The sequence below is a fragment of the Pinus tabuliformis genome, chromosome J (assembly GCF_031772625.1).
Source record: "Pinus tabuliformis cultivar Carrire ecotype Pingquan chromosome J, CPIR1, whole genome shotgun sequence".
Classification (NCBI taxonomy): Eukaryota; Viridiplantae; Streptophyta; class Pinopsida; order Pinales; family Pinaceae; genus Pinus; species Pinus tabuliformis.
The window spans coordinates 996,967,968-997,040,056 of NC_142295.1; the positions used below are offsets into that span (position 1 = coordinate 996,967,968).

Sequence of the window (72,089 nt, forward strand, 5' to 3'; positions counted from 1 at the left end):
CTTCAACCAATAACATAGGAAAAAAAATCCAATTTAACAATTGTTTCTGAATTTGATTGAGCTATAGTTGTTTCTGAATTTGAATGACCTACAGGGACAAGGGAAGGGTAGCAATACAATTTTGGAATTTCTGACGCACTAGTAGAATGGAAACAAGTTTGTCAAAAGCATTTACATACACAAAAAGGATTTTAAATTTTTGCAACGCTAACTAAGCCTGGTCTAGGTTGGGGCAATGGCCTTGCATGTTTGCTTCCAAAAATCAGGTAAGGTGTTCCTAGTTTGATTGCAAAAGTTGACACTAGCAGTTTCAGTGCAGCCGATGTAAATGGAATATATTCCTAATGGACCAGCTCATTTCCAAATGAATGTGGAAGAATTTTTTATCAATAATTGTCAACTTTTGGGCTCAACACAATTTTTTAAATTGTTTGTTGTACTATGCATCTCATTAGAGGCACCAATCCTTTTGAAAGATCTTGAAGCTAAGGTGTTAATACTTAATGTGGTTCGAGAGATAATTTTGCAAGATGCATAATATTTTGACTTTTCAATCATAATTCATCTGGTGATTATTCTATCTAATGGTGTTGTGATGGACTGCCAAGGTTTTACAAATTAAAGTAAACAAAACACAAAAAATTTACTTGAAAATTTCACCAACATCTTGGTGTCTCCAAGTAGGACCAATCTCTAATCCTCAAACAATACTGGCAAAGTTCAACGAGCACATAGTTTCTCCCATGTCATTTTCATGGGAGCTAATTTGTACAAATAGAGTCATTGAATTCCCTCCTGAGTGAATTGCATCATATTGGTGTCAGAGGCAATTGAATTAAACTTGATAAAACTAAATTAAAATTTCAACTCGATTTTGACCATAGATTTTAACCGGAAAAGAAGACAATGAAGCAATGTTGAAAAATGCGATAAGAAAATCCTAATTTAATTTTGTCCTTGAAATAAATTGTAATTCCACATCTCATGACAACTTGTAATAGTTAACTAAGTTAATTTGACTTAGTTTTGAAGGTCTAACTTGAGTCATGTAGAGTGTCTCCTACATTTTAGGAGCCCTAGTTGAGTTTATTTTGAGTTGTAATTATTTAATTTAGTTTAATTGAGTTAAAGTCAACTAAACTAGTTCCAACTGATGGAGCAATTAGTGGGAGATCCAGTAGTGGGGTGTAACATGCAGTAGTAGGGTGTAACCAACACTGATCAACTAGTAAACTGAATATTCACTCATAATTAACACATGCATGTCAAATTAGAGAAAGACCCAGTTGAGATTGGAGTTCAGGGATAGTGTACTATCAGTTGTATAATCATATGAATTATACAGGTGGTGCATGCAATCAAAGGAAGGCCTATGAGGATTGTGTAGTTCATTATTGATGAATTTCCCAATTAAATATGGGCTAATTCCCTAGGAAACTGTGCAAGGAAATAGGAGCTTGGCAGATAACAAATTTGGCTAAGTATTGGCTGGAGCTTGTTTGTGAAGTAGTGAGATAGATTGAGATAGTGTAGAGGTTGCTCGAGATTGAGAAAATCATTGTAATCTTCTCATATTTTCTTATTAATGCAATATACAGATAGCAGGGGTTTTTAGCTGTGGTTTTCCCCAGAAAATTATTGTGTTATGTGTGATTGAATTCTTTCTCTTTTATGCTTCGTGATTTCATCAATCATTTATTGTTTTCGCTGATGAGTAGAGTAGATTCAAGTCAATTGTTTTAGCATATTACAATCTGCAATTTGAATCTACAAGGAATATATACAAGCAAGAGAAGCAACATTCAATAGACACTGTGAAATCAAAGAAGCAACTTAAAATTATAATTGAAAAGGTTAAAGACAATTACCTAATGAATGTTGCAGCAAATGCGTAAGCTTAGAGTTCCTATTGTTACCAAGCAAATTACTATTATTAATTTTATATAGAGAAAAAAGAAATAGACTAAGTAATACAATGCAAAAGAGTTAACTAGAAAACAACATTTCAAAATTCTCTCACTCCTTATATTTTCTCATAGCAACAAAACTATATGGTATATCAATGCTTTTGGTTGTAAGGGAAGCTATGTCATCACTGAGAGCATATTGGGACTTATTGATATATTGTTCTTTTGTTAGACACTCCCTATGGAAATCAATTTTTTTTATTCTCTCACTACTTGCAAGATTGGTGCAGAGCCCTCAGCACTGTAGTTGAGGATAACAAAATGAGGGAAAGGTCAACGAAGTACCTGCAATATGTTCATGGCTTATAATAAAGATCAACAAGGTGAACGACAATAAAGCAAGAGAAGCAAAACTTAATAAACATTGTGAAATCGAAGAAGCAACTTAAAATTATAATTGAAAAGGTTAAAGACAATTACCTAATGAATGTTACAGCAAATGCGCAAGCTTAGAGTTCCTATTGTCACCAAGAAAATTATTATTACTAATTTTATATAGCGAAAAAAAGAAATAGACCAAGTAATAGAATCCAAAAGAGTTAACTAGAAAACAACATTGCAAAACTCTCTTGCTCCTTATATTTTGTTAGAGCAACAAACCTATATGGTATATGACTGCTTTTGGTTGTAAGGGTAGCTCTGACATCACCGAGAGCATATAGGGACTTATTGATATAATGTTATTCTTTTAGATGCTCCCCATGGACATAATTTTTTTCTATTCTCTAACTACCTACAAGATCAACCAACCACAACTTACTCATTAGGAACTGCCCATGTATTGCGGTCCAAAGTTAACCCCTATTTTGGCATATTAGTAATATCCTTGCTCAAAGGGGTTCTTCCTCTAACACTCCTCAAACTATTGGACTAACGAAATGGTGGAGCCTTCTTCTCAGGCAACTTTTCTGAATGGCACTGATGGTCTCTCAGCTTGGTCTCACATATAGCCCGAGTATTCCTCATAATGAAAATTATTCATAATGCTCGATGCTCACCAGAAAAATGGTCAACAATACCATTACCATTTGTCCATTTGCAGGAAATCACGATCACATCATGATGCATTGCCACAATAAGGGGTTAATGAAATCTATGGATGTTTTCAAAGACATTGTCTCCATCCACAACCACTTGGTTTGGGTTTGAAGGGCCTCCATATTACAATTAATATGAGCTAGATTTCAAATTTTCCCATTTTTCATTTTCTGCAGGATTCTCAACATGTGGCCATGCTCATGACGTCATTGTTTCTCCTCCTCATGTTTCTTCCATAGCACTCTGTAATAATGTGTAAAGATAATTCCCTACAAGTTTTCCTAAGCAAAACAAGGGCATAAGGGAGAATGCTAATTGAAAAGGATAATGAACAGACAAGAAAAAAAATCCTAGAAATGTAACACAAAGGAAGTTGTGGTACCGACTGCTTACCAGCAAGGAAGATCTAGCGAGCTCCACTACAGCTAGGTTTTCAGATTTCAAGAAACTACAAGCCTGTTGTCATTCAACTCCGCTATGAAGGAAACCCTTGGTGAAAGAACCTTCAACAAAAGAAAAAATCTCGGCTATTGGCCAGAGCGACAAGAAAAACAAGAAAACCCTAAGGTTGGTGCAGATCCCTCAACACTGTGGTTGAAGAGAACATAATAAGAGAAAGGTCAGTGAAGTACTTGCAATATGTTCATGGGTTATAATAAAGATCATCAAGGTGAACGGTTGCACAAATCAAGATTCAGTTGACAGTTAAAACAATGAGATTTAATGGTAGAAGAACTTTTAATCGTCTAACATTAGATCTAACAATGCAAAGGAATGCAAAGTGGTAGCTGGGGGAGTTCTTTCAAGAGAAATGCAAAGTGGTAGCTGGGGGAGTTCTTCCCAAAGGGAAACATAATTAAGGAACATGTTTTTATATTACAACAATAAAAATCTATTTATATTTTTTTGTTTTGTTTAGAGATTATACATTCATTTTTTGTCAAAGTTAAACCCAGATTTCCAGATTTTTAAGTTGAACCCATAATTTTACATATAGTAGGTTTGGTATTCGACTTGTAGGGTATACTTTAACATATAATTAGGTTTATAAATCCACATACTCTTCACATAGAGCCTTAGGTAGGTACATGTGTATATAGTGTTTATTTTCCATTTCCATTTTAATAGTTGTTTCGCTCACATCATATTTCTCATTTACTTATTGTAATTTGAATATTTTACTAGTGCAATCATATAAATTAATAAGCATCAAAACACTTACTTCATCATACATCTCAAGTTACTAAAATTGAAAAAATCAAATTAATTAACTAAATTATAACTTTATTTAAAATTAATAATATTATTATCAATGGTGAAAAGAATTAAGTTCACCTGGTGATTTGAGGGCTTAGATGCCCCTGAGTTGTGGATACTCAACCCACAGGCTAGTTGTGCAGTCATCTCAAGACTCATATAAACTAGAAAACAAAAAAAATGGTAAAAATAGTTAATATAAAATTTAAACATATATACATTTAAAAAAAACATGTAAGAAATTTTTTAACCATGGAGATTCATCCTCACTTTATCATGAGGATTCTTAATTTGTAAATGGATGGGTTTTATTACAATACCATGGCTTATCAATACCACATGCCAAAAAAACAGTAACTCATCTCATATGACACTTGTCATATGACATTTTCTATCATTAATGAATTTAATTGAAAGGAAAAAGGCATAACTACATCACACTGGAAGAAGATATCCCATGTCACAATGGGTTATAGAGCATAATGGTCACATGAGAAAGAAAGCCGAAAATAAAAACATACAATCTCTAGTAACCTAAATATTCTTTTTTTTGGTAAGTAAGCATCCATGGGGGATTTGAACTAGTGACCTATAGCAAGGAGTGCCTTAACAGTGCACCCATTCACCGTGAATCCAAAGCCCCGTGGGATCTAGTGACCTAAACCTTAACCATAACATTGCAATGAATTGGAAACCCGCTCTTGTAGAATGACTATTTAAACAATATTCAAATAAATACTTTTAATGCACACCTAAAGGATTAAGCCAATAAATATCATTGATATGCCGACTACAATTTATAGATATATAATACAAAAAACTCCAACCAGAGGGATGACAATGTGAGCTAGGAGACAAGATGCACCACAAGTCATAACCTGTAAGTTCCTCGGCTTTGGGCTTACTCAAATGGCATAATTGCATATTATGTGCTATAAAAGTCTGTTAGTAGCTTATTGGAGCAACAAATCCTCATTACCACATGATTTCAGAAGCGAAGGGAATATTCCCGAGTTAAACATTCCAAGATTTGCACCCATAACAACCAGAATGATATGATATCGATAGTTGCCTGCAACTGTAATTTGATCAAGGACTGCACAATTTATATCTCTCTAATTACGCCGTAAGGCGTTCCCTCTGAGAGAAACTCCCCTCCGTGCCGCGGTGTCTCGTTATGGGCCCTTAGATCGATTGTTAGACGATGGAATAAACTCCACCCATTAGATCATCGGCCTTTTTAGAAACCAAGCGTCAGCGAAGAGAGGCCAAGCGTCTGTGGATGGATGAGAGAGGACAGCAATCTGAGGCGCCTCGATCCCCTTCGATCTGAACATCAGGGAGCTCTATGAAGCGAATCATGTCCCTTGACGAAGATGGCAGGGTGTGGTGAGGAGAGCCGTCCATCCATTCGGCGGTGAAGAAGGTGACAGAAAAGCCATGGTACACAGTCAGCCGAATATTCACACCAGTTCTTCACTTGATCGCTCTACTTTGTGGTCACTCATTTCATGGCTCCTCGGCATTCTCGTTCTCTGTTGGCGAAAGCTTTCTTATTCTTTATTCTTATTCTTTCCCCCGTTGCAATTTCCATAGGGCTTTGCATTGCAATCAGCCATGCAATTCAAAGAAAAACCAAATATTCTTGCAGCAGATGTCTTCCCTGTACCTCTGGGCCCATGAAAAAGATAAAAGGGTGCAATCTTATCTTTGTTAATTGCACTGGAAAGAGCTTGAGCAATAATTCTCTGCCCAACCAGTTCCTCGAAAGACTTGGGACTGTACTTTTGACTCAAGCTTCTATTCACTAACATGTTTTCGTTAGTCCTCATCTGTAAGGATTCCTCCTCTGTCTCTTATTCACTAATCCCTGACTTTCTGGTCCTGTGATGAGTTTTGATGAGAGGATGGAGATCTAGCTCACTGAAACGTCTGTTGTTTACATGGGGAGAATCACCATAATCGTCCAGAGGCGAGTCCAAGGTTAAAACATTCGTGTGGGGGGGGATCTGACCAATGGGGTTTCATCCTTTGAATAGGAGCAATCCGAGGAAGAAAAATCTGTAACATATTCAAATTGAATAGGTTCTTGATAGTGCAGAGTACAAGCAGAATCAGAGAGTGATTTTCTCCTATTGGCAACCAGCACACCACATGAAAACCTCTTCCCTTTGATGCCCTTCAATTTTTTACCTCTACCATTTCGCCTTCCAGACCAGGACCAAGGAAGTCTGCATCCATTTCTTGAAATTGTTTGACAACCCCCAAACTCTTCAACATTTCTTTGTATATCGATGTTGTTTTGCAGATTTTCCTCCCTTAAAGTTTTATGATCATAAGGCCCAATGTAAGGGTCTATAGTATAAGCCCCATTGTCATCTAAAACAAGTTCGAAGCTTTCTTCTTTGCAAGTATTAGCGGGAGAACTAATCAATGAAAAATCATCTTCATCTACAGGCAGTGTAAACTCATGGAAGGAATTCAGAGCTGTAGGATGGTTTTCATCGGTAAATCCCTGGTATATTTTGAATGATCTTGAAGATGTAGATTTGCTCTTTCCAGCAACAAGTTTTCTTTTCTGAAAGTACTTGGGATTTTTTCGGTTGCTTTTCCTTCTATGATATTTGAGTGCACCTTCAGCATCGAGATCCTCTACCAGAGTACTTCCACCAACAAATTCTCTTTTTGAACTCTTAATATTTTGTATGATTTTCTGTACTGTATCATGTATGCTGTTTTTATCAGAAGTTGTCAAGTTGGTATCAGACACTTTTCCTTCTTGTAAGGCCATGGAACTCATTTATATTGAAGCAGTTAAAGATAATTTTGCATAGGTTATTCACATTAAGGACTGTAGCCTTTCAATTGTTCATCACAGACCAACATTATCAGAATTCAGTCACAAGTCTGGTGTCGAGATAAATTTGCCACGTCACCTGATTTTTCAAATACAAAAACAGATATCTTAGAATACCCAAAATAGGAAAGCTTATTTCCATTCCAAAATCTACTGTGCTTTTTGGCTTCTCTAAGCTCAGGTTTCTACTTTATGCCTGCAAGTTTCCTCATTCACTCAGTTTTATCTACGTTAAGATACCCATGAGTTCATGGACTCTCATTATGATGTTTTGATCTATTAATTCGTCGCAAAAATCCATCTTGTTTTATCTTACTTAGTGGTACAATTCCATCTTTACTTCGTAAAATTCCTGGATGTACCAATTTCAATGATTTTGAATAATTAAGACTGACACATCAAGGAGTTATGGTTCAAAATCTCTCAAGTTAGACTCAGTTTCAGAATTCCAAGTCATATAATACGCACACCTAAACAGTTTAAAAGCATTAAAGTTTTATCGGAAATTTAAGGTTGAAAAGGCATTCTGATGAGATTCTAGCTTTAGGAAAATCTGTGCGAAGATAGAATTTCAGTGCCATGGATGGAGAAAGTCAAAGTTATCCTCTACCGCCAGCTTAGACGCCATCAAATATTCCAAAAATTGAGGACTTCCTGTGAAAGTTCACGCTTTCCCTTCATCATTAATAGAGCAAGCAGCAAGAGCTTATCATTTCCCATGCACATGTACATATTATTCATAATGATCCCTATCCATGATTAATACATAGCAGTTACGATGACTCTACCACTCAATATAACTTCCAATTGCAGGGAACAACACTAAGAAAAGAAAAGAAAAAAACCCTGCAACACAGAAATTGGACGAAAAATTCTATTATCTATAATAAACTCTTTGTGAGTTCATAACACATAGATTATCCTTGAAATGAGAAAAAACCAATAACTTCCCTTTTTGATTCGGAAAGAGTAGGCAGGTTGCTTACTTGAATTTTGAATTTGAATGATGATATTCTCAAAATCAATGCCCAAGCCAGCACCATTGAATTATAATTGCTAATGTGACTAACTATATATATATATATATATATATATATATATATATATATATATATATATATATATATATATATATATATATATATTTATAGCACGATTTCCATCTCTACGACTTAATATAAGATTTGGAAATGGTGGCCATCAACTACTCCATCACCATTAGTAGGCCTGCATTTAATAATATTCAAATTAAATTTTGTGCAGGCCTAATGGAGTCATGCAGTTTAAATAAACAAGAGAGAACTCTTGTTAAATTAATTAATAGAAAATGCTGGTTGGTGGCAGAATGCAAGGTCATTTTAAGATCAGGAAGGTGACTTTCGTTGTATTGTGGATTTGTGTTGGTTTATTAATCACTTATTCTGATTCATATATGTTGATCTCATTATCTATATGATCCGAATATAAAAAGCAGAGGATTCCTGAGAATAGAGAATATATTCATTAGTTTATAATTTATGTTCTAGCATTATTTGGCTAGCTGACCAAGTCATTTGGACATGGCTTTGCCCTGGTTGTAGGTATTCTTCAAAGTGATCCACTAGTGCAAGTGTTTATCATAGATCTCCACAAAAACAGTGAAGTGTTTATCATAGATCTTTATCATAGATCTCCACAAAAACAGTGAAGTGTTTATCATAGATCTTCACAAAAACTATTAACAGTTAATCCATATGGATATAATTTCGAAAACAGTTTGGGATACAAAATTCAATTCATTATGCCGTAAGGCATTTCCCTTTGAAATGAATTGCCCCAGCCGATGCCGTGTCTTATTGTTGACCGAGTTTGGGATACAAAATTCAATTCATTACGCCGTAAGGCGTTTCCCTTTGAAATGAATTGCCCCAGCCGATGCCGTGTCTTATTGTTGACCGTAGATTTGTGGTGTTAGACGATTGAAGGAAGTTTGGTCGTTGATCCTCACACTGTCCTTTTGTCTCCCAACCCAATGGTCTCTGTGTCTTCTGAGTTATTGTTCGGGCGGTGACAGATTAAGCATTTCTTGCTGTCGAGCCTCGCACGGACACTGGAGGCCTTTCCTACGATGGTCATGATTTTCGCCGACTATGAACCCCATTGGCATTGCAATGGAGGGAAAACCCCAGAGGATTTCCTTTCCGTGAAGCCAAGGTTCGAATCCTGCAGCCCGACGGGATCTATATGCTCCATGGACCGGGCCTCATGGGACTGGGACGGAGGCCCCGGGGTTTCGACGGTCTACGGATGGGATCTCGTCTGCAGCCAGAAATACAAAGTTGGGTTTCTGCAGTCTGCGTTCTTTGTCGGGTGTTTGCTCGGTAATTGATATTTTCAGCCCCTGTGCGCTTTTATATCTGACGGCTGATCGCCATTAAGATTTTCTTTCAGTTTCTGATTTATTTTTTGATACAGGTGCAGGGATATCTGGGCATCTATCGGATTCTTCGCTGGGGCGTGAGGGTGTCCTGAAGTTGGTCTGCATCTGCAATGCCATTTTTGGTTTCTTGACGGCAATGTCGCCGAATTTCTGGGTTTATTTAATTCTCCGTCTATTGACGGGAATTAGCAATGGTGGCCTGGGGTTGTCGTCGTTCGTCTTGGCGACGGAATCCGTCGGACCGTCCAAGAGAGCACCGGTTAGCATGTCGACTTTCTACTTCTTTTCTCTCGGCATAGTAGTGCTGCCGGCTCTGTCCTACTTTTCCGGCAACTGGAGATATCTGTACGTCGCGGGTTCGATTCCCTCGGCCGTGTATTGCATCTTCGTTCTGCCATTCGTTTGGGAGTCCCCGCGGTGGTACCTGGTGAAGGGCAGGCTGAAAGAAGCCATGGGCATCATGAGATAATAATCATCATCCCTCCATGATTCACATTATAGAAATAATAATTGACATTATCCACATACACAACTCTTGTGATGCATTCATTTTTTGAAATAAGTGTACTCATCCAATGATGGAGACTCAACACGCATGAGGTACATTAGTCATTTATTCATAAGAATATTTTTCATTTAGTATATTGGGATGTAAAGATTGTGGGTTGAAGTTGGAAATGAATCATGATGCTTGGAAGTTATACTTGTTGCATTATTTCATTTTTGTGGTTATATCCTCCTTCTAGTGAAGTGTAACCATATAGGGACTTGTCCAACCTCATTAAGAATAATAAGCCTAAATAAATTAAAATAGAGTGGCTATATCATTTCATACTCAACACCTTCCATGCATCCCTTTTTCCATTCTCCTGTCTTTTAACTTACTTAGTGTCATTAGTTTGCAAGTTTCTTACTTGTCTCATTAAACCGATCGAGTATGATGTGTAAGGGTGTCCCTCCATCATCAAAGTTGAAATTTTGCTCATATCCACCAAAATAAAATAAAAAATAAAACTTTACAAAAACAAAAATAAAAAAAATAACCACACAAAACATTAAAATAATATTTGTTAAATAAATTAAATCCCTCTAAACTCATGTTAGATTTGTATTTAAAATAAATCTAAATTAATTCTATTGGAAAAAATGGTGTCCATTTTCCCTGCAGTTCAACCTCGCACTTTATTTCATTTCATAAAAAATGAACACCACTCCATTCAAGTACAGCCTTTGACATGTTACAAAAATTGAAAGATCCATATAACCAACATCCATATGCTCTTAATCCGTGCTGCTATGAAGCCTTCACATGGGTCCCCTCGACCTAAAATTATTTAATGAGAAAGTTCAAAGGGGAGGTGCATTTTCGAACGGGCTCGCCTTTTAACAACCTGCGGATCCTCACTTGATTATCGGTGCTGCACTAATTTGTTTATCCTGTCGCACAAAAATTCTGTTTTCAATGACAAATTTTACAAGTAATAATAATTTTTTAAGATACAGTGAGCGTTTACAATGATTCAGTGCATGGTTTAACGACGTTTTAGGAGCTAGCCATGGGAGATTTCAGAAGACTATGCTGCTGCTGATGCCTAGAGAGGTTTGTCTATTTTGTTCATGTGTGAAGTCTCGAGGAGACTGCATTTGTAGTTGGGACACTGTTGCCTGCACCTTAAAGGCCTGCTTAGACCTTCATAAACAAAGTTACATTCAAATGAAGCATGCCAACCGAGCTTATTTATTTTTTATTTTTCAACTTGAAAGGGTGTACCTAATGTCTGTGCATATCCTTCTTACTTCCAGAACACCTAGAATAGGTTACATCATTTGCATTATCAAAAGTAGAATCACAACACACGCAAACAAATACATACGCCCACCAAGCACAAGAAAATAGTGTGATGGCTATCAACTTTTTTAAATCAAACTTGTAATAATCTCAATAATAAATCTAATGTTCTTTAGAGAAGACCTGCTACTCTAGTTTTTGTTGGGTTTCGTACAGTTTATAGTGTATCATAAGGAAATATATTTCTTGAAGGGATTGCATCAGAAGGCTCAACGGACCTTTGAGCATTTTTGTAGGGGTTTATGTTATCCAATCATTAAAATTTTTGATAAAATGAGTCTGGACTATCCACATGCCTATTTTTTTCAATAAATTTGAAGAAGTGCATGTTTTTGCTTTAATAATATGTATACTCCTAAATTTTCTGAACTGTAGTTTTGTGGGCCAATTGTTTTCTGTATTGTACGGTATCCACATTTGAATTCAGATTCTATCTTGATAACTATAATTTATTAGTATGTTTTTATGAATATATTGCATTGTAAGTGTTCTCTCTTCTTACATTGGACAAGAGAATACGGCTGTCTTTGACAATGTGAAGTTGTGGAAGATGCAAAACTTCCCTTGCTTTACATGAGCCAACTTGACCTTCAATAGAAATGTTGCTGAACACAATGAGAAGTTTCATGCTTCTTTAGAGAGCATCCCGAAAGGCTTGTGTAATTCCTGCTTTGTTTTGGTTGATGCCTTGCTGAGGAATCATTGAGACTCATCATGGTTTTGTGGTCCAATCAGAACCTATTCAATAATCACCTTCGTTGACTATATTAGTCGAACACAAACCCTGTCAAAATTCTCAAGCCAGTAGGGCTCGGGCACAATGTTAGTTCCTCAATATGGTGATCAAAGTCTGTCTTCAACATTACAATTGTCTTCACGCATCCTTTTTCTAAATGAATCTATATTACATGCGCTTGAAGAACTAGCTTTGAAGTCTCTATTCTCAGGCAATGTTCAGGTCTAAGTTCATGTAGGCAATTCTATGTTGAAATTATACTTGCATACCAGAATCTTATATTGGCAGAAGACCGTTACTCAAATGTCTGCCAAAAAGAGAACCCATTTTGACACACCACCTATGCAGAGGAAGAAGCTTCATAAGTGTTTGGGCTCCTTTTCTCTATCATGGCTGGGGAAGTAGCCAAGAGTAAATATCTCTACAGGCATGAAGTCCAATAAAAATAATGTATAAGACATATTTGACAACCAACAATTGCATCTAAAATGAAAAATATGTTCCCGGCCTTTCAGAAAATGTGGAGTCTAGCAGAATGTGAGGCCGTCATTATCATCGAAATTCCAACAAGATATGAATCTTTCAGTCTTATGGTATTATGGGACAATAACATCACTGATATATGAACTATATATCAAGCTTTTAATCCTAAAATATAAGTGATGGATGCTTCATTACAAAGCCTAGAAGTCTTCTTTCAAATGTAACAATTGGATGATGCACAGAAGTTGATGCTAATAGAAGTCCGTATGGAGTGACCAACCCATAACATGGTGGTGGGCTCTTGTACGAGAATCCTTCTTTCAAATATAACAACTGAATGATGCACAGAAGTTGATGCTAAAAGAAGTCAGTATGGAGCGACCAACCCTTAACATGGCGGTGGGCTCTTGTACGAGACTTAGTCAACTCAAATTCACCTCCTACACAAACTTTGATATGCTTCAAGCAAGAAATGCAAGATAGGTTATACCTGAAGGGGAAAGCAGAGGAAATCATGAAGCAATGGATTCATGTAAGGCAAGTACCTAGTCAAAGGAATCAAACAATATTTTTGATGGCTTCAAGTCCATGGTGACGAATTGGAAGTTCCTCGACTCACTTCTCAGAGGACTCTCAACCAAAATATCCAAAGAAAAATGGACCTGCTTAGTATAAATGCTTTGGAGAATGCTTTACAAGTAGCTTTCGAGTTTGAGGCCAAACCTTCAGAAGAAAATGTACTAAGCCTCCACCAACTAAAGTAAGGTTCTCGAAGCCTTATCTTTTAGAACCGTCTCTATTAGTAACTCAGAGCAGCCTTTAAATCAGGGAAATGATTACACAATAGATAAAATTGGCCAACGCTTATCAAAAATTCCATCCAGCCAGATAGTCGATGCTCAATCCTACTTTATATTTTCTAAGTGCAACCAATAACTCCACGAGGATAACATGATCCCTATTTAGCAAATACACCCCTGCCTGCTCAAATGGTTGGTACCTATAATCATAGCCCTGTATGGATAAAAATGATGACTACGAGTTACATTGGCTCTATACATTGATGGCAGTTTCTTTAGCTTTGCCAACAATCATTGTACTCTAGTATAGACTAAATGGACACTGGAATTTCCGTTATCCAGAAGATCGAATCTTACCCAAGGAATTCACAAAAGTTGTTGCCAACCCACAACTGGTTGAAAATAATCTCCATCATCATAACCAACTTTATGCCCATAATATGCACAAATGGTAACACATGATACATCTCCCAAACCAATGGAGTCCAACTAAAGTCTAATCCGAGATCCTCCATTCTCAACACTTTATACATAAAAAAACTTGTTTGTAATCGACCTCTCTTTGCACTTTTTGGGGCAATTGCTAGTTATATTAAGTTACTTGAAAAATTGGTCTCCTACAATGTATTTTAGGTATTAGAGGAGGGAAATGGTTATTTCCATTAATTGAGGAATCATTTAGGCAATTTCAGTCTTGTAGAAAAGATTTGTGTTGGTTCAACCTGGGCTCGAAACTTTTTTGTTGTCATCTAATTAATGAATGCATTAGGTTGACCATAACAAAATATCCATTTTCAGAATACACATTATCGTCCACCCTTGCTTTCAACAATGCCCATTCACATGTCGCTATTCTTCCCCACTCTATACCTTACCACTCTATGCCTTACGGCGTTTCCTTTGCAACATAAGGTGCAAATGCTAGTTATTATAGGCCTCCTCCTCAAAAGAATGTACTATAAAAGAATGGCAGGGATTATTTCCAAGTCTTGCAGGGACATCTAACATTTTTTTATTAAGCATTGTAGAGCCAGATATAAAATCACGACTTGACTTGAACTATGTGGTGAAAGGTGCAATGATTAAACCAAAGATTGATCTTATAATGGACGTATCATATCATTGATGCGTGGAAAATGATTGTTCAACAAATATTGATCGAGATCGTAATTACCTACCCTGCTAGATGTTCTGAAGTAATAAAGCATGTGCAAGGTGTTAAGGGATGATTTTTTTTTTTGCTTACTTCCCACATCATTAATACTGGCTGAATTTGACAAGATCGCTAGAAAACATGTGAATTTGGTATGTCCTTGAAATGCATACAACATTAAATGTATCACAGACATCTGAGGTCTGAAATTAGTGGCAACACACCCACGCCGAGAATTGAAAGTTAGTGATGCTCAAGGAAACTGATTATTTGCAGGCCATGTTGCAGATCCCTCATCATCTTGATTATCATGGGTTGTGATTGCTCCTCCTTTTACTAGCACAACTTGAAGATACATTCAAATATTATATTGTTATAAACTTGGGAAAAATAGTTAACAAAAAAATTTACAAAATGATTTATAACGCTAATAAAATATAATCCAAATTTGAAAAAAAAAATATTAAATAATATACATTCAAATACCATATTGTAAGATATAGAACCATAAACATGTTGAACTATGCCCTATAGATAAATCATAAAGAAAAACATTGTAAAGTCTATGTTGGTTGGAGCTAAGATTCATGAGGTCTATGTTAGTTGGAGCTAAAATTCATGAAAATAGTAGGTGGCACCTTGAACCTGCTTTAGTTCAATGTCCCTTCAATTTCGAAGGGAGTATGTTTCTTTATTCATATCCTTATAAACATAATCAAATCAGGGAGAAGACAAGATAAATGTGTTGCATTTTATGTTTTGGAAAAGAAGTAAAAGCATATAGTTCTGCAAGGAAAAAGCACCATTCGTCCAGTTAATGACTAACTGTGAGATCCATAGATGTGGGGTTTAATAATTTCTCTTTCCATAATAAGCAGCACAATGAGTTTAAGGGCCAGGAGATGCGCTGAAATGATTTTATAAGAGATGTAAAATTGTTGTGTTATTTTTTAAAAGATTTTTTTGAGTTGTTTTATTAAAAAAAATTGTTTTTAGTGTGATTTTTTGGATTTTTGAGTGTCAGAATTCAACCAAAAAATTTGATGTGAAATTTTGATTTGTGTTATTTAAACTGGTTTTGTGACTGTATGTATGGATTCATCACCCTTAAAATCCCCTAGGGCACTTCGATTGTGCATGGGTTACTCATCAAGCTTGTGATTTCAATAAATTCCTGCTGGATTTTAGAGAAATTACACAGAAAAACCCACCAAAAAAGCTTCCAAAAAATCTCACTAAAGTCATCTTGTATAAAAAACAGCCATAGATAATTAATATGGATTCAAAACAACTTATTAAATAGAGACTTGAATATTAAATACAAAAATGCTTCCAAAATTGTAAAACTTTAGATAAATGTGTATTGAGGAGAATGAGACAAATTCTCAAAAATAACATGATTCCTAGCTACCTTTGACAACCATGAAGAAACAAAACCTATCCAATATTCTAATACACCTCCAATAAAAATACTTTCCCACATATAAATATTCTTGCATTTCTAAACTATATACCTATTTAGATCCATCTTAAATCTATATATGTATCTACCAAATACTAAGAAAAATAAAACTCAAAATTAATTACAAATTTTAATTATATATAATTAAAATATATAATTATTATTTTTAATTTTAATATTTTTTTATTTTACTAAATCAATATAATATTAATAACACTTTAATTAAGATTTTACAACATCAATATTATACTAGACTATAAAATACCCTAACCAAAATTAATTATATATAATTATTATTTTTAATTTTAATTTTTTTTTAATAATTAATATAACATTACATAACAGTTAAATTAGAATTTTCCAGCATCATTACTATACTGAACTATAATATTTTAAAACATTACTAACATAATCCAATATATTACTTCTATATAATAAACCAAAAAATATTTATATATTTTAAAATATTTTCTCAAATAAAAATTATTATTTAATTTATTTTAACATTTTTATTTATATGTTAGAGTGTGCTAACCATCTAGCATACACTAACACCCAAACCCAAAATCAGTCGACCTACTGGCACCTACTGGCAACAACCACACGTAACATCAAATTTACATTTACATATCACTAATAACTTTATTAAAAAGAAATAACCCACCAACGACAAACTATCTAAAATAACGTTTAAATCTGATCATCTATACGTTTGAAAAAACAGTTTTTATGAGAAAACTCAAAATCAAAATATATAATCCTTTTCCTTTATTGTTATTTTAAAATCATTGCTGCATGCAGGTCAACGTTGCTAATGATATTGTCCAGCTGTTGTAGAGCAAACGTTTACAAATTGATTTGTTATTTGTTAGGGATATTTTGTGATGGAAAGTTATTGGTATAAAAATTTAGCTATATTAAGATATGTACAAATTTAGTTTTAAGATACGGTGTGGTTCAATTTGAAATGTGATTTTTTTATAGTGATTTTGATAACTTAGATATTATCGAGTATTTTTTGGAGTAAATAACGTAGAAATCTTTAAGTCAATATATTTGAAACCACTCACTTTGATGGTAACTTAGATACCATTTAGTATTTTCCAGACTAAATCACATAGAAATTTTTAAGTCAGTGCATTAGGAACCACTAACTATGATTTATCATTAAGATATAGATGATGCACCACAATTATTCAACCACAAATTAAATGTACCAATCATCTTTGAACTCACATGAACTACAAACATAAAAATAGTTTACCGAGGCTACAAATTTACCTAAAAATGAAAAATAGTGGAAATTCTGGACAAAGACTTTGAGAAATTTGAGTTACAATGGTCAAAGTTTTTAAATGGTTAGAAAATTTTTGTTGACGCTGAATCCATTTCCACCATACAAAAAACAATTCGAACTTTCCACCATACAAAAAACGGATTCTAACTCTATACAAAAAATCACCCAATTTCCAGAGTGAATAATTTTTTATTTTTTATTTTTTTAAGTATTGGGGGTTTTTGCAGTATGCATTATGTTAGATATTAATTTTTTGGGATTCAAGTGCGTTAAGTAAGTCATTCATCTATGACCATTTCCATGAGAGTTAGTCATAACTAACTAATTTCTCATGATGTTTGAATAGTCCACTTAGCACTCATTGCATCGGGTGATGCTCATAGAGGTGAAGATGTGGGATTGAAACTAGTGAAATAAATCACATAGTGTCAATCATCACTTGGGGGGCTTGTAACCAAGATTCCTGGGAGGTCACCCATCCAGATCACCTCTGGGTTGGGATTGAAACTAGTGAAATAAATCACATAGTGTCAATCATCACTTCCGGGGCTCGTACCAGGACTTCCTGGGAAGTCACCCAAGTCACCCATCCCAGATCCCCTATGGCTCAAGCACACTTAATTGTGGAATTTTCCCCACAATCAAACCCACTTAGATTTTTTTAACCAAATTTCCACTTCTAGATTAAATAACTTTACAAACTAATTTATGATCCCATACCCCACTTAGATTTTTTTAACCAAATTTCCACTTCTAGATTAAATAACTTTACAAACTAATTTATGACACCATGCCCCTTGATATTTCCTCTACCCGGCCCGCCGACACCGTCGCCATCTGAGGAGCAACAGTGCCCACGCTTTTGACGCTGTCCACGGGACCGTCAGATCCCGCAGACCCAAAAGAGACCGAATGACGTCATCAAAATAATTCCCGTCAAGTGACGGAACGAAGCACAACTTCCACTATTCACTTTAACTGTCGAATCACCACGTCCAGTATAAACGCCGAGGCTGCACAGAAAGGAGAGCCGAGTGTTCGAAGAATACTATCAATCTTGGGCCTTTACCTTCACAGAGCGCTCAATTCAGAAAATCGATGGAAGCCAAAACGAGGCCAACAGCAGAGCTGGATTTGAGAAGGGGCATGGGATTTCGCTGGGCATTCGTTCTGCTGCTCTCAGGTATAGAAATTAGACATTGTAACATTGGATTTCGCTTTCTGTTTTGTATAAGTGTTTGACTGTTATTTTGCTGGGCATTCATTCTGCTGCTCTCAGGTATAGAAATTAGACATTGTAACATTGGATTTTGATTGCTGGTTTTTATAAGTTTTTGACTGTTACTGGTTTGTGCACACAGTTGCTTCAATACAGAGCACTGAAGGGTTCAGTGTCACGGGAACTGTGGGAATAAACTACGGGCAAATAGCAAACAACCTGCCATCCCCGTCCGAGGTCGTGGAGTTGCTGCAGGCTTCCAATCTGACAAATGTCCGGATCTACGACGCAAATCCACAGATTCTCAACGCGCTCCGCAACACCAGCGTGCAGATCGTGGTCAGCCTCGGCAACGAATATGTAGCCACGATGAGCGCCCGCCCGGACAAGGCCCGGCAGTGGGTGAAAAAGAACGTGGCAGCCTACATTCCAGCGGGGACTAACATCACGGGCGTCCTTGTGGGCAACGAGGTCTACGCGGGCAACGATACGGTACTGAAACAGAATCTGATGGGTGCTCTGAAGAACATACACTCGGCCCTGGTGAGCCTCGGCCTCGACAACACCGTTAAGGTCTCCACGGCGCACTCTTTCGACGTCTTCGTATCCTCCTTCCCGCCTTCCAGTTGCGCCTTCAGCGACAAATCCGTGACTTACATGAAGCAGCTCTTGGACTTTCTTTCCGCAACGCACGCGCCTTTTCTGGTCAATGTGTACCCCTATTTTGCCTACAAGGGCGACCCGAGCAACGTCCCTCTGGACTACGCTCTCTTCCGGCCCAGCAATGGCGTGGTCGATTCCAAGACCAATTTGCACTACGACAACCTGTTCTACGCCCAGATCGACGCTGCGTACTCGGCGCTCGCCGCTCTGGGCTACGGTAAGGTCGAGGTCAGGGTCTCGGAGACAGGGTGGCCCTCCAAGGGGGACGATGATGAGGTCGGTGCCACGCCCGAGAATGCAAAGATTTACAATGGAAACCTTCTGGAGAGGCTCCACAAGAAGGAGGGTACTCCCCTGAAGCCCAATGTGAGCGTGCAGGCCTTCATTTTTGCGCTCTTTAATGAGAATTTGAAGCCCGGGCCTACATCCGAGAGAAATTATGGGCTCTTTAAACCAGACGGAACTGAGACGTATGACCTTGGCTTGAAAGGATTGAAGCGAATAGTGTCCTCTCTGCCTCCGCCCCCGACTGTTGCCACGGGCAACAGCAGTAATTCCATCCCAACTACAGCTATCACCTCCCCTACCGCTCCCAGCCCGTCTGTGTCCACAGGTGACGGTACTAATTCCAGTTCGGGCAGCTCCTCAGCTAAGGTAATGCTTTGATATTTCATGTCTGTGTTTGGCTGTTTGTATTTAGTCTTTGAATTCTGCAAATCATTTAAGCTTTGTGCATGTGTTTTGCTCAACAACTGTGAAGATTAGAATCTTTATAACCATTTTGAGGTCCTGCTTCTGGTTTGAATTTTTGTGGTATTCGTTTACTTCGCAGTAGAGTCTCTGAACAATCAATGAAAATGGACATTTTTGGATTGCAAGTTTCTGTGGAGCGGTTTTTGAGAGATTGAGTTCGGATAATCCACAGTGTTCATCTTTTTTGTTGACGTTTCGAGTCTAGAGCAAGACTCATCATCAGGACTTGATGATGAGTCTTGCTCTAGACTCGAAACGTCGACAAAAAAGATGAACACTGTGGATTATCCGAACTCAATCTCTCGAAAATGGACATTTCTATATTAGGCTCTGATTGTTCCGTGAGGGTTTGTTCGTTCTTCAACTAAAGTAAAGATGGTTTAATGGGATTTTACTGTGCGCTTTCCAAAACAGACAACTTTGTTGGATCCTTCTCTGTGAGTGATTTAGTGAGCACCTCAGGCCACCAAAATCAGCCATCCATTTTGGACAACTTTGTTGAATCCTTTTCCATGGGTGATTTATCAGATCACAAAAACCAGACTTCCATTTTGGACAACTTTGTTGGATCCCTTTCCTTGGGTGATTTAGAGAGTGACCTGAAATGGGTGATTTATCAGATCACAAAAACCAGACTTCCATTTTGGACAACTTTGTTGGATCCCTTTCCTTGGGTGATTTAGAGAGTGCCTCAGGTCACTGAAACCAGCCTAAACTTTGTTGGATCCTTTTCCCAGGGTGAATTAGAGAGAGCCTCAGCTCACTGAAACCAACCTTCCATTTTGGATAACTTTGTTGGATCTTTTTCCCTGGGTGAATTAGAAAGTTCCCTAGGTTACCGAAACTATTATATTTTTAATGGTAAGACTTAGACTAACTATGATTTGAAAATTCATAAACAACTAGTGAGGAACTCCTAAGACACCGTAATACTTCAGGTCTTTCATAAATAGAGAGTTACCTTTTGAGCCATTTGCCTCGTCTATTTACAATCAAAATATTTTATTTTCAACATGCTGTCCAGTGTCCATTTGTTTGATAATTCATCTCTGTAAAAAAAATATGAAAAATTAGCTATATCTTTCATCTTTTGGCTATATGAAAATTTGTAAAATGCTCTTTGTTAATCCAGACCTTGAATTACTAGCCTATGCCACAGTAACAGTAAAGATGTAGGTGTGTAATAAGTAGAGAGTTAACTTTTGAGCCTTCTTCCTCACCAATTTAAAACCAAAACTTCTAATTTTTTAATTTTTAACATGCTATCCATTTGTTTGATGATTTATCTCTGAAAAAAAGTATGAAACCAATTTAAAACCAAAACTTTTAATTTTTTACATGCTATCCATTTGTTTAATGATTTATCTCTGAAAAAAAGTATGAAGATTTTTGAGATCGGGCTAAATATTTGTCAGTGAACAAATAATTGTTAATCCAGGACTTGCACCCTCCTAAGCCACAGTAAAGATGTAGGTGTCTAGAGAAGTAGAGAGTTTCCTTTTGAGCTCTGCGGCTCCAATTTTAAATCAAAACCTTGGATTTAAATATGTTCTCATTTTGCTTGATAATGCTTTTCTGGGAAAAATGATGTGAAGATTTTTGAGATTCTGCTAAATCTTTCATATTTTAGTTTTGGCCTCCTAGTCTCGGTTAAGAATGAGGTATCATAAAATATCACATCATAATTGGCCACATTAACACGGCAACATGTTCTCAAACTCCAGAGGACTAGTCACTAAACTCAACTCGTTGTGAAGAAAACTCGTTGATTTATTACTTGACCACAATCAGCTTGACTAACAAAATGGTTTTGTTTGAGGTTTAGTTCTTACCTTCGTGATATATTTTGACAGACAACTGCGAAATTTATGAGGTAAGAATTTTATTTAAAATTGGAGGAAAATAGAAAAATTTAAGGTATAGATTTTATCTGTGTTCTCATATATTTTCTCTTTCTGGTAAGGCTTTATTCTTTTTAACTGTTTTATTTCAGCTTTAGTTTTTTTCAGTTTGTAAACATAATCTGGGTAGAAAAATGGGAAAATTGAGGTAAAGTTTCAATTTCACATCTTCATGGTTTGTTTTCCTCTAGGAACCAGAAGAAAAGGGAAATTTTTGAGCTATAGATTTATTTTCGATTTCATTTATTTGCTGATTTGTGTGCTATACACGTCTATGTTTTATCATTTAATGCCATGCTTTTGTTGTATGATCTTATGTAGATGTTTCTTTAGGACAGATAGCAGTAATTCGCGTTACTTGTCATACTCTTGATTTATACTTTAAGCATGGAAATGATATAAATAATTCTTTGGTGTAGCAGCATTTAGTAATTCCTCAAGGGCTACATTGTAGCCTGTGAGATCCTAAAATCCTAAATCCTCATATACAGATTCAAAACCTAAGCCATATACCCTAAAAACACAGCTTAAAAGCATAAATGCTCATAAAAAGATTAAAAAATGTGAACCATAATAATGAACTTAGCTCTTGAAAATTTCAAGATAGGGATTCAGCTATGCATGTTGCTTTTTTCCACCTAATATCGCTAGTTGAAAACATTGATGCAGTTATTGTAATCCCGTTGCACTCTCTTTCCTCAAGTGAAACTAAGGCACATATGTCTCCAAATATGGCAATCCAATTTGATGGGCTCACAGCCTGCGATTGTTTTTGTTTGCTTCTTTTGTACCAGCCCAGTCTAATTTAAATGAGTGCTTTTAATCTGTTGCTCAGGTTCAAACCCTTTAATTTCATTTGTTCTTTTTCCGTTTAGGGTGACATACACAACATGAATACAGAGCTTTTCTCTCAGGTCTTTGGCATTGAAAGATGAATACTTGAAACTTATTATCCTTTTGTTACTGGTCATAGAAAGTATAGTCCCTGCAGCCTTTAACCATTGGTTTAAATCTCATGGTTATGTTATAGCATTTTTGTTTATGTCTTGGTCATGGTTATGTTAAAATAACACTGCTTATGTATTTTTTTACCAGTAAAACACTTTTAAAGTTTCATCAGATATCCCTTTTAGAATCAACGCAACCGAAGGATGAAAACTAATGGTATCTAGCAAAATTGAAAACCTTTTATATAAGGTTGAAATCTTCAATGTCATCTCTTTTTGTTGTTTATCGTTGCCAATCCTTGTTATCTAAAAGGGCTTGGATTCAATTTTTATCGGGTGCATTGATGGCAGTTTGATTGAATCCCCTTGAAAACACTGATTTTTATCGTGTTCACGCTCTTACTGTTTTTGCCATGTGAGTCGTTGGAAAATTCTCTCTGACCTTTGAAACAAGGCACTGTAAGAAAGGAAATTATTGTTGTTTATGATTCAGCAGGTGCACAAGTTTGCAAATAATGATGAATTGAATAGTTTCTACAATAGCAAGGTTAGATTGTATTGGCCTTTGCTGTACGTAAGTCTGGTATTAGTATGAAATGCAGCTATTTTCCCGTACAAGTACATGGTCAATCTACTTTTGGGTTCATGTCTTTGATACCTTAATACCCATAGATATAAAAAGACAATGTAAAAGCACCAAAAACATTTTAAGCGAGACTAAAACTATAAAAATGAAGCCCATTGCAAAATTTTATACGAATGAATTATTTTTCTGATTTATTGTTCATTGTTGAGGTTGTAATTCTTCTAGATTTTAAAACAAAATGCATATTTCGTTTAGTGTCTATGAGATTAATATTACTGGAGCCCTTTTTGATATGTATTTTTCCATATCAAATCATATCTGTATCTTGTTATTATGGTTTCTACTTGTCAAGTACTATTTTTGTCTTTGGCATTTTATGTTTTGACTTATAGTATACATTGAAATTCTTTATTTTTTTTCGTTTTTGAAGATTCAAAGTGGCTTACATTATATTTTCTCTTGTCTTGATTACAGGGAATGCATTCACTGGTCTTCATTTCCTTCTACCTCCAGATTTTAGCTCTCTCTTCTTTTATCAGTGTTCTGATTTTGGAACATTAGCAAACAAAATTGATTATTCTTTCACTGGAATATCTACTTATATATTAGAGTAGAAAACAACCACAATCTTCTCCTCTCAACTCGGTGCCAGATTGAGTCTAATCCAATCAGGAACTTCCTGCTTGTATTAAAACAAGATTACGTGAGTCTTGCTATACAACGCACATGTTACGGACAAATACTCCATTCTTGAGAATTAATCTTTGTAATGCTGGCTTGGGTCTGTATATGAATCTGGAAGTTCATGGTGCTCTTTCTTATTGTCTTGCTATCATCTTAGAGCATTAATCAAGTTTGTAGGCATGCTCTTGAATTAATTTTTGACATCATTTTTTTGTGAATGTGTTTGTTCAATGTGACTTTAATATGGAATGAATCTGTAAATTCTTCAAGGGATGAGAATTATATTGTCATTTCTCAGAGCCAGACAATGGTTTTGGAATCAAGATTTTCGTAAGTGCTTGTATTTTATTTTAGAAGAATCAGCGAAGTTCAACGTAAGGTTGGGAACAATGTTAACCCTTCTACTTAGGATTAGCTGAAAGCACAAATCTTAACATGGTATATTTCTAACACTTCAACTTTCGAATCTTAACATGGTATATTTCTAACACTTCAACCCTTTTACTTAGGATTAGCTGAAAGCACACATCTTAACATGGCATATTTCTAACACTTTCTATTACAGAACATCGTGGTATAATGGTATTTAAGGGGGCTGTTTGCAAACCATAACCTAGTGAGTATGGGTTATTGCTGAGAATGGACCTTGGGCATCTTGTGGGCTGTTTGTTTGTCCAAATCAAGTGTCAGTGTCCAAGTGGAAGTCTCGATTAAATGCCATTGCATTTAAAAGAAATATGTCATCCTTCACCATCATACGATGGTTGGAGAGGAGGAAGATTGAAAACCTTTATGACATGATTGAGATCAGTTTGGGTTTTTGCATTCTTTAGGAAGAATGCTACTTTTATAAACAAACAGTAATTAAAAAACATATTTTTCTAAACATGGATATTGGTTTGGAAGGTGACAAAACATATCATTATTCAGTTGACAAACTTATTATTTAATTGTCAATTGACAATAAAGAAAATCATTACTAGTTATAATCCACTGACTACTTATATTAAGTAAAGAATGATCCACTACTTATATTAATTAAATCATTACTAGTTATCATCCACTGGCTAATATTAAGTAAAGAATGATCCACTACTTATATTAATTAAAGAATGAATTACAGACGAAGAAATCTCTATTTGCCCTTTTTAGTGTTTTTTTTTCTTATACACTGCTACTCATATTAAATAAATTAAGGAATAAAGGATAGGGAAAAAAAAAAAAATGCAAATGGGCACCTTTACAAGAACAAGTATCGGAGGAAAAAACAAACGGGCAACTACTTTATCCGAGGGTTAATCAAAGAACAGCTTTCACTTAGAAAGTGCTTCAAGAGCACAATTACACCAATTTCGCGACAGAAAAGGGTTATCAAATGTAACATTACACGGGTGTTTTCACAAAACCTGTAAAGCAATTATTCTGTTGCAATTTAAAACTCTGATATGTCACAACAGAGCTAACAATTTTTTAATAATAAAGAAGCTGCTGAAGAAGATACATAGTTAAGTATTCCACATATGCTCTCAGTGAAATACAGTTAATAATCCCAAATGTAATTCCCTATAGTTGTTGGTAACTGTGTATTCCACACATGCTCCCAGTAAAATACAGTTAATAACAATGTTCCACCAACATTGGTGTGGGTGCAGGGAGGTGCACAGGGGACGTGTGGGAGTACCCTCAAATGTTAGGGAAATTTCAGAGGTAGGGAAATTTAGGGGGTGCAGGGAGACGTCGGGGTATATATATATTCATTGTTCAACAATGAAAGCAAAATATTAAATAGACTAATAGGAATATGGATACCAATACATTGAAAATTGAAATTTGATCCATACATAAAATTTAAATTCATAATTGAATTAAATAATGACATATATTGATCCATCCTCATCATTCATTTTGATACATACATCATTCATATGACATACTCATTATTTATCCATACCATGAGATTCAATTAAAAAATTCAATAATAAAATATTCAAATACATTGATCCATATCATTCATCATTCTACAATTTGCATTGATTTAAAAATTAAATTGATCATTCTAGGATCTAAATTGAAAGCAAAACATACTAGTATATTACCATGTAATATATACTAGATATTGAAGTTTTGAGGGGGGGTGCCTAGGTGCACCGCTTTTGGGAGTCTCGCACCCCACACTGGGGAAACGCACCCCCTTGCGTCTTCCCAAGACTTCCCGTCTCGGGTGTGTGGGGAAACACACCCCTAGTAGACTCCCCGTTTCGGGGGTGTGGGGTGCGAGGGGTGCGTGTACTCGACCCTGGGGGACGTGTCCCCGTGGAACACTGGTTAATAATACCAAATGTAATCCCCATAACTGTGGGTAACTTTGTAGTTCCATTAAAAGTGACAAATAATTTCAAGCTTATTGTGGTACACACAAATGCATCAGTTAACTCCAAATGAGAAGGTTGCTTCTTGGTGTGTGGCAATCCTTAAAATGTTATGATCCAAGTTAAAGACTCATCTGGAAGGAGACTGGGTAGGACCACATTTTACAGAGTCAATTCACTTATTAATTCATCTATTTAAACCTTCGTAATAGATCCCAAGTGGATTCAACATTATTTGAAAAGAGAAAGGTGAGTTGAGGCATTGATACAAATTATGGGGTTTGTAAATTTAGATGAGTTTACTTTGTTTCCACAGCCAATCTCTTCATGATCCCAAATGGTTCACTATATTGTTTGTTATGTTTTCTTGGTATTTTTTAGGAGGACAAATTAGAACTAAAGGTTTGCATAGTGCATTTGCAAGGTAAGGCTTATTTTGGTGATTTTTTCAATGTTTTTTTTCGGTATTAAACAAATCTCTTTTGGGGTCAAAACTTACCCAACAATTTAGCATCTTGATGTTTTACACATTGAAAGGTAGGTATCCAATGTTGCAAATATCATCTTAATTGGAGTTTGTATGAGGAAGATATGTCTTACAAGTTGATCTATGTTATTGAACACCATGGCACTAAGTGGATGCCGCAATGCCCATTACTGAGATGTGGAGCCATAATGCTCCCTACTCACATGTGGAGTTAGTGATGTGTCAAACTTCAAGAATATTTTAGAGGGCCCAAAACTCTACCCTAATTGGGGGTTGGGGTATGCAAACGGCCTATTTAGATGACTCTTTAGACATGTTAAAGTACCATGAATATTTCACTAGATAGTTTGTGGCAAAGATCTAATAAAAATACATTGAGATCTGAAATCTATACCATGAGGGTTACTTTTGCTCCGATTAGTTAGATTTATTAAATTATTGTTTTATTCTTATACATGCAATATATAAAATGTGGAAAAGAGAGAACATATAAAAATCATTCACAAACCAAAGTGACTCCAAGGTATGACTCATTCAATCCTCAATATGAGTTACAACTCAACCCTTTTAGAGTATTCTTCATAGTGTCATTTCCATGAGTAACAGGGGTTGATGTGACATCCGCTCAATTATGGTGGTCGATCACAATGGGTCAACTTTTGGGATGCATAGCTTTTGCGTCCGAACTGCAGTTGACACGAGTCTTGCTCCATTGGAAAGGTCTTTGAGTGTAGAGTAGTGCTAGATGGTGTGACATTTAAGTGATAATTTTACCTCCAAAAAATATCGTTCAAGGCTTCAAATTGGTCCTAGAATGCTGTTAACTTTAATTCTCCAAATAGCGCGCCCCCCCCCCCCCCCCCCCCAAATTAAAAGTCCTTTTTATAAGTCAATTTCTTTGATTTTCCACTGTAGAAACATTAAGATGGATGACAAACAATATAATGATCAGATCATACCTTTGTATTTTGAGAGGCTTTTGGACTTCAAAAGCTTTTATTAAATGAGATGAGAGAATTTTCCCTCTACTTTTTCCTTAGAGTACCATTTAGGCTTGTTTGGAAGTTGTTCTTTCAACCCAATATGCCAAAGCTCATGTTGCCCTTGTCTTGTAGTTTTGTACCTCTTTTATAAAATTGTATTTTTTTGTCAACTCTACCTAAACATTTAGTGTTAAATCTCTCCCTGATCCATCATGGAAAATTCATATAGTTTCAAATTTTTCACATTCACTATTGAGTAAATATGCATATATGGGGTTAAACTAAGTTTATAGGTGTTATCTCCTATCTTTTCCAATATCTCAAAGGGAACATATCGCATAACCTTGATTTTCTTACGAGGGCCCTATAGCCCCCCCTTGTTCAATTGTAACCAAACTATGTCTCTCACCTGTAATATTTTCTCTGTTAGGTGTTGATCATGCTTGGCCTTGTACTTTTCATGTGACTTCTCAACATCTACTACACTTGCAAATGGATCTGTGTGATGTTCTCTACAAATTTCTCTATCCTTAAAGCATCCCTTGTGAGATCCGCCCTCACTCCTCCTTGTTGCTCATATGCAATATCCAAAATTGAAGGTGGCAATTATCCAAAACAAGGTTCAAATGGGGACTTACTAGTAGAAGTATGGTCTACTCTCTTATGAGAGTGTTGTATATATACTAGATTTTCATTCCAAGTCTTCGGATGCTTTTGATTGTAACCCCTCAAAAGCTACACTAAAGAACTGTTGACTACCTTTTTTTTTCTCATCTCTCTGTGGATAAAATGTTGTAAACATTTTCAACTTCGTGTCCAGCTTCTCCCATAATGTAGTCCAAAATGCATTGAGAAATTTTGTGTCCGTGCTTGAAATGATCCTCCTTGGTACCCCAAAGTGTACCTAGACTTGTCTAAAGAACAAGTTTGTTGCTTCTTGCCCACTGATGGTTTTTTACAGAGCATGAGAACAAACATCTTGTTGAACTTGTTAACCACCACGAATAGGTATTCATGTCCTTTTTTGGTTGTTGGTAAACCTCCCACAAAGTCCATGGATTTTCTTTTCGAGGAACAAGTGAGTATAGATAAGGAATTGTATAGAATTTGTTTCTTGTTACTCAGATTTTGGTACAAAAAAGCATACACATTTTTATCGTCCTACCTACACCTTCTTGCATCTTGGCATGGTCCACATATCTTTATAAGTTGGCCATTGTTTTCCCTACACCAAATTCTCTGCAACTTTGGAGCTGAGAGCCTCTTTGATTAGTTACATTTGTTCATCTGTAGGAACACATAACTTGTATAGCTTGTAAAGTAACCCATTCTGGAGATGATAGTCAACTATGTTATCACCATCGTGCACATGACTTTGGCTTTGCAACTGTTGAAACACCACCTAAAAGTTCTCACCTTCTGTGTATGTCTCTCTATATGCATCATGAGTGAAAGGCTCCATGTGCATTAGAGTTCCCAAAGTTGTAATCTTCGAAGTGGGTGGCCTAGAAAACATATTGACCAACTTGTTTGTGCTACCCTTCTTGTACTCGATCACTAAATGAAATTGTTGTAAAAATCCCATGCACTTGTAATTCCTTTTATGTTGCAACTTATTTTCAGCTTGCAAGTATTGTAGCAACTAATGAATTGTGTGGATCGCTGTATTTTTTCCTATCAAATAGTGTTTCCATTTTTTGACAATTTGCATTAGGGCATAGAACTCAGGCCATAGGTAGGGTAGATGAGAACCTCCGCATGAAACACTTCAAAATGGTAGCCTACATACCTTCCTATTTACATCAACACCTCTTTCATAGCATAACCACTCACATCTATCTCCACTTCAAAGGGTTACTGCAAGTTTGATAATGCAAGAATTGATACTTTATTGATTTTATTCTTTATCTCCTTAAAGGCTTTTTGTTGACCCTTTACCCATTGGAAATATTGCTACTCACTGTTATGGTGTGGAGTGGTGTTGCTACTACTGAAAATGAGGCCATGAATTTCCTCAGGTACTATATTGTTCCAACGAAGCTCTTGATCTCATAAATATTGGTAGGCACCAACCACTTCATAATGGCCTCTATCTTGGTAGGACCTATCTTCAACTCCCTTTCATTGATAACAGATCCTAAATACACCAAAGATTGTTGTCTTTTTGTCCTCCATTTTTTTATCCCTTCTTTGGATGCTTCATGGCATTCCTTCTACTTTGAACCACTTGGTTGTCCTTTTTTCTGGCTTATGTTTTTCAAGTATTGTGTCTGTACATATGCCTCATCCACCATTTTGGGTTTGAACAACATCACTTGCTTCTACACATGGTTTCGTATACCTCCCAAATACTTGAGGAGTATGTCTGGGTTCTTGGAAGAGATACCCAACATTATTGTGATCTTCCTAATTCTATGGTGTACTCTTATACACTTTGTCTCTGTCTGTGTTTGACGTAGTGCCATTGAATCCACTTGTCCTCTACATATCTGATAGGGTATAATTATGATGTATGGGAGTTTTGGAATCCGCCCACTTAGTTATTGGGGGATCCCCCTCCAACCTTAGGGTTTCTGTGTGGATTTCACACCCGGTTAGGGCATAACCCTCTAGTTTCAAATGAGTAATTTTTTTTTCTATTCCTCCTCAGTGGTGAACATTAAACTAAACCTCTAACTACTACAACCAATGATTTAATTTCAAAACTTCAATCTCACCTTGATATGGCTTGATTTTAACCTTTGCTTCCATCCTAAATAGGGACCGTGAATGGTTCATGAAACTCAAACCAGGTTGTTCTTTTATGGGTTCTTTCTTACTCTCCTTCTCTGGTTCTTCTTGATCCCCTAATTTTCCCTCTGATATGAATTTTAATTTGAAACCTTTGTCTTCTCCAATTCTATGTTATTTTCCAGAGCCGCCATAAGGAGTTTCACATTACAATTGTTATCTGCGACCCGCTCTCGCATCCTTGTGAATCTCTCATTTGTTGGATCTAGAGGGTTATTAAAACTAGATTCGTCGGCCATGGATGAGGTTTTATGACTTTCTACTTAAATCGATATGGCCCCCTGAAACTCCCCACAATATACCCAAAGAAACCTTCTGTGATACCAACCTGATCTGTATATTGCCATGGATATTCCACTAGACAACTTGTCAAAATAAATTTAATAAAAATATACTAAGATCCAAAATTTATATTATGAGGGTTAATTTTCCTTCGATTCCCTGCATTTATGAAATACGTAAAATGAAAAAAATGCACCACTGATAAAACAATCACTCACAAACCTCAATAACACCAATATATGACCCAGGAAACTCTTTTAGGAAAAATATCAACTAAAAGGTGAGGATATTTCACTCTCTCTTTCTCTGAATATAATTGGTGCAAATAAAAATGAGCTGGGCTTGTGCCCTATGGATTGCTAAGAACACAAAATCTCTTTGTTCTTCCCTTTCTCAATCCACTCTCAGTTACTCTTCTCTACTATGGAGCAAAATGCACTAGAATATAATCGAACCCCTTTTCCTCCTAGTGGCTTGGTTATAACACAACTTGATAGCCAACTAGGGGTTCAATTTGACCCATTTAACCCTCAATATGAGTTGCATCTCGATCCTTCTAAATACTTCTTCATACTTCCCACGTGATTGTCCCCTTTTGTATGAATAATGAGGGACGATGTGGCATCCTCTTGAATTATGGTGGTCAACCATGATAGGTGAAATTCCAAGAGGCACAACTTTTGCATCTAAATTTTGATTGAATCAATTCTTGCATTGTTGGACAAGCCTTCAAGTGTAGAATAACTTAGCCCCAAAAAATGTCATTTAAGGCCTCAAATTAGCCCCAGAAGGTTTTTGACCCCAATTCTCCAAACTAGGTCCTTCCACTAAAACTACTCATGTAAGTTGATTTCTTTATTTTTTCCACCTCGAAAGCAATAAAATGGATGACAAACAATATAATGATCCAATCTAGATCACCACTAGAAAAAGAAGGGGTTCCATTCTTTCATTGTATTGATTTATTATTTGTAGTTGAGGAAAGAGAGGGGGTGAGATATTGGAGCTAGGTTTTCCCATATTGGATTTTCAGGGGATCTCCCTGGTAAGAAGTCCCGACTAGACCTCAGACCGTTTGGAGTAGGAGTTCCAGTAGTGGGTAGTAAAGCTATTTCTTGATTGTGATAACGCACATAGGTAAGCAAGATATCTTTGTTGGAAGCAAGTGTGTGACCTCGCAGCGAGATGCATGGGGATTCTAACACACGGAAGGGGAAAATAAGTGTATCACTTAGAAGCCTGTAATAGTACGCAACCTGAAAGGAACACACGCGTTGAATGACATCACAAGCTGGAAAGCATAATAGTTGACAATCCAAAGTGATGGGTTAAGCCAACAGCATGATTCCAACAAGATTCATACAATCATATACAAAGTAGTTCATACATGAATTCATAAGTTAAATAACATACATTGCTAAAGAAACCATAATAACCCAACTACAATAACAACATATGCATGAAAATGTGTTGGCTCCATTATATTATATATAAAGTGAAAGTTCCATCTATACATACAACCATGACAACCACTAGCCCCAATAGTGGAATGTTACAGTCAACATCGCCTGCTCTTCCAAAGAGATGTACTCCCTTTGCATTGTGGACAAGCCAATGCTTGTTACAATACTCTCCAAGCCCTCTTTAAGCAATGCCTAGTAAAAGCTTGGCTTCCAAAAGTCTGGTCTATGAGTTATGAGGTTCTATATTGTTGATTTTTTGGGTAGCATCGGATGTGCTCTAGCTCCGAAATTTTGTGGAGGGGCTAGAACACATGAGATCTCCAAGACCCAAAAATCATTAGGAGAAATTCCACCTGAATTGTGTTTTATTAAAATAATTAATATTTTTAATGGGGTTCGTAAGTCTAAACTTAGGAAAATAAAAATATTAATGGGTTTTAATGAAAATATGGGTGAGAAGCTTCTAAGTGATGAAGATCAAGTCTAAATTAATCTTAGTCATTGGTTAGGGGTTTAATCTCGGTCCTTGATTCATCAACAAGAAAAGTATAAGAGGAGGCTTGAGGGTCAGTTGGAGATACACCAAGTTGATCAGTCAGTTCAATTTTTCTAGGACATGGTTTGCTGAGAAAATCGAACAAGTGATCTGAGTTGCAGTGAGAGGGGTAGAAGTAGAGATTTGGATCAGAGAGGAAGTTCTGAGCCAAATAGTACGTAGTAGAAAGGTAACTTGAGCATCAAGGAGGTAGCGCAAAGGCCTACGCAACCCAAGAGGGGCTCACGCAGAGTTGACACAGTCCAGAGGGGCTCTCGTAGTGGCAGTGCATAGTATTCATCAGTAGTCTGAGATTTTGTTGGAGAAGCGAGGTTCTAAGCTGGGAGGGCTGAACAACAGTGTTCATCTAGCAAATCGATCCAGCAGAAGAGGAGACACAATTTTCTAGTGGCAAGGCACTGGCCCACGTAGTGATTGCATAGGGACTTCGTTGTGTTTGTCGAGAGGGTGTCAGATTATTCATTGGATCAGCTGTGACTTGGGGAGCGAGGTAAACCCTCGAATGTATTTCTTGTTGCCTTGATTTCTCTATAAGGTTAGCTAGTGTGAGAGGCAACCTGTTGTACTCAGGGTATGTTTGCTTAATAATACAAACCCTTTATCTCCTGCACCAGTTCTCCCGCATTGGGTTTTTCTGGGGACGTGTTGTCCAAGTATAACGGTGTCCCTTGTGTGTTTGTCTCATTTATTGTTTTAGTTCAGTAGTGTTTACATCATTGTTTATGTAATTAAATAACTTGTTGAATGAAATAACAAGTAGGAGATGTTAAACTAGTGACTGCAGTTGGATTTTTGTTTGTAAATATTTAGAAATTTTCACATGGTATCAGAGGGATTGCAGATCATAGGACACTAAAGCCATCAACCGGGAGATCCAACAAATCTTTTGCAGAAATGCAGCTGTCCCGAGTGACAACGTTGTTCTAGAGCCTAAAACGCAGAGGAAGGGTGACGCAGTACAGAAGAAGTGACGTAGAGGCTCACGCAGCGCCTACGTTAACATTCTGAGCCAGGAGAGGGTGACACAGTAGCCGAGGGGAGCCCAAGCAGTGTGCGTCAGCTCTTTGGGCCAACGCAGAAGCAGAAAGGGGTAGATCATGGTCACGTAGAGCCACGTCATTTTTCTGGACCGAGAAGGAGTGATGCAATGGCCAAGAGGAGCTAATCTAGCTCATGCAATGACTGCACAGAGCCTAAGGAGCTTAGATTTTTAAGTTGGCAGGGCAGAGGGAGTAGTGCAGATCAGATCTGAGGTGCTAGTGGGACGTTGTTGCTGTTGATGTAGAATAGTGTCTAAGGAGACTAAACCAACGTAGAGGGAGTCATTGCCTTAACAAATTTCTTGCCAAAGAAATTTGGATTCAAGTTGATGAGCAGAAGTAAAGGAGGATTGGAGAGGGGTGATTCGACATTATTTGGTGGAAGGATTTCCATGAAGGAAATCAGGACTTAGAGGGAGTTGATAGGGAACTTGTTCCTTAGATGATTTCTAGCGCCAAATAAATCCATATCCGAGTTTTGTTGGGGCAACAACGAAAGAAGGAGAAGAGAACCTGTTCGATACTCAATTGAGCAGAGATGGTAGTAAATGGACCGAGGGATCAAGACAGATTGGATGGAGCATCCAACTTTGTCATTTGGAAGGCCAGGATCCTGGCATTCTTAGACAAAAATCACATCAAGGACTATGCCTTGAGGACGGTTTTTGTTTCGGTCGATGTTGATCCTCTCAAGAAATACGAGGAGGATCAAGCAAAGGCGAAGTGCATGATCTTGGATGAGGTCAAGGATCATGTGGTCCCACACATTGTCGAAAAGGACACAACAAGGGAAATTTTGGAGGCCTTGACCACTTTGTATGAGGGAACTTCCATTCAACAGAAGATGTTGCTTGAGAACCAGCTGAGGCAGTACCAAATGCAGAAGGGAGAAGAAATCGATTCCTTCCTTCTCAGGTTGCAAGGAATTTGAGACACGCTGACTTCCGTGGGGTCTACATTAGATCCTGAGTCCATGGTTAGGACTGCCTTGAATGCAGTCACTAAAGACTGGGAGACCTTTGTCCGGAGCATCTTGGGAAAGGCCTCTCTCCCCAGTTGGGAGGAGATGTGGGCAGCTCTTCGATAGGAATAGATCATATGGTTAACCAAGGTGGGAAGTAGCGGCAAAGGAATCAGAGTCAAGGAGGAGGAAGAGAAGGATGCAACTATCGCATCAGCGGGACAACAAAGGCAATAGAAAAAGAAAAATAAAGACATATCCAAAGTCAAATGCTTCAAATGTGGGGAACTAGGACATTTCTCCACTCAGTGCCCTCGGAAGAAGGGCAAGGAAGAGAAGTATGACTCGAAGCTAACAAGAAGGAAGATGATGAGGATTGCGCCATGAGTGCTCATGCACATCTAGAGAAGAGGTGGGGCGATATTGAGCTGTAGTAGGGAGGACTACACCAAAGGGCAGGATCCTTGAGGTTCCCAAACTCTTGGATCACATATGGCTATGGGAGCCCGTAATGACAGTAGCAGAATGACATGAGTCAATTGGTGCAAGGGATGATGGAGCAACAGTGGAAGAGCTAGAGTGCCAAAGTCTGAGCAGCGCAGTAGAGTGTTGCAGCAGTACGGGAAGCACAAAGCATATACAACAACAACATACTACCATTAGAGGGTCAGCACATATTAGCAGTAGAGGTAGCTTCAACATCTTGGGACATCCCGACTGACCAACATGTCAACTTTTGGGTGGCCTTTCTAGTTGTTTACTTCTCAGCCACTGAGTTGCAGTGCAATAGTTAGCAGTGGCAATGCTATGGGAAACATGATGCAACATTTTGAGAGGGACATGTAGTACAAATGCAACAATGGAAATGTCATAGGTAGCAGTACAGTTTGCAACAGTGCAGTGGATGAAGAGAAGGAGGCCAATCATCATTAGCACAGAGGACCGACGCCATGGATCAATGTGATACTTCTGTTGGGAAGTATTGCTAGAGCATATTCCTCGCTAAGAGGGAGTGTTGATTTTTTGGGTAGCATTAGATGTGCTCTAGCTCCAAAATTCTGTGGAGGGGCTAGAACGCATGAGATCTCCAAGACCCAGAAATCGTTTAGAGAAATTCCACTCAGATTGTGTTTTATTAAAATAATTAATATTTTTAATGGTGTTTCTAAGTCTAAACTTAGGAAAATAAAAATATTAATGGGTATTAATGAAAATATTAGTGAGAAGCTTCTAAGTGACGAAGATCAAGTCTAAATTAATCTTAGTCGTTGATTAGGGACTTAATCTCAACCGTTGATTCATCAACAGGAAAAGCATAAGAGGAGGCTTGAGGGTTAGTTGGAGATACACCAAGTTGATTAGTCAGTTCGATTTTTCTGGGGCGTGGTTTGTTGTGAAAATCGAACAAATGATCTGAGTTGCAGTGAGAGGGACAGAAGTAGAGATTTGGATCATAGATTAAGTTCTGAGCCAAAGAGTACGTAGCAGAGAGGCAGATTGAGCATCAGGGAGGCAGCGTAGAGGCCTACGTAGCCTAGGAGGGGCTCACGCAGTCCAAAGGGGCTCTTGTAGTGGTAGTGCAGAGTATTCGTCAGTAGTTTGATATTTTGTTGGAGAAGTGAGGTTCTGAGTCGGGAGGAATGAACAACAGTCTTCATCCAACAAATCGACCCAACAGAAGAGGAGACACAATTCTCTAGTGGCAAGACATTGGCCCACACAGTGATTGAATAGGGACTTCGCAGTGTTTCTTGGGAGGGTGTTAGATCACTCATTGGATCAGCTCTGACTTGGGGAGCGAGGTAAATCCTCAAATGTATTTCTTCTTGTTGTGTTTTCTCTGTAAGGTTAGCCAATGTGAGAGGCAACCTATTGTACTTAGATTCTGCTTGCTTAATAATACAAACCCTCTATTTGCTGCACCAGTTTTCCCGCATTGGGTTTTTTAGGGGATGTGTTGTCCAAAAATAATGGTGTCCCTTGTGTGTTTGTCTCATTTATTGTTTCAGTTTATGATCTGTATGTTAGTGTAGTCCGCAGTAGTGTTTACATCACAATTTATGTAATTAAATAACTTGTTGAATGAAATAACAAGTAGGAGATGTTAAACTAGTGACTGTAGTAGGATTTCTGTTTGTAAAGATTCATAAATTTTCACATATATATAACAAAGGGTGGGGTGACCCTTGACATTCCCTTTTGAATCTTGCACTGCCCTCATGACTCTTCAACTTCGTTACATATAACTCTTTAAATTACATAATGATTGTTTGCATTCCACTGATGACACTTGGAATTTCACTTTACATTACAGTTGATTACAAGTATGGCCCATAGTAGAGATGTGGACGAGACAACTCATGACACAACTCGACATGACACTGTTGACATGTACTAGCTAACTGTGGTGTCCATGTCAAGCTGTTGTGTTGCTAAGTGATAGATGTGTTCTTGGACGTGCTTTGTCTTCACCTCCGCATAGCTTGGTGTTGCGGGGTCTCCAATGGTCTTGGTCTTGCAAGATGGTTCCGTGCATGTACTCCTTTCACTTGCTGCTCAGTGTGCTTTGTACATCTGTCTAGCTGCAAGCAAGTCTTCTAGCATGCGCTCCTTCTTCATCCCATTCATCGTCTCGCCATGTTCCATCAATGTACTTGTTCCTGCAATTCACTCATGATGGGACGACATCAAATCCGAAAATCTCCTAGTCTAGCATGATGCATTGTTTTCTGTGTTCGGGTCCAGGTGATTGGGAGGGAGGACATGACACTGAAACTTCGCAGAGAAAAACTCAAGCTGGGATGAGGAATTCCGGAGCTCGGTCTGCACTGTCGGGAAAAACTACGCAGTGATCACTGGGAGGCAGAATCAGGCAGTGACAGTCACCAGTGTCGGCTGCGAGATGAGACCTTGAAAGGGACAACTTCTACACAGTTTCCAGAGTGAGGATAGAGTGGGGCAATAGATGGATTGCTCTGAAGTTCCGCAAAGTTTCTAGGGGTAAGACAGAGCAAGGCTGCTAGGCATTTTTGTGCAATTTCTGAAGGGAAGACAAAACATGCCTGCAGAGGGACTACTGATCAGTTTTGTGCAGTTCTTGGGAGGAAGACAAGGCAGAGTGCAGGGGAACTGATGTGCAATTTTCAAGAGGAAGACAAGATAGGCCACAAAGAGACTAGCTGGGAATTCTGCGTAGTTTTTTGAGGTAGTACAAAGCAAGCTAGCAGAGGCCCTGCCAGATAGGACTTCGCAAATTTTTGGAGACAATGCAGGGCAAGGCCGCAGAGGCCTTGCTGATCATTTTTTCACAGTTTCTAAAGGCAGTGTGGGGTAGGCAGCAAGGGGATCATCTGGGCATGTCTACACAGTTTTGGAGAGCAGTGCAACCCCGTGTCTCAGTGTAATGCAGGTTTCCAATAGTCCAGAGGGAGACTTAATGACTGTGCTTGAGAAATGCGTAGTTCAGTTAGGCTGTGGAGGAAATTTCTGCACAATTCTGGGAGGCAGATAAGGTGCTCACTTCTGAGATTACGCAGTGCAGCTGACCCGAGGGACAACCTCAAGCACTATGAAGTTCCAGATAGTAGAGCATCATCACTAAGGCTTGAGACTACACAGGGAAACTTAGTCGGGGTCTGGGGAAGTGAATTTGTTTCGTTGAGAGATTTTCAGGAAAATGGCTAAGTGTGAGAGGCAAGTGCACTTGTGATGACTCAAAATTGTAATCACACACTTAACATACTTTGACAACACGACGATACTAACCACCAGGACAACATAGCAAAACAAGACCCTCCGTGGGATTGTCTAATGGTGAAAGTGACAAGTGCAACACTTGGGATAGACCTTCGTATGACCGTGAGGACACTTGTGCGATAGTGCTTACAACATCGTGTGTGAGTGCGATGGGTGTTCACATAGCTAAGACAACCCAAACACACAAAGACAAACCTTCGACATCGCCAAAACACAATAATAAGCATGGCACATTGATCAATATGCCAAAGACGACAATTGGTCCAACAAGAGAAAGGGAGAAAGACATGTAGAGGAAACACATTGAATGACTTTCAGTGTTTGCAAACATGCATGTCATTGAAGAAAAAATGATATGACGATGATCAATAGTACTTCAAGCTACACTAAGAGATGTACTTCAAAAATATGTACTTTACTTACCATACTTACCCTCCAGATGGTTATGCATTCGACGGAGTTTGCATGCGGTCCCGATATTTTATCATAACTCGGTTCCTTGGTATTTCTCCTCAACTCCTTGAGAGTCATCTAGCATGTCATATTTCCTGGTAGTCACTGAGAGATAGATTTGCGCAGTTTCGAGGGGCAGTGACTGCTGCCAGGATGAGGCCTTGGGAGGCACATCTGTGCAGTTTTTGAATGCAAGGCAGACTAGACAACTAGGAAAACATTGCGCAGTTTTGAGATGCAAGACACTGCTGTGGGATGGGGCCCTGGGAGGACACCTCTGTGTAGTTTCAGGTTGCAAGATAGACTGGGCAGCTGAGGGACAACACTGCGCAGATTCTGGGGACAATGGGTTCCAGCTGAGGGAAGGACATTGGAGGAAACCACTGCGCAATTTTGGATGCCAATGGAGGCTGGGGTTCCTGTGCATTGCGCAGTTCCATGAGGTAAGGGAAAATTCTTGAGGGTTGCAGAAGAAAAGTGTGCAGTTCCGAAATGATGGATGAGGCTAGGTTGCTCGGGAAACTGGTTAAGTGTGAAATCAGTGAAACTGATGTCAACAGTGATAGAACTTGACTATGATCACACACTGGAACACTTAGTAATAAAACATAAACTATCCAGAACATATAAAACATACTCTGCTTCATGAAAAAACCTTCATGACAAGAGTGCGTGAAGTGAGTGTGAAACATGTCTATGTAATGAGAACAAACCATACGCACAAAGATTTCCTCTTGAAGCAGAACAAAATTCCCTTTACATGTCAAACGGTAATCTCGATGCCCAAAGATGACACATGCTACATAAATATGAGAACGTGAACAACTCTTAAGATCAAGGAGGGGGCTTGAGATCATAAACTTACAAACAAGTGACCAAGGAACAACCGATCACATGATCCAAAGTAGGCTCCGAAATTTACATGCAAGCCAAAATTTTGGAGGGTGGTTGTAGCCTCTACAACATTGGCGACACACTGGTAGAACTCCAACACTCTGTATGGACCTTGTCTCGTGAAAGTGAGTCTAAATCTTCTGGAACTATTGTTTGATTCTTTGATCGTCATGGCTTCCTCACTAGCTTGAGTGAAAGATGTAGTCCCTACCATTCTCTTGATTGGTCAGCACACGTACCAAGAAAATTCAACTAAGTTGTTTCGATTGGGGATGAGTGGTATATTGATGCACAAGTAATATGACTGTCAGAGTTTTAGTTTCATCTCTAGTGTTGCTCTGCTGCCAGCATGCCTGGACAGTACACTGACATAGTCACATAGGAACACTAGCATCGCTTCGCTGCCAGTGAGCCTGGTCAGTACCCCGACGAAGTTACTTGCATAACCTCTCTGCGCATGAAGCATTTTTCTTCTTTCGCCTTATTTATTTTTCATTTTCATTTTTTTCAAATAACTATGCATATGAACTTATTTATTTCAAAGGCGGAAGAGGTATCCCAACTTATTGAGAGTAGAAGAGGTTTTTCATTTAGACACGTATGTTATCTATACCTCTGACATACTTGTTAAGGTTTTCCCCCTCACCTTACTCTACTTGACTGAGCTGACAAGGGTTAACCCAAAAAATTGATTAGAGTAGGCGGTGCTAGTTAAAAGTGCAAGCGTTGTGTTTTCACCAAGACTCACTCTGAACATAACGTATTTTCCATTAGGGTATCATCGACTGAAGACAACAAGCTCTTCATAAAGAGAGGGAATAGACAGATAACCAAATGTTGATAGTTGTACAAGTCCTCTTATATTTTTCCAGCTTGTCTCAAGAGCCAAACATGGTTTCATGTGAAGCTAACCTATAGGTGAAAACAAGCAAACAAACAAGAAAGAAAAGGGCAGAAGTAAAGTGAAATCAAAACAAGAATGCAAAGCAAAACATGTAAGCAAAACAAAGCAAGAAAGAAAGCAAAGCAAAGAAAGAAAGCAAACACTACTCCTACTCCTATGCTAAACAATGCATGAGCCTACTCACGTGAAATGATATTTCCAATGCAGACACTAGCGCATTGGTTGGCCCATGTTGGAAAAGGCATGGTAGACAAGAAAGGTAAGCATGCAAGCCAACAAACAAAAAAGATAAGATAGTGCCGACCAACACGCTCAAAGTTTAAAAGCGTCCACAGAAAATAAAAGAGTAAATGCACAAGACAAACATTTTGTGAACGTTCCATGGCATTGCAACACAATGTGCGTAGATGATGAGCATGTACACTCTTTTGACCGTGACAAATGAGAAAAGATGGAAAAAAAAGACAACTTTCACTTAGCAAGGGTTCTCATTGTGTATGATTCCTCTAATGCATGGGGAATAGGATTGTGTGATGCTAGTGGAGGGAGTGAACTCTGTGAACTAGATTAATCTTCAATACAAATAGGAGAGTGATGAGGATCCTGGGGTGTTTCAACAGATTCATGATCAAAAGTAGAACTAACCTTAGTACAATGAGGACTTGACATTACTATTAGCTCATGCTGAAGTGCCTTGACAGCTTGAGGGGTTCCCACTTCATCAACATGTGTATCATCAAAGACCAGTGGCTTAGAAAAATCATCAACAAACGAATCAACATCGTGACTGAATGAACGAATAAAGAGATCATGACAACCATGATCATAAAATTTGAGAAGTTCATCGACATTCTCATGATATGATGAATCATGCAGAGGGGTTGATGAGAAACAAGAATGTTCTGCCTCTGCGTTTCTGGAAATGACAGATGAAGGATTGAATGTATTTTCAAAGAGTCTAGATGTGTCCTCTCTGCAATGCGATGATAGACTGACATCCGTTGTGTCTTGTGAATAATCAGAAGTAGAAACATTTGATGATGAGTTTTCGCAAGGAAAATCAAAACTGGCATAATCACAAGAGATGTCAGGATAGAGCGGATGAGGCACATATGGAAGGAAGTCATCCTTCACTGTGGGTTCTTTTTCATATTCCCACACACACTCATCATGAATGAAAATGTAGGTTGGCTGCAAAAAGTCAACTCCATTAACAACTTGATCCTCGGGAACACAAGACGTGGAGTCCGGAATGGGAGAACAAAACATAGTACAATTCAGAGGATCAACAAAACGAGAGGAAGAAGGTTGAGAGAATGACTCGACATGAAAACCAACTGTCTTGCAACCCAAATCTGCGCAGATATCCAGAGCAGGTGGGGTGGGAGGATGTGACAGTTCAACATATGGGTGCGCACCTTCTCCCACCTCGCACTGCAGAGCTAGAGCTACTTGATGAGAAGAGGATGGATAGTCACTTGTGACAACAACCTTGTTTGTCTTAGATTTGGAAGCTCTAACATCGAGGTATGCTGGGAGGGGTTCAAATGATTCTAAGATATGTGGATTCTCAGATATGTGAAGAAGATATTGAAATCTTTCATTGAGAAATTTCCAATCAATTTCATCTTCAGGAATTCAAAATGCAAGATTATGAAAGCGTTTGTGAAATTGCTCAACGGATTCATCAGGTGCTTTCCGTAATTCTAGAATTTTTTTATTGAGTGCTTTATGGTCATAATGATGGAAAGCACGGGCCAACTCTTCAATCAACTGATTAAAAGAGTGAATAGATGTTGTGGGCAATGTGACACACCATTGTAGTGTGTGCCCTCGAAGCATGAATGCGAACAACGAGCAGGAAATGTAATCCTCATGGATTTCATGCCTTACACAGAAGGCTACAAAGGCAGCTCTATGTCTAAGCCAGGCTGCTCTACCTTCACCATCGTATGTGTTATGTGACAAGTCATTCCAGAGATCCTCTGATACTTCAAAATCATTTCCATAAGAAAGACATGTCGGAGGATAAACTGTAGCATAAGTCATGAAATATGTGTAGAGATTCAAAACAGACTTTGAGGACTCAGCTTGTCATCTGGCCCTCCTTCTAGCACCATAAATGTTGATGTTTCTAGACCCGCCAACATGTCAGGGGATCTCCCCAGTAAGAAGTCCCAACTAGACCTCAGACCATTTGGAGTAGGAGTCCTAGAAGTGGGTAGTAAAGATATGCCTTGATTGCGATAACACACAAAGGTAAGCAAGATATCTTTGTAGGAAGCAAGTGTGTGACCTTTCAACGAGTCAAGTGAGATGCATGGGGGTTCTAACAAACAAAAGGGGAAAAGAAGTGTATCCCTTAGAAGCTTGTAATAGTACGCAACTTGAAAGGAGCACATGAGATGAATACCATCACAAGATGGAAAGCAGAATAGTCGACAATCCAAAGTGATGGGTTAAACCAACGACACGATTGCAACAAGATTTATACAATCATATACAAAGTAGTTCATAAATGAATGCGTAATTTAAATAAAATACATTGTTAAAGCAACCAGCGTAATCCAACTACAGTAATAACATATGCATGAAAACGTGTTGGCTCTGTTATATTATATATAAAGTGAAAGTTCCATCCATACATACAACCATGACAACCACTAGCCCCAATAGTGGAACGTTACAGTCAACACTGCCTGCTCCTCCAAAGAGATGTACTTGCTCTGCACTGTGGAGAAGCCAAGGCTCATCACAATACTCTCCAAGCCCTCTCTAAGAAATGCCTAGCAAAATCTTGGCTCCCAAAAGCTTGTTCTATGAGTTATGAGGTTCTATATATAACAAAAGGTGGGGTGACCCTTGACATTCCCCTTTGACTCTTAGACTACCCTTATGACTCTTCAACTTTGTTACATATAACTCTTTACATTACATAATGATTGTTTGCATTCCAATGATGACACTTGGAATTTCATTTTACATTACATTTGATTACAACAAGTATGGCCCATAGTAGTGATGTGGCTGAGACAACTCATGACATGACATGACACTGTTGACATGTATTGGCTCGCTGTGGTGTCCATGTCAAGTTGCTATGCTACTAAGTGATATATGTGTTCTTGGACGTGCTTTTCCTTCACCTTTGCATAGCTTGGTGTTGTGGGTTCTTTAATGGTCTTGGTCTTGCAAGACGGTTCCATGCATGTACTCCTTTCGCTTGCTGCTCGGTGTGATTTGTACGTCAGTCCAGCTGCAAGCAAGTTTTCTAGCATGCACTCCATCTTCATCCCATTCGTTGTCTCACCATGTTCCATTAATGTACTTGTTCTTGCAATTCACTCATGATGGGACCACATCAAATCCAAAAAATTCATAGTATAGCATGATGCATTGTTTTCCACGTTCGGGTCCAAGTGACCAGGAGGAAGGACAGGACACTGAAACTATGTAAAGCACAACTCAGATTGGGATGAGGAATTTCGGGGCTTGGTCTGCATTGTTAGGAAAAACTGCGCAGTGATCACTGGGAGGAAAAATCGGGCAATGACAGTCACTAGTGTCGGCTACGAGATGAAACCTTGAAAAGGACAACTTCTGCACAGTTTCTAGAGGGAGGACAGAGTGGGGCTGCAGAGGCACTGCTGGGAAGTTCTGCGCAGTCTCTAAGGGGAAGATAGAGAAAGGATGTTGGGCATTTCTGTGCAATTTCTGAAGGGAAGACATAACGTGCTTGTAGAGGGACTGCTGGCCAGTTTTGCACAGTTCCTGGGAGGAAGACAAGGTAGAGTGCAGGGGAACTGCTGCGCATTTTTCAAGAGGAAGGCAAGACAGGCCACAGGGAGACTAGATGGGAATTCTACGTAGTTTCCTAAGGCAGTGGAGAGAAAGAAAGCAGAGGACCTGCCGGACAGGACTGTGCAATTTCTGGAGACAGTGCAGGGAAAGGCAACAGAGACCTTGCTGATCATTTCTGCGCAGTTTTTGAAGGTAGTGCGGGGTAGGAAACAAGGGGATCAGATGGGCATGTCTGCATATATTTGGGGAGCGGTGTAGCCTTGGGTCTTAGTGCAGTGCAGGTTTCCAGTAGTCCAGAGAGAGGCTTGATGATTGTGCTTGAGAAATGCGCAGTTCAGTTAGGATGTGGAGGCAATTTCTGCGCAATTTTGGGAGGTAGACATGCTTCTCACTTTAGGGATTGTGTAGTGCAGCTGGCCCGGGGGACAACCTCAAGCACTGTGCAGCTCCAGACAATATAACATCATCATTGAGGGCTGAGACTGCACATGGCAGCTCAGTCGGGGTCCGGGGAAGTGAAGTTGTTCCGTCGAGAGATTTTCAGGAACTTGTGATGACTTGACATTGTAATCACACACTTAGCATACTTTGACAACATGATGATATTAACCACTGAGACAACATAACAAAGCAATACCCTCTGTGGGACTATCTAATGGTGAAAGCGATAAGTGCGACACTTGGGATAGACTTTCGGACGACTTTGACAACACTTGCACGACAGTGCTTACAACATTCTTTGTGAGTGGGATGAGTGTTCACATAGATAAGACAACCCAAACACACAAAGACAATCCTTTGACATCACCAGAACAAGATTGCAAGAATGACATAATGATCAATATGCCAAAGACAACAATTGGCCAAACAATCGAAAGGGAGCAAGACATGTAGAGGAAACAAACGGAATGACTTTCAGTGTTTTTCAAACATGCATGTCATTGAAGACATAATGATATGACGATACTCAACAGTACTTCAAGCTACACTAAGAGATGTACTTGAAAATATGTACTTTACTTACCATACTTACCCTCCATATGGTTATGCATCCGACAAATTTTTCATGCGGTCCCAATCTTTTATCATAACTCGGTTCCTTGGTCTTTCTCCTTAACTCCTTGAGAGTCCTCTAGCATGGCATCTTTCCTTGTGGTCACTAAGAGATAGATCTATGCATTTTCAGCGGGAAATGACTGCTGTCAGGATGAGGCCTTGGGAGGCACATTTGTGCAATTTCTGAATGCAACGCAGACCAGACAGCTAGGACAACACTGCACAGTTTTGAGATGCAAGACACTATTGCGGGATGGGGTCCTAGGAGGACACCTTTGCGCAGTTTTAGGTTGTAAGACACACTGGGCAGCTAAGGGACAACACTGCACAGATTTTGGGGACAGTGGGTTTCGGTTGAGGGAAGGACACAGGAGGAAACCACTGCGTAGTATTGGATTGAATGGAGGCTGGGGTTCCTGCGCATTGCACAGTTCCAACAGGCAAGGGAAAAATCTTGAGGGTTGTAGAAGAAAAGTGTGCAATTCTGGAAAGATGGATGAGGCTAGGTTGCTCGGGAAACTGGTTAAGTGTGAGATCAGTGAAACTGATGTAAACAGTGATATAACTTGACTATGATCACACACTGGAACACTTAGTGATACAACATAGACCATCCAGAACATATAAAACATACTCTTCTTGATGCAACAACCTTTGTGACAAGAGTGCATGAAGTGAGTGTGAAACATGTCTATGTAATGAGAACAACCCATACACACAAAGATTTCCTCTTGAAGCAGAACAAAATTCCCTTTACATGACAAATGGTAATCTTGATGCCCAAAGATGACACATGTTGCATAAAGATGAGAACATGAACAACTCTTAAGATCAAGGAGGGGGCTTGAGATCATCAACTTACCAATAAGTGACCAAGGAATGATCGATCACAGGATCCACGGTAGGCTCCAAAATTTGCATGCGAGCCAAAATTTTGGAGGGTGGTTGTAGCCACTACAATAGAGCCATAGAAAGATACACATATTATGAGCATCACTGAATCTTCCCAATCTATGTTTAAAGTGGAAATGATACGATATCAAGTTTATATTCATGCTACTAAGTTGAATCAATGGTTGTAATAGTGATAAGTTTATTTAAGTGTTCATAATTTAGGAGAAGAGCAAATACATTCATTTTTCTCACTGAAGTTGGAGGGATATGCCCGAAATTGATGGAAAAACCACATTAGACACTTAGGGTAGCAAGATATCTCTTAGTAATGAAGTGGGAGGTGTTTAAATTTCGTTTAATTCATACCCTATAGGGTATGAAGAGGACTGATGGATCTAATGGCATTACCTCTAACATAAGCAAAGGGAAAATGTACAAGAATACACCATTGAGTTCAAAAAATAAGCCATTCTGTTGGGAATATCTATTAAGAATGATTTTAATATACTCCTTTAGTATCTAGGTGGTCTCAACAATAATTTAAGGAGGAAAGTGATTCCCTTTAAACCTAGGACTATTCATGATCCTATGCGTAAGAATAGGGCCTAAAGAATATAAATAATAAAAAATGACAACCAAATGGTTCCAAATAGGGAGACCACTAAGACATTTCCAGGGGGGGGAAATAAGTGTAAACCAAAGCATAAGAAGGTACGGACCATTTCACATCAGTGTAGTGATCCAAGTAACTACTATAACCATTGATGGTTACAAATAAAATAAGCGTTGGAAGCTACATCCAAATTTGAGTCCAAATTATTAGGGGAAGAACACTGAGAAGAAGAACATGATGCATTTGATGAATGAAGTATTGTGTTCATTTCTAAATTCATTTGTAATAATGTATTTATTTTTATTCTGTGTGGAAAGAGCATATCCCACATCTCACATATCATGTAGGTGTTAGAGACATTGAAAAAGCATTAGTTACTAACAAAACTTAAGAAATGTTAATTTTCCCAATAGTGTTTGGTGTGTTCAGAGTATGTGATTGATAGAAAGAGATTCAATATTGATACTGCAAAGATGGAAGCCATCATTGAGTGGAAAACTCCAACCAATGCCTTCGAATTTAGGAGCTTTGTGTAGTCAACAATGCCTTTGGATGTTTATAGTATCATTTCTTGCTAAAGTTGCTCCACTTAATCCCATTAACAATGCATGTTGAGGTTTTAGTGTGGAAATAACTAGTGGAACGGTTTTGAAGAGCTTACATGAAAGATTAGTCAAACCCTAATTTTAGCATTTCCCTTATAAGTGGATATGAATGCAAGTGGATATGCTATGGGAATAATGTTGATGTAGGGAGGTTAGTTAGTTTGCATAATCTTGAAATGTTCTACGGTAAAGTCCTCAACTACCTTACATATGCTAAGGGACTTTGTCCTCTCATTCAAGTTATTATGAAATGGAAGAACTATATGATGGGCTAGGAAACCATCATTCACACCCATCACTTGCCACTATAATATTTGTAGGTCCACAATAAGTTTTAAAAAACAAGACACTACAAGGATGAGGATTTGACAACGATTTCATTTCACATTAGAGAAATTTTGAGGCCTAAAATGGGCCTCAAAACCAAAATGTACAACCAAAATAAACTTTATAAGAACCAATAAGATTCAAGATTATTATGTCAACCATGGGGTATGATTCATCATTTTTGGTGTAAAAAAATAAATAGATTAAAAAAAAAACTACCTTTTTTTTTTCAACTCGTATTTTTAACTTATCTCCTTATAGTGTTACTCAAATTTCGAGTGGGAGCACCCATTGGATGCAAAATTTAATTCGTCATCCAAGGAGTACCCATGTTGCATACTTTTAATGGACCCTACTACATGAAAAAAGAGAAATACATGGAAAACTATGTTTGCAATCACATTTTCTCATATATTTCTCATTTTTCGTGTAGCAGGGTCCATCGAAAGTATGCAACATGGGTATTCCTTGGATAATGAATTAAATTATGCATCCAACTGGTGCCCTACTAAAAATTTGAGTAAAACCGTAGGGAGACAAGTTGAAAATACGAGTTGAAAAAATAGTTTTTTCTTTCTTCCCTCTAAAATTTGATGATGTAATCTAATCCTATTTTATTATTTCCACTATTATTTCCTAATATTCCTTAGGAGGCCCATTTGAGACCTCAAAATTTCTCTAATAGTATGATAAAATATAAATAGAACATTTTTAATAAGTTGGCATACATGCTTTCAAGGCCACCCATAGCCAAAATCTTAGTTGAGTACGCTTATCCACATGGAGCCTTTCAAAATGCATATAAAGAGGAATACCTAGAAGATGAGGACTTCAATGAGTTATTTCAATGAAAATAAGGCCAAGTTTGTGTAGAAGGAGGTGATATCAACATTGAATACCATCTCCAAGATGGGTCATTGTACAAGTTGTATTAGCTTTTGTTCCTAAAGGAGAAATATTGGAACTTATTAGAGAGGCTCACACCTTAAAAGTTTTGTAAAGAATTTTGGTGCTTGGAAAATAATGGGCAACTTGTAGAGATATTTGTATTGGCCTATAATGCAAGAAGATGTAGCTCGATTTATTGAAGAATTCATAGTTTATGGTACCAACAAACCCCACAATAAGAAGTAAGGTCTATAGCATCCCTTTCCTATACCTACTAGAAGAGCATCTATGTGTATTTCGTGGGTGCTTTGCCAAAAACTAAAAGTGGACATGACTATCTATTTGTGGCATTGAAAAATATCAGTAATGTGTATGTTTTCATGCCTTCTAAAAGGCCATAGAGGGATAATATGCGTCAATCATGTTCTTTGAAAAGCCATGAGTGCATGTTGAGATACCAAGGAACATCTCTCACTTAAAGAAACCAAATTTCCCCATGCCTTTTGGACTGCACTTTGAGAGAAGATGGACACCAAGTAAAAGAGATATACAACTTCTCATACATAGATAAATAAGAAAATATAAGTAGTGAACATGATGTTGGTTCAACATTTGAGGAGTTACAATAAAAAACATCCAAGGACCTGGGATGAAAATTTGATTTATATCTAACACTCTAATTATAACAATGCAAAACACACTTCCACTAGTAAGTCCCTTTTTTAACTTTGCTTTGGATATTTTTCATCTGAATTGTTGGAAGTTATAGATGGACATCAAGGAGGAGTGAGGAAGACATCAAAGGAAAAACATTGTAGGCTGAAAAATTCATTAATAAGATCAACCATATGCATTTGCAAGAACATGAGACATCTAAAAAGTACTAGGACAAGTACAAGGCATGCCAATACTGACATTGAATTGAGAAGACATTGAAGATGGGACACTGAGTCTGGTTACATCTAAATAAGGAAAGGCTACAAGGTCTTGGTAATAAGGTCAAGAATTTATGATATGGTTCTTTGAAAGTGTTGGAGAAGGTACTCAATGATGCCGACAAAGTTATTCTACCTCTATATATGTGCATTTTCTCAATAATGAATGCAAAAAAAATAGTAATAGGATGAGCCTTCCTTGTTAGACTAGAAAACTAATAGGAAATTTGTACTTACCATCGAGGAATTAACACCAAAATATCAAGCAAAGTTAGTATAAGATACAATTTTATAGAAGATGTCCATAGCAACTAGAGTGGGGCAACATGAACTCTAGCATGTTGGGTTGAAAGGAGAACTTCTAGGCATAGCCAAATGGTACTTTAGGGAAAAGTTAGAGGAAAAATTTCCTTACCTCTTTTAGTAAAAGAAAATTGAGGCTAAGAACCTCCCAAAATGGTCCAAAATGGTGGGGTATGCTTTGAAATGGATCACCATATAAGTTTTCATCTATTTTGGTACTTTTCAAGTGGAAAAACTTGAGTTAAAGGCTTTGTAGGGCCCATTTTTAGGGGTAGGTTCAATTTTGGTCATTTGAGGTCCTGAAATGTCTAGAGCTCGTTTGAGGCATTAAACAACTCTTTTAGAGTCAAAACTTTGCAAAACAAGTTTCCAATCCTCAATGTATTTTTATGCATTAATAACTTTCAAATGATGCAAATATAATCTCAATTGGAGTTTCTATGAAGAAGTTATGCCTCTCATAAGTTGAATTATGCTATTAATGACCATTACACCGAGTGGATACTATGTTAACTCCCATTACTCATACACATGAAGTTAGTCACATGTGTAGGTTTTAACCGCGTATAGAAATTACCTGCATATGAATTCTAAAACACAAAAAATAAACAATGCGAGAGCATAACACATAAAACACATATACACAGAGATTTTCCCCTGGATCCCAAAACCGGGACTACTAGCTTGATTTTTCATTATATTCCTTTCAATGTTACAATACATATTTATACATGCTGAAGTATCCAATACCATGGACCGAAAACCATCGCGTCCAAAACCATGGACTGAAAACCATAGGTAGGTTCGCCCAACCTAATATAGGGTCCAAAGTTTTTTTTCTCGGGGTGCTGCCCCGGACCCCATAGAGGGGGGCTACCCGTCCCCCTCAAACCTCCCAGATAGGAGGGGCTGCCACCCCCCTGTGACCCCCCACTGTGCAATCAGGGCAACGAACGGGGGGGCTCCACCCCCCCTCTTACCCCCCGGTTCACTACGTAGGTTAGTTGTGGAAAGAATATAACACAACCCAACATTCTCCCACTTGTTGTTTTATTTCCACAGGGGGCCACAAGAGAGTTTAGTTATTTTTCCAGCCCTGAAACGCCCATTGTTTCTCTACACCAGGAGAACTTCTCAGAGCTCACAATTTTGTCAATGCATCTGCAATATTATTCAAAGTGTCCACCTTTACCAACAACACCTTTTTGTCTTCTATCATATCCCTCACAAAGTGATACTGAACATCAATGTGCTTTGTCTTTGAATGATAAGCAGGGTTCTTTGCCAAGAAAATTGCACTTTGGCTATCACAGTCTATCCTTATAGCTTCCTGTACTAACCCCATACTTGAACACAATCTCTGCAACCAAACTGCTTCCTTGCTTGCATGAGTGGCTGCCATGTATTTTGCCTCTGTAGTTGATAGTGCCACTACAGATTGTTTCTTACTCATGCAACTGACTACACCTCCAAATAGGTTAAACACATACCCACTTGTAGATCTTCTTTGATCCAGATCTCCAGCCCAATATGCATCAACAAAGCCATGAATATCCAACACTTTGTCCAATCTTGGTCTTCCTTGGTAGCACAAACCATAGTCACTAGTGCCACGCAAATACTTGAAAACCCGCTTAATTGTTGTCCAATGCTCCTTCCCTAGTTTTTGACATAAACCTGCTCAATACTCCCACTGCATGTGCACTGTCTGGTCTAGTACATACCATTGCATACATCAGGCTACTGACTGCACTTGCATATGGAACATGGGACATATCCTCTTCCTCTTCTTGTGTCTTGGGACACTGTTCAGTAGATAACTTTACACCTACAGGAATAGGAACCTTCACCGGTTACTATCCTACATATTAAACCTTTGCAATATTGTCTTGACATACTTCCTCTGGTTTAACCAGAACTTCCTCTTTGCCTGATCTCTTTTAATTTCCATGCCTAAAATATAGTTTGCAGCACCGAGATTTTTCATGTCGAATTTGGAGGACAATTGGGTCTTCAAATCCTGGATAATTTCTTTGTCATTTCCAACTAGAAACATATCATCCACATACAAGACCAGATATATAACACGGTCACCAATTAATTTAAAATACACACAATGATCTGCTTTGCTTCTGGTGAAGCCAAGTCCCCGTATAAATGTATCAAATTTCTGATAACACATCCTTGGTGATTGTTTTAACCCATACAGAGATTTTTTTAACTTGCATACCAGTTCTTTCTTATCCTTCACTGCAAAGCCTTCAGGTTTCTTCATGTAGATCTCCTCTTCCAGATCCCTGTGAAGAAATGTTGTCTTCACATCCATCTATTCTACCTCAAAATCAAAATCAGCAGTAACAGATAAAAGTAACCTAATAGAAGTTACCTTGGAAACATGAGAAAAAATATCACCAAAATCAATTCCCGACACCTGGGAATAACCTTTTGCTACCAACCGAGCTTTGTAGTTCTCCACCTTTCCTTCTACATTTGTCTTCTTCTTGAACACCCATTTGCTGCCAATGGGTTTCCTTCTAGCCGACAACTCCACTAGATCCCAAGCCTCATTTTTGTGCAAAGATGCCATTTCATCAACCATGGCCTCTTTCCAGAGTTTTCCATCCTCTGAATCTACTGCTTCCTTTACAGTTCTGGTATCATCATTAGTAACAGATAAAGCAAAATTTGAACATAAAGCAGATGGGATATACCTTTCTGGCTGCCTTCTTTCTTGAACTGATCTTCTTACACCTGGAGTTTGTGGCTCTTCATCTTTTGATTCCTCCTCTGCTGTAGAGTCTGATTCTTCCTCCTTTAGCTCAAACTCTATCTTCTCAGGTTCCTTTGGTTGGAATTCTCGTTTAATAACATCTTTCACTTCTCTGAAGACCACATCTTGGCTGTACAAAACCTTCCTTGTTGCTGAGTTCCAAAGCTTATAACCCTTTAAACCATCCTTATACCCAATAAAGATGCACTTTTCAGATTTACTATCCAACTTGGTTCGTTTCTCCTTTGGAACATGTACATATGCATCACATCCAAATACCCTCAGATGTGAAAGAGAGGGCTTCTTACCAGTCCATATCTCTTGTGGAGTCTTATCCTCCAACGTTGATGAAGGTGATTTGTTGACCAGGTAACATGTTGTCTACACCGCCTCTGCCTAGAATTCCTGTCCTAACCTGACACCACTGAGCATGCTTCTTGTCCTTTCCATCAACGTCTTGTTCATTCTTTCTGCAACTGCATTTTGTTGAGGTGTCTATGGAGTAGTCTTCTACCGTGCTATACCACACTTCTTACAGAATTCTTCAAATTCCTTACTACAAACCTCTCCACCGTTATCTGTCCTCAACACCTTTATCTTCTTCTTTGTCTAGTTTTCCATGAGAGCCTTAAATTCTTTAAACCTGTCAAAGAATTCAGATTTCTTCTTAAGGAAATATATCCATGTATTCCTTGAGAAGTCATCTATAAATGATACATAGTACATAGACTTACCCAGTGATGGAACCTTCACAGGCCCAAACACATCACTATGCACAAGCTCTAATATCTTTTTCGCCCTCTTACCACCAGAGGGGAAACTCACCCGATTCTGCTACCCATATACACAATTTTCACAGAAATCAAAATCCAGAGAGCTATTACTCATACCTTCTACCATACCTTTATCATAAAGTATTTGAAGGCCCTTCTCTCTAATAAATCCAAGACTTTGATGCCACAACATGGTCTTCTCTCCAGAGACCACTAGATTTTCTGCTCCACTTTCAGGAACCACAGAACTGTTGCACCCATCAACAACAGTGCTACTTTGCAGCTTGTATATAGTTCCAGTCCGAACTCCCTGCATCAATACCAGTGCTCCCTGAACCATCTTGCAGGTATCCTTCTCGAACACTATTTTTACACTTGCATCATCCAACTTGCTTACAGAAATTAGATTTCTGGCCAATGCAGGAATATGCAAAACACCTAGAAGTGTTCTAACCCTTCCACCTTGCAACTTCAACTTTACTTTTCCGCGACCAACGATTCTAGCCTTCCTGTCATCCCCCAAGAAGGCATCACCACCATCGTATTTCTCATACTTGCAGAACCACTCTCTATGGGGAGTGAAGTGAAAGGATGTACCTGAGTCAATCAACCATGGCTCATGATCTACATGTGTACTTGAAGAAGCCAAGTACACATCCCCACCTTCATCTGAGGTGGTTTTCGCCTCTACAGAAGGAGCATCATCAGATCCCTTTCCTTTATCAGGAGATTTAGATTTACAGTCCCTTTTGAAGTGCCCTTCCTTTCCGCATTTCCAGCACACCACCTTTACAGGTTTTCCTGGAGATTCAAATCTCCCTCTAGTTTTAGATCTCCCACTCAATGACTTATTTTTGTTTCTGCTTTGGGACCGTCCTTGTACAGACAAGGCATCACCATTATGGCTCTCCATATTTTTCTGTCTCATCTCCTTCGTTAGCAAGGCTGAGACTCTTTCATCAAACTACAAGGTAGTTGCATTGCTACCTATTGCAATAACTAGACTATCCCACGAATCTGGTAGAGAACACAACAAATTGATGCACTTATCTTCATCTGAAATTTTAATATCAACAGATGCTAACTGACTTACCACAGTATTAAATGCGTTCAAATGCTCTGTCACTGAGTCTCCATCTTTCATCCTCAGGTTGTACAACTTTTTCCGCAAGAACAGTTTATTCACTAGAGACTTAGATTGGTACAAAGTCCCTAACTTGTCCCACAAAGCCTTCGCTGTAGCTTCCCCTGATACATTCAACAATACTGAATCTAAGACACACAATCATATTGTTCTTTTTACCTTCCGATCCAACTTCTTCCATTCTTCATCGGACACTCCCGTTGGTTTAGTACCCGGATCTACCACGATCCACTGATCTTTATCCACCAACAGATCCTCCATCTTGAGTTCCCACAACTCAAAACTCTGACCATTAAATTTCTTGATCTCTATCTTTCCACTGCTCGCCATCTTCTTTTACCACCAGAATCGATCTCGCAGATCTCCCACTGAACAGGGTCTACCACAGGGCCGAGCGAAACCACTCAGCAACAAAGGCATCCCCTTGAAGCCAAAACAGCTCCGATACCAAATGTAGGTTTTAACCTCGTATGGAAATTACCTGCATACGAATTTTAAAACACAGAAAATAAACAATGCGAGAGCATAACACATAAAACACATATACACAGAGATTTTCCCCTAGATCCCAAAACCGGGACTACCAGCTTGATTTTTCATTATATTCCTTTCAATGTTACAATACATATTTATACATGCTGAAGCATCCAATACCATGGACTGAAAACCATCGCGTCCAAAACCATGGACCGAAAACCATAGGTAGGTTCGCCCAACCTAATATAGGGTCCAATTTTTTTTTCCCCGGGGTGCTACCCCTGACCCCGTAGAGGGGGCCTATCCCCCTCGCTCAAACCCCTTAGACAGGGGGGGCTGCCGCCCCCACTGTGACCCCCCCACTGTGCAATCGGCGCAACGAAGGGGGGGCTCTGCCCCCCCTATAACCCCCGGTTCACTACGTAGGTTAGTCGTGGAAAGAATATAACACAACCCAACAACATGTGGACTTTTAAGAAGATTTTATAGTGTCCAAAAACCTAACCTTAGGAATTTAGGCATGCAAAAACCATAACATGACCTTAGATCATTATCAAGACATGTTAAATTCTACATCACTAGGAAATGAAGGGGTTCCATTGCTATTGTATTGATTTATTGTTCCATAGCTTAACATAACAATGGGGTATAATATTGGAGCAGAGAAAATGAAGTAGAACACTCTGTAGCAATGATATAGGTCACAATGCCTATGACAACTCCACAAGGAGTTCATCTTTCTTTGTATTTGTATTTCATCACTCAGAAGAAAAGAGTAACCATAGTCTTCACTTGTTGGGTTTTCCCATGTTAGGTTTTCGAAGGTAGTTCTTGTGTTCATTATGATGATGGTGTGGTATTTGTTTTAACTTCTTTTATTTTAGTGTCAACATATTTCATTGTTTTTGGGTCTTACTATCTAAATTCAACAACTCAAAGAAAAATTCATGTTGATAAATTGAAATTAAAATATCAATGGGTAAACATCTTATCATAAATTCAAAAAAAGTGTGTGTTATGCTTGTCTTTGTCATTATTTAATTACATAGAAATTTCACTTTGATTAAGGTCTTTCTAGTATCATTTATAAATGGGGTTGTCTAACTATTAAACATTTTGGAGTTTTTGGCTAGAATTCGATAAAATGATTTTTCCTCAGATCATTTTTTGTAATTTAAAATCCGTTTCTCAGATCATGTTTTTTGTTATTTAAAATCTGTTCTTAGTGCATAAATCGTTTCAACCCTCTCCAAACCCTGGGGCATTGGGATTGTGCAGAGTTAGTGGATCAAACTTGTGATTCCAGTTGTTGCATTTTGGGAAAATTTGATTAGAAAATATGGCCCCAAAACATCCAAATCATAAATCATAGAATAAATAATAGAATAGTTAGGTTACAACTTTAGAAATATGATAAATATTCTTAAAATATTAAATTTAAGTTGTTTTATTTTATCACTATTTTAATTCCTTAAAAGAGTAAATCCCACATTAATTAAAACACATTAAATTATTTACTCCAAAAAATTCTATATATAATATATAATATACAATAGTAAAATAATAAAATATGGTTTAGTGAAATGATTTTTTCAAGACATTTTTTCCTGGTAAATTTTGCCAAAAACTTAGAAATTTTTAAGAACCATAAGTTTAAGTTGTTTAATCTAAAGCCAGTAGAGATTTTTAAGAATGATAAGTTTAAGTTGTTTAATCTATTCGAGTGTCTAAGAGGATTTTTTAGGTGCTAAATCTAATTATGTATTCAAAAGTACATTTTAAATAACAAGAAATCACAATCTTATTGCCAACTGAAAAAGGCCATCTTGTGTATTAATTATATTACTCCACACACACACATATTCACATTCACTTTACTTTACTATAGATATTCTTAGCCTATAAATAGAATTTCTTACAATACCATAGGCCAAATCCATAACTCATTTTCATAAGCCTTTTTTTAGATTATTCAATTTAATTGATCAGGCAAAAAGATCCTAACTATTTTAAGGTGTAGTCTAACTTATAGAGGAAATGACCATTTTTCACGATATTTTTTCTGGTTAATTTTAATCAAAATCTGACAAAGATTTTAAAAAATTTGAGTTTGAATTGTTTAATTTGCATTTTTTTTCTGGTTAATTTTAATCAAAATCGATAAATATTTTTAAAAATTTGAGTTTGAATTGTTTAATCTACATAATTCGAGTGCCCTATAGATATTTCAGGGTGCTGAATCCATATATGCATTCAAAAATGTATTTTAAACAACAAAAAATCTTGAAATTGTATTGCTCAATTTTGATGAATTCGTGTGAAAAAGGCTATTTCGTTTATATATGAATTCATGTGAAAAAGGCTATTTCGTTTATATATGAATTCATGTGAAAAAGGCTATTTCGTTTATAAGTTAGATTACGCCGTATTTTAAAAATAAATCTCAACCTTTCACCTTTCATCTTGGACAATATTCCAAAATATTTCATAGAGGTTAAATTTCCACCACCCACCTAATAATTATTGGAAATTAAATTAAAATTCTCAAAACAAAAACACACACACATATTCCTTAAATTGGTTCATTATTGAAATGAGCTAAATAATAACAAAAATATCATCTTTTATTTTTTATTTTTATTTGTTATCATCTTCTTTATTTATTTATTTTTCTTTCATTTTTATAATTTACATAGAGAATATTATAATGTTATGTAATATAATATGATATTATAGTATATTGTGTTTTGGAGTTTTTCGCTGGAATATGGTGAAACAATTGTTGATGAGTCCTATTTGTTGTTTAAAATTTTTCCATGACATTCAGATTGTTTGATGTTAATAAATCCCTAATTAATTTCAAGTAAATTAAAATAACTAAAAAAACTCTCTAAAACAATTAAACTATAATTTAAATAATTAATTATATATTATAAATAACTAATATATCATATAAAAATAAAATAATAATTATAACAATATATTTACGGATAAAATATTTTATAATTAAATTAAATATAACAAATTATATATATATGTGTGTATGTGTGTATGTATCGTGAAATAAAAAAATTAATGAGGATTTGTGGAGTTCTATATAAATAAAAATATTTAAGTTAATTATAAATCACTATATTTTAAAGTATATTATAATTATATTTTAATTTTGTAGTTTAACTAATAGATGAAATGATTATTTTACAGGTAATATTTGGGTCAAATTTTCCCAAAATTTGGTACAAACTAAAAAATCATAAATTTAAGTTATTTAATATGCAATGATTGAGTGTCTTATGGGTTTTTTTTTGGGTGCCTAATCTAATGCATTCTAAACAAGAAGAAGTCAAATCTTGCTCAAAATTGTATGGTTCGATTGTGGCATGAAAAAACCATTCCATCTATTAGTTAGACTAAATATATTTTATTAAGTATATAACATATAAATTAATTATATTTATTTTTTATATATAATATATTGGTTATTTATAATATACAAATTAGTTATATAATATATCGGTTATTTGAGGATGGAAAGCTTATTATGGGCTTGAAAACAATTGTAAGTCGGTATATATTTAGGTTTGGGATAAAAAAAAGTTCCTCTTTAAGACTGGTCACCCCTGTTATTTTATCTTATTATGGGCTTGAAAACAATTGTAAGTCACTATATCTTTAGGTTTGGGATAAAAAGAAATTCCTCTTTGAGACTAGTCACCCTTGTTATTTTATATGGATGTGAGGTTTGGGGTTGCATTATATCCAGAGAATCATGGAGAAGGATTGATTAGATCCAAAATCATTTTATAATGGTCTACAACCTCAAAATTAAGGATATACTCTAGACCCTATCTTCTTTATTCAAACTAGCCTTTCCCATATTGAAAATGTTGTTTTTCCACGATACTAGTGTTTAGGATAGAATATTAAATCACTGATGCTACCAAACCAAGTATCACAAAATGTCTACTTTGCAAAATGGAATATAAATAATAGTAAATCTACTAGTGCACGAAAAATACGCAACTTTTTACACAAATATTTACAATAACCCAATCTTTGTTATATTATTCCAACTAAATAATACAATAGTCTACGACTCTTGTACCACAGATAATGACCCTCAAATATCCACTAGTACAAAGAAGACAAATACAAGATATGTTGATGGTCTCGTTGATGTAGTTGACAACCACAACTACTTTTTTGTATCTTGTACACTATGGGTCCTTTGCTTCTGTTTTAAAACACCACTTCTATCAATGCACCAACTCCTTTAGGCCACTGAACTCGGTCTACACAATTTTCCCTCTAGTTGATCATAAGTCCATCCATCATCAACACATAGGGTCTTCATGCTCACTAGCTGATCCTTCGTCCTCTAAGGTAACAACACTTCGAGACTTCTTCCCACTAATTTTCCTCAACTCTTTTGAGACTTGTCTTCCCAATATAGTCTTCCTGCACTGCTCCAATGAAGACTAACATAGGGCAAGAGGGCTTCCACCTATCACCATTGAATTTTGCTTCTCTGACAATGAGCACGGGCTATAACAAACTGCTCCTTTGGCTTGCCAAACCTTGATCTATAACAACTACCACTCCTAACAACCTTATATTCCATCCTAAGGTCTGCCCTTAGGGCTACAAATTGGGAACTATCATGTTGCCCTCCAACAATCCTCAAATTTCCAATACAACACCAAACAAACCAACCATCCAATCTGGTTCAAAACTAGACCCAATCACACTCACTAGTAAGTCCATCTATCATCAACACATAGGGTCTTCACTCTCACTGTCTGCTCCTTCATGCTTCAAGGAAAAACCCTTCGAGACTTCTACCCACTACTGCTCCTCAGCTCTATTGGGACTTGTCTTCCCACTATAGTCTTCCTGTGCTGCTCCAATGAAGACTAACATAGTGCAGAAGGGTTGCCACCTATCACCATAAAATGTCACTTCTCCAATGATGAACATGGGCTATAATAAACTGCTCTTCTAACTAGCTAAACCTTGAGCTACAATAACTTCCACTCCCAATAGCCCTTAGAGTCCATCCTGAGGTCTACACTTAGGGTTGCAACTTGGGCACTTTCACGCTGCCCTCCAACAATCCTCAAATTCCCAATACAACACCAAACAAGCCAACCATCTAATCTGGTCCAAAACTAGACCCAACACCTAACAACAATGGAGAAATGGAATACCTTTAAAATGTTGTTCATGGAATGAATTATGGTCACTAGTTAGGGCACTCCTGCAGCCCACAACAACCCACCATCTATGACCAAAACTCCCACAAAACATTGCGGCCTCCTCCCTTCTTCAATTCTGGTAACTCACTTCCTTGTTAAGCTCCCACGACACCTTGTTTTAGGATTTTTTTAGCCTACCAAACAACCACTACAGGTCTGCGGCTTAAACATTACACTTCTGTCACCCTTTTGCCCTGCTCAAGGAAGAAATACCACGCTAAAACAATACCAAAACAACTCCCTCTCCACTCGACATACCTGCAGATTGGTGGTAGGCTCCAGTATTGCAGCAATAATGCTGCAACTCCTGGGACTCCCTTCTTTACTCTTATCAACATGGTAGTTCGTAACAAACTTGGAAGCGACGGTGCTGTATGCATAAGTACTAGCTCTTGCCGCAGCTATCACTTGGTCAGCTGGCACAAGTCCGCTAGGGGCTCAAGCCAACTTCTATGAGCTCTTAGAAGAAGCTTTATACCTGATGGATGGAAGCTAACTCAAAGGAAGCTGATCTACTTGCAGAAAGAAACTGAAAGTCAAAGAGTAACATAAACCCTAGCAAACCCTAATTCTACCAGCTAGTCCTACTGATGCAAAGGAGAGGAGGCAAACTATTGAAGAAGATGCCATTACTTCTACAAAAGGTGAAATGCACATGCCTATGCTATCTCTATCTAAAGAACACATGTTTTTGTATTTTTGGTTACGTTATCAAAATTATCATACGTGTACTTTTAACTGGCTTCTTACTGTGTAGGGGCGGATCAATGAGGAAGAATGCTTGGAAAAGGTTGGGAAGGTTTAGAGAGGGTTTAAGGAGTCCCTCACACCCTTCCAGAGAGTTTCACCAAGTTTGGCTATCCAACAACCTCACTTGTGAGCTTCTACAGGAATTCCGTAGGGGTTCTACAGGATGTTTCAGGAATTTCTACAGGATGTTCAGAAATTTCTACAGGATGTTTTGACATTGGATTTTGGAGGATGGGTGAGTGAAAGAGGATGCATGAATGGATAGGGAGGTAGGGTAGGGGTCTGAGATGACCCAGCGACTGATGGATGAAGTGATGAGAGGGTGTGGAGAGCTAACTTGTCTTAAGGAAGACTAAGGCAATGGAAGAGCAAGAAGGTAGGGTTACGTGGACAGAAGAGGAGTTGTGAGATGAAGAAGCTGACTAGGAGATGGAGCAGCTGGCTTGGACAAAGCTTAGGTGGATGAGAGAAAGATGGATAAGCTCTGCACGGTGTGCACTTAACTGAATCAACCAAATCCTGCATACAACCGAAATCTTAGCTAATCTATCCAAACTGTCAGTGAAACGAATGAACAACAGCTTTATTCCCAAAGAGAACCATGTACAACACTTAATCAAAGGAACATCTAAAAAGGTCTAAATGCATGACTAATTTCTACAAATGAAAAAAGCATTACACCAATGATTGCATGGCCAAGCAAACTAGTGTTTTTGTTGAGCAGCACTGGCTCCACAATTCCAGCCCCTGATCCAATAAGGGAGAGGTGAAACTGAGAGTGCAGGCAACCCTTTTATGGAGCTTTTATCAATATTTATCTTATCAATATTTTCTATACATCCGAAGTAATTCTATTCATCAACAGTATCCTACTTAACCAACACAACTAAATCTTAGCTCAACAAACTTCGTTTAGATGCATAAAAGGAAAATCACAGTGCTGAAAGGAAAGATAACGATACAAATAAGGAGGCCCTAGGCTCTCAGGTTGGGCCCAACCCCAAGAGCTATGGTCCTATAAAAAACTCAGAGCTGATATCAAATTTGACTGCTTCCCATTATCAAAAAATAATCATAAGTCAAGAGTTATGCCAATAATGGCTACAAAAGAACAAAACAGAGCTAGCACGTAGTGCAGAATATGCAAGAGTTTTTCCCAAAAGTCCTTTTCAAAGGTTGAAGCCTTAACATTTATACACTACGAGGCCCTAGCTGGCCTCCTAAATCTATGGGACTTGGCTGCCCAAACTGTGAGTGAACAACTCCTTCCAAGGAATCTACTTGGCTGCCTTCTATATCCGGTTTTGGTGGCCTTTGGAGCTCGAAGTTGGGGGTGAAGATCCCGAGGGAGGCTATTTAATGCTATAGACAACCCCCCTACGAATTCTCAACCCAAGCTTGGCTGTCTCCTAGCCCATGTCTGCTCGGTTTTGCTTCAACATGTGTCAAAAAAATCCTGAAATGAGCACGTGTTAGCCACCTAGGAATAGTGACTACCCTTATTCGTACAAATGACATAAACATACTAAAAAATAATGCATAAGTTATGAAAAATGAAGGATTGAGCAAGGGTAGTTAGGCCAAATGAGCCCAAAATGTTACCAAATTTGGGGCTCATCATCACCCCCCTGCTAAAATGATTGCTCATCCTTGAGCAACTAATCCAGCTCCTCGTCCTTCATTGCTTTAACCGCCACTCTCACATCCCAGGCTTCTGAAGTAGTATCCTCCTCACTGTCATGGAACCCGGCCTTCTTTTCCACCTCTTCCCATTGCTTATGTTCTTCTTTTTCTGTGCTTCCTTCTACCAATCCCAAAAGCAAAGGTGGGCTTAGCTTGAGGCTGATCTAGCTGGCCTGGAGGTTCTGCATGGACTTCTTATAGAGAGGTACCCATACTAGGCCCTCCCTCATTCTAGTTGGAATGTGATACTTCCTGATTTTAAGGCTGTGGGACAATGTGTTCCACCTCCGGGTGCAAGCATGAACACAATTGTCCCCTAGTAGTCGCTCCATATCCTCGAAATGTGCTATAGCCTGAGCCTGCTGATCCATATATTTTAGTAAAGCTTGCGGGTTGGTTGTTAGGTGTTGGTGGGCGGATATCAATGCAGTGGGGTCCCCTGGCTCTGCTCTGATTAACAGTGGTTCATGTAACTCTCGGTTCATAACATCTTTGACCTCTGTCGCTCTCTTTTCTTCGTGGTTTAACCATGAGGTAAATGCCATTAGCTGCATATCTCCCACAACTGTGTTGGGATCCCATGAAGTTACATTAGGAAGGGCCAAATTATGGAGGTAGAACTCTGATAGCTTGGCCTTGTCCTCTGAGGAGCTACTGTTGCATAAATCTGTGAACTGCTGGGGGTTTTGGATCTGGGAGATACCCCTCTGTGCTAATGCATTAATCTGGAATTGCAGCCACTGGTCCCGTAGGTATAGGCCATAAGATTTGGCCAGCTGCCTACATTGTAGAGCATCCATAGCCCAACTGGCCATGCAGGCCAGTTGTGCCTCTTTTTCTTGCAACTGCTGTTTGAGAGCTTGTATCTCTATGTCTGCTTGCAGTTCCCTTTCCTGTAGATGCTGGTTTAGTTCCTCAAGACCAGCTTGCATTCCTTCTTTGCCTTGAGGTTCTGCTGTAGTGTCCCCTGAGGCTGTGCCCCTTTCTTTCCTCTGTTCCTGTAGCTGCAGTTTGAGCTTCTCATTCTCTTCCTGTAGAAATACTCGCTGGCAGTTTCCCACGTGCTTGGCCATAGCTAATTCCCTTCTTGCCTCCTTGAGTTGTTCCTCCAAGGGGCCTATATCTGCTACTCCTTTAGACTTAGCTATCCTCATCCACGTGTGGGTCCGTACTCTTTCTTCTTCCAATGCAAAGAAGAGCAGTACTGTGAATTTTTGTGGGATAATTTTCCCGGCCTCCAAAAAGTTATAATAAGAGCTCAAGCTGGGCTGGGGGCTAGGCTCCATGATGTGTTCTACCTCTGCTTCCCTTTGTGGTGAGGTGGCTGCCTCCCCCTCCATTCTTTCGGTCTCCTTGAGCTTGGCTAAAGTTTCCTGTAGAACTGCTTCAGCATCCTGTAGAGGGGTTTTTGACGCTGACTAGGTAGTTGTCTTGGGGCTCCCCCGCTCATAAGTGACTGATACTTTGGAGGGGGACTTCTCCCTTGGCGAGGTAGGGGTGTCTTCGACGGTAATTGGGTCTTTAGATGGAGGTTGGGGCCTGCCAGTTTTAATTCTCACACTTCTCCTCGCTTTGAAATACAGAGGAATCTCCCTTTTGCGTTTCTCCTTTGGCTTGGGGGAGGTACTTAGGGTGGCCAGCACAGCTGCTGCCTCCCGAGCAAGAATTTCGGCCGTCTTCTCCTTCTGTGTTCTTTTCTCAGGACTTCCTGTAGAAAGCCCTGTAGTGGCTGATTTCTGGCTTCCTATAGAAGCCGTTTTCAATTTTCCTGTAGAAACAGATGGCACCGTTTTAGCCTGCTTGGCTGAGGGTGCTTTTTCTTTCAATTTTGCTGAGGCTGCCTTAGAGGTGCCCTCACTGACATGGACCTTTTCAGTCCTTTCCACTCTGCTCTGTAGCCGTTTCTCCCTGGGGGTTAATGTGGTTTTGTCACCCTCTGTTTTGGCAGCTTGTTTTTCCTCTTGTTTTCCCTTGGGCTCTTTCTTTTCCTCTTGTTTTCCCTTGTGCTCTTTCTTTGGTGCTTTGGCCATGTTTTCTCGGCCTTTCTCTTTCTTTTCTGTTTGAATTGGTTCCTTCTCCTCGCTGCTGGAGGAGGTGAGCTCCTCAGCCAGTACTCGGATGTCATCATCCTTAGTCAAATTTCGGAAGGTTTCCCAGGAGAGAGGGACGGTATACGTGTGAAGTGCATCTTCCACGAGGAGCTTAATGAGCCCATGATGGGCTATCTGATCTGGCGTCCCCTCTTTCAACTTAGTGGCACACTCGGTCATGGACTGCAGGAGGAAGTAAGGGATGCTCAACTTTTTCTCTGAGGGTAGGTCCATTTGGTGTCTAAGTTCTGTGAGCAGCCGAAAATGGTATCCATACATGATGCTGAATCGCCCCTCGCACGTGATATACTTCATAATTTGGAGGCTGACCTCACTCCAGAACGGCTGTAGGCTGGTTCTTCGCACTCCATTCTTGTCTTCTGAGAATTGCTCCTCCGGCAAAAAGAATTCCTTCTTAGCCTTCTGGCCTAGTTTTCTCTCCTCCTTATCCCAAGGTACCCCCATCGGTAGATCAGTGACCCTGCTAATGAACTGTGGGGTAAGTCTGAGGGTCAAACCTCTGAAGTTGACAACAGCCAACGTTTTGGACTTTGGTTGCAAGGATCACAAGAATTCCTCTGCAACCTCGTCATCGTGACCTTGAAGCTTGTCACAGAATGACATCCACCGTGCACGAGAAAACAGGTCTACCACCTCAGGGGTTTCCCGTAGTTTCTTTGAGTCTGTAGGCTCTTTCCTGATGAACCCACCCGGCATGGTAAAAGCTTGTTGTGGTGGCCTGAGCTGGCTGGCGCGTATAAAAAGATGGACCTTTGGGATTTCCTCAGACAGAGCGCAGAGTTACGCCTTTATCATGCACACAGTTTATAAATTTACGACTGTCTACAGGTGAGCCTTGACAGTGGCTCAATTATGAACCAAACCCTGTAGAAAATCCCGCATATACACTACGACGACAATTCTCATGCAGAAATAAGAAGACACTTGCAAATTCATGCACAGACTGAAATTTACGGTTTTCTACCCCTTTGATACGTCGACTTCACCACCTTTCGAACCAATTGCATGGGAGGACTATGTTCAAGCTTACCTCATTCCAAACTTGCCACCTTTGACGTGAATAGTTTGATTTCTCCGTAACGTTGAGTTTCCTGTAGCACATCTTCCTGTAGGAGTCGTGCACGGGTTCTGGGGAGCGCTTCAGCGGTTCTGGGCCTTCTATGCAACAACAGGACGTTGAGCAGGCCTAGAACTCGGAGTATCAACCTTCAGGAAATTGCGGATGCGTACTCGGCTGCAAAGCGGTTGGAATAAATGAGTGTAGTTCACCATACACGATCTAGCCGGTAGATTTGAATCTCTGCGGAACTCGTGGCACAGGGGTGAGCTGTCCCCATCGGCCTGTTGGCCGACATCACCTGTGATCATTCTACTGCATCTCTGCCTGACTGTCGAATCATTCCCTGCATATCTACCGCCGCCACTCCTGTTAGATCGCTGCTTCTCTCCGACTGGACTCTTCCCACGTGTCCACTTCCTGCCTTGTCGACACACCCAAAGCTTTTCGGATCGAACGAGGCCGTCGAGCTGGTTGTGGTTGCCAGTTGAATGGCGACCCGACTTGCTCAACCCATTCATTTTCATATTTACACACATTTTAAAGCATTATTCATGTAATTTGACGAAACAGGGTGAGGCACTTACCTGTGCGGCTGTGACGTTATTTTTATCATGCTTCAGGACGAGGGTGACGGATCCGCTTGCTGCTGCTTCGTGCACGGGCACGGGAGCTCCGTTTCGCTGACTGCTGCTGGTTACGGGACCGGTTGCTTGGCTGTGGATGGTGCATGCGCCGGCTCACAAGTTTCAGGTATCTTCATGACATGCGCTCTAGCCGGATCAACTGCTACAGGATTCCTGTAGGACATCCTGTAGCCATTTCTCCTCCTCAGGTGCATGCTGAACGGTGGAGTCACGTTCACGGTTGCAGGGTCTTCGGATTGCCTTGAGAGGTAGCGCAGCGGCCTCTGCATGCTTTGTTTTTCATTTGAAAATGATTTCTTCTGAAAGTCCAACATTCTGGTTTGACTGCGCAGGTATTTCAATCGTATGGCAGCCATGGTGGTGGAAGGAGGCGACAGCAGTGGGTGCTGGAGAAAAACATTGGTTGCATGCCTCCTTATTGGACTTCAGGCTTCAAATTTTCCTACACAGTCAGTCCTGGCCCGTCCCAAGATTCTACAGGAAGTTTCCTGTAGAAATACAGAACTTCCTGTAGAAAGTCCTGTAGCTTCCTGTAGGAGGCTAAACTATGACCAGACCGTGCCCAAACCTTGGAAGAGATGAGTGTTTCTGGAGGGAGTGCTAGTGAGGTCACCTGGTAGCATGGTAGGGACCCTTATCCTTGAGTTGAGAGGCCTCCTTTTCTGCATGGAATACTTGCAACCTCCATTAATTTCCAAAGCTTGAGCCTGTTTTCTGTTACTGCCTCTTTTTTCTTTTTCTTTTTTCTCTCTCTCTTTTTTTTTTTTTTTTTTTTTTTTTGAGGAGACAGCAGGGGTGCCTCAGAGAGGTTTTCACCCAAGGATCTTTTTGTTTTTTTTGTTTTTTGTTTTTATTCCAATTTCTCAGAGAGACAGCAGGGGTGCCTCAATGAGGTTTTCACCCCTACCATCTGCCTTGGGAGCCTCAGAAAGGTTTTCACCCAAGGATCTTTTTATTCTAATTTTTTTTTTTTTTTGGATGCTCAGGGTATGCCCAAAACAGAGGCAGAACCCTTCTCTATGACCAGTACTGATTTTTCCACAGTTTTGATGAACTCTTGCCTCGAAAGAGGTTTCCTATAGATCTTTAGTCGATGCCCATTGACGAGCATGGGGATGGCTTCCTCATCGATGGTCTGGATAAGAACAGACCCATTATCATTACACTTATCCACTGGATATGGCCCTAACCATCTTGTCCTCAGCTTCCCCTTGAAATCCTTGTGTCTGGAATCATACAACAACGCCCAATCTCCCAGTTGGAATTGCTTGTCATTGAGGTGCCGGTCATGCCATATCTTCCTCTGAAGTTGAACCACTTCTGAGTGGAGAAGGGCCTGCATTCTGTGTTCATCTAGCCCATTCAGCTGCAATAACCTTTCTTGTTGGGCATGGCTGAGATCTAGGTCCAGCTGAGCTGCCATCCTCAATGTGTTGTACTCGAACTCAATTGACAACAAAGCTCTCTTTCCATAGACCAGTTCATAAGGTGTGAAACCGGTTGTGGTCTTTCAAGTGGTGTTGTAAGCCCAGGTGGCCTCAACCAAGCGATCTGCCCAATCCTTTCTGCTGTTGCTCACCACCTTAGTCAAAATCCCTTCTAATGCTCTATTGGTGACTTCCACCTGCCCATTTGCTTGAGGATGATATGGGGTGGAAGTCCTATGCTTGATCTTGTGATGAGCAAGCAAATATTCAATTAAGTTGGAGGTGAACTGGCTTCCTTGATCGGTGACTAGCTCTCTTGGGTAGCCAAATTTGTAGAAGATGTTTTCTCTTAAAAACTCAGCCACCTTTTCTTTTGTCGCTGCTTTGATTGCCTTGGTTTCTGCCCACTTTGTCAGATAGTCTGTGCACACAATGATGTAAGACCTTTGCCTTGAAGGAGGATTGATAGGACCCACAAAATCCATGTCCCACTTCTCGAATGGTTCGAGAGTCACTTGAGGTTGGAGAGGCATTTCATCCCTTGGGGTTGGCTTCCCCATCCTTTGGCATCGGTCACATTGGCTGATATATCTCTTGACATCTTGATGAAGCGTGGGCCAATAGTAGCCTGCCTGTAGAATTTTGAAGGCAGTCCTCTTGGCTGCAAAATGTCCTCCACAAGGCCCGTCATGACAGGTTAGGAGGATGTCAAAGACTTCCTCCTCCCTTACACAATGCCTTAAGATCTGATCGGGGCCAAGTTTGAACAGGTTGCCCCCGATCCAAGTGAACGAGGCACTCTTCCTTACAATTCTGCTTTTCTCTTTGGAAGATAGATGCAGAGGGAACTGTGCTGAGACCAGATAGTTTGCTATATCAGCAAACCATGGGGAGAGTACTGAGATAGCAAACAGATGTTCATCTGGCATCTGGTCGTCCACTGTTCCATCTTCACCTGCAGGTAAATCCAATCTAGACAAGAAGTCAGCAACAACATTTTCTTTACCTGGTTTGTCAACGATAGTCAAATCAAATTGCTGCAACAGAAGTAACCATCTAATAATACGAGCATTCACATCTGGTTTATTCATTAAATATCTAATTGCAGCATGATCAGTATGTAAAAATGTTTGATAGCCAGTGATGTAGTGTCGGAACTTGTTCAGGGCATGGACCATAGCCAGGAACTCTTTCTCAGTTACAGTATAGTTCAGTTCTGCCTTGGATAAGTTTTTGTTGACAAAGTATATGGCATATGGGAGTTTTTGTTCAACCTGTCCTAAGGGTGCCCCTATGGCTTTTTTCGAGGCATCAGTGTGGATGTGGAAAGGTAGGGCCCAGTTTGGACCTCTTAATATCGGGGCGGACACCAACTTATCCTTTAATTCATTCAGAGCCCTTTGACAGTCGTCCGTCCATTTGAACTCAACATCTTTTGCTAAGAGGCCAAACAGTGGCGAGGCTAGCTTACTGAAATCTTTAATAAACCTTCTATAATATCCTGCTAAGCCTAGGAAACTCTGAACATCTCTTACTTTCTGAGGAGGTGGAACCTTTTTGATGAGAGCAATTTTATCAGGATCCACCTGCAATCCCTGGCGAGAAATGGTATGTCCTAGCACGGTCCCTTCAGTCATCAAGAATTCACATTTTTCCGGACTAAGGGACAGGTTCATCTCAATGCACTTGGTTAGGACTTTTCCCAGATTGGACAATGCTTCTTGGAAGTTGGACCCATAGGGAGTGAAGTCATCCATATAGATTTCCACCGAATCATGGACCAGCTCAGAAAAGATGCTCAATACTGCTCTTTGGAAAGTGGCAGGAGCGTTGCATAGCCCAAAGGGAAGGACTCGGTAAGCAAAGGTACCCCAAGGACAAGTGAAGGTGGTCTTATCTTGGTCTTCCGGGCTAATTTGGATCTGGTTATACCCCCTGAACCCATCTAGGAAAGAGAAAAACTTCTTCCCTGCTAGTCCATCCAACACTTGATCTATGAAAGGCAGAGGAAAGTGGTCTTTCTTGGTGGCTTTGTTCAGTTCTCGGTAGTCCACACAGATTCTCCACTTTCCATTTTTCTTGGGTACCAACACCAGAGGGGACACCCACTCGCTATCCGAGATGGGGTAGATGAATCCTGCATCCAACAGTTTTTGCAGTTCTTCTTTGACAATGTCCTTAAGGGCTGGATTCATTCTCCTCTGAGGTTGCCTGACCGGTTTACAATCTTCTTTGATGTAGATGTGATGGGTACAGACCGAAGGGTGGACTCCTTTCATCTCCTTATAGCTCCAAGCGAAAGCATCTAGATGACTGGCCAATAGACTATACAGCTCCTTTTCCTGGGAAGGAGATAGGGAGGAGCTGATCTTTAACGATCTCTTGGGGCCAAACTCCACATTTTTGATCCTGGGAGAGAGTGGATCGGTCACACAAAGGTCCACTAAGGTGCTGGCTTGAGTATCCTCCACCAATTTCTCTAAGGACAATGCACTGGGAGGCAGATTCTGAATCAAGGTCTCAATCAAATCATCCTCAGTTTGAGGACCTCCCCTGGTGGTCTCTAAGGTGCACAAGGGTGCAGAGTACACCTCATCCTCTTCTCCTTCTTCCAACCAAAGTGGTAAGTCATGCTCTAATAGAGGTTGGGCAAGAGGGTATAGGACTAGCTGCTTGGACATAGGACCATTTTTGATGGTCATGTTCCCTGCTCAGCAGCTTATGTAAGCATCCGCAGTGGCTAGCCAAGGTCTTCCCAAAATAAGGGGGTATCCGGTAAGCTTTGCCTTTGGCTGAAGAACCAAGAAGTCCGCAGGATATTCCCACGAGTCAACAGAAACCAAGACATCCTCCACAATCCCTTCGGGAGTCACAGTGGAGCGATCTGCCAACTGCAGGACTGTCGAGGTCTTCCTTAAGGAACCCTGAAGGTTGAGTTTGAGCATGGTATCCCTGGTCATCACATTAATGGCAGCCCCTAAATCAATCAAAGTGTGGGGTATGATGGTGCCATTGATGTGGACATCAACTACAGGACTCCCAGGATCCAAATACTTTGGACAGATTACTTGCCCCAACATAAGATCAGATAGTTGTCCTATGACATTGATGGTTGAGGCATCTCTTTTTCGCCTGCCTGGGTGCCTGAAACACTTTTCCTTAACCAATTTGTTGTATATCGGTACATCTTTGATGGCTTGGAGAAGTGGTATTCTTACACACAACTGTTTGAGTTCTCCCAGAAGCTCATTCTCCTCTGGGTCGGGTTGTGTGGTTACTGTTAGTCTCTCAGGAAAGGGTGGAGTGGCCTTGGGTTCACTTTCCTGTTTGTCTTCCTCGTCCTCTAAGGGAGGAGGTTGGCGATCCGGAAGAGTCTTCCCGGATCGCAGGTTGATCTCCTGGATCTCCACAGCATAGGTAGGGCAGGTTGTTTCCCCGGTATATACCTGCTGGGCCTGTCGGTTGTTGGGGTTCGGGTTCGGTTGAGCAGGCATTTGGGGTTGTCTCGGAGGAGCAGGAGGTAATGGTTGTGGTTGAGCTGGTGGTGGAGGCAAAATGGCGGGA

The 72,089-nt window shown here is 39.0% G+C and overlaps 1 protein-coding gene and 1 pseudogene across 1 annotated transcript; both read left to right on the forward strand.

Annotated features, from left to right (window-relative positions):
• The first annotated feature begins 9,226 nt into the window (after positions 1-9,226).
• On the forward strand, positions 9,227-10,007 carry LOC149230198 (organic cation/carnitine transporter 4 pseudogene; annotated as a pseudogene).
• Positions 10,008-18,320: 8,313 nt separating this feature from the next.
• On the forward strand, positions 18,321-24,289 carry LOC149230199 (glucan endo-1,3-beta-glucosidase 14-like). The gene is made up of 3 exons (XM_089378902.1): positions 18,321-18,501; positions 18,680-19,854; positions 23,862-24,289. Exons 1-3 carry the CDS (start codon positions 18,417-18,419, stop codon positions 23,946-23,948), a joined length of 1,347 nt encoding a protein of 448 aa, XP_089235028.1. The 5' UTR covers positions 18,321-18,416; the 3' UTR covers positions 23,949-24,289.
• The last annotated feature ends 47,800 nt before the right edge of the window (positions 24,290-72,089 follow it).

Excerpts from the sequence above, each read along its gene's own strand:
- LOC149230199 (XM_089378902.1), top strand. The coding sequence starts at position 18,417 with ATGGAAGCCAAAACGAGGCCAACAGCAGAGCTGGATTTGAGAAGGGGC. Across the intron at positions 18,502-18,679 it reads ATTCGTTCTGCTGCTCTCAG|TTGCTTCAATACAGAGCACT; the intron begins GTATAGAAATTA and ends TTGTGCACACAG. Across the intron at positions 19,855-23,861 it reads CGGGCAGCTCCTCAGCTAAG|GGAATGCATTCACTGGTCTT; the intron begins GTAATGCTTTGA and ends TCTTGATTACAG.